At 35.3% G+C, this 65,239-nt stretch overlaps 7 protein-coding genes across 9 annotated transcripts; 6 read left to right on the top strand and 1 right to left on the bottom strand.

Moving 5' to 3' along the window:
* The first annotated feature begins 12,204 nt into the window (after positions 1-12,204).
* On the top strand, positions 12,205-12,672 carry LOC133302515 (uncharacterized). The gene has a single exon (XM_061502307.1). The coding sequence runs from the start codon at positions 12,205-12,207 to the stop codon at positions 12,670-12,672; it is 468 nt and encodes a 155-aa protein (XP_061358291.1).
* A 6,063-nt stretch (positions 12,673-18,735) lies between these two features.
* On the top strand, positions 18,736-20,604 carry LOC133302520 (NADPH-dependent aldehyde reductase-like protein, chloroplastic). Of its 2 annotated transcripts, XR_009750357.1 has the most exons (3): positions 18,736-19,560; positions 20,167-20,197; positions 20,468-20,604. XR_009750357.1 is itself a non-coding variant. In XM_061502313.1 (2 exons), exon 1 carries the CDS (start codon positions 18,758-18,760, stop codon positions 19,535-19,537), a length of 780 nt encoding a protein of 259 aa, XP_061358297.1. In that variant the 5' UTR covers positions 18,736-18,757; the 3' UTR covers positions 19,538-19,560; positions 20,167-20,302. The 2 variants fall into 2 exon arrangements, 1 of the variants encoding a protein (XP_061358297.1); XM_061502313.1 differs by lacking the exon at positions 20,468-20,604 and having other exon boundaries at positions 20,167-20,302.
* On the top strand, positions 20,554-22,233 carry LOC133302519 (phytosulfokine receptor 1-like). Its single transcript, XM_061502312.1, has 2 exons — positions 20,554-21,003; positions 21,082-22,233. Exons 1-2 carry the CDS (start codon positions 20,554-20,556, stop codon positions 22,231-22,233), a joined length of 1,602 nt encoding a protein of 533 aa, XP_061358296.1.
* A 9,537-nt stretch (positions 22,234-31,770) lies between these two features.
* Positions 31,771-34,038, top strand: LOC133302514 (TATA-box-binding protein 2-like). Its single transcript, XM_061502306.1, has 8 exons — positions 31,771-31,865; positions 31,982-32,069; positions 32,292-32,363; positions 32,673-32,723; positions 33,010-33,054; positions 33,191-33,283; positions 33,731-33,832; positions 33,922-34,038. Exons 1-8 carry the CDS (start codon positions 31,771-31,773, stop codon positions 34,036-34,038), a joined length of 663 nt encoding a protein of 220 aa, XP_061358290.1.
* A 2,093-nt stretch (positions 34,039-36,131) lies between these two features.
* Positions 36,132-42,519, top strand: LOC133302522 (uncharacterized). The gene is made up of 7 exons (XM_061502316.1): positions 36,132-36,628; positions 37,858-37,912; positions 38,376-38,450; positions 38,660-38,751; positions 40,636-40,717; positions 41,584-41,667; positions 42,062-42,519. The coding sequence occupies exons 1-7, from the start codon at positions 36,303-36,305 to the stop codon at positions 42,182-42,184; spliced, it is 837 nt and encodes a 278-aa protein (XP_061358300.1). The 5' UTR covers positions 36,132-36,302; the 3' UTR covers positions 42,185-42,519.
* A 5,588-nt stretch (positions 42,520-48,107) lies between these two features.
* Positions 48,108-49,364, top strand: LOC133302525 (GATA transcription factor 9-like). Its single transcript, XM_061502321.1, has 2 exons — positions 48,108-48,289; positions 48,530-49,364. The coding sequence occupies exons 1-2, from the start codon at positions 48,158-48,160 to the stop codon at positions 49,226-49,228; spliced, it is 831 nt and encodes a 276-aa protein (XP_061358305.1). The 5' UTR covers positions 48,108-48,157; the 3' UTR covers positions 49,229-49,364.
* An 8,209-nt stretch (positions 49,365-57,573) lies between these two features.
* LOC133302521 (glucan endo-1,3-beta-glucosidase 8-like) lies at positions 57,574-61,122 on the bottom strand. Of its 2 annotated transcripts, XM_061502315.1 has the most exons (3): positions 60,712-61,122; positions 60,240-60,587; positions 57,574-58,773 (listed from the first exon to the last, which is right to left on the bottom strand). In XM_061502315.1, the coding sequence occupies exons 2-3, from the start codon at positions 60,566-60,568 to the stop codon at positions 57,669-57,671; spliced, it is 1,434 nt and encodes a 477-aa protein (XP_061358299.1). In that variant the 5' UTR covers positions 60,569-60,587; positions 60,712-61,122; the 3' UTR covers positions 57,574-57,668. The 2 variants fall into 2 exon arrangements, with proteins under 2 accessions (XP_061358299.1, XP_061358298.1); XM_061502314.1 differs by having other exon boundaries at positions 60,240-61,122.
* Positions 61,123-65,239: the final 4,117 nt, after the last annotated feature.

Below are 65,239 nucleotides of genomic sequence, written 5' to 3'. Positions count from 1 at the left end.
TTCTTGGCTACTGCTCGAGCCATGATTGATGTTGAAAATGGCAAGCTTGAGTTGAGGATGAATGATGAGACCATCACCATCAACGTCTTTGACTCCATAAAACAATCTTCTGATAAAGGCGATTGTTTTCGACTTGATATTCTAGAGCAAGTGGTGGAAGAAGAAATACCTTCTAGTCAACAGTCTGAGGAAGAACTTGAAATGCATGAATTAGTTCCTTTGAAGGAAGAAAAGGTTGAGGTATTTGAAGTTCTTGAAAAGAAAGATTCTGATAAGGAAGATGGTACCCCAAAGGTTAAGTTGAAGGAACTTCCAAACACTCTTAAATATATATTCTTGGGTGAAGAAGAGACTTACCCTGTTATCATTAACAAAGGGTTGTCTTCTGAGCAACAGATGAAATTGATTGAGGTGTTGAAGAACCATCAGACTGCTATAGGATGGTCAATTTCTGATTTGAAGGGTATTAATCCCTTATTCTGTACACATAAAATCCTCATGGAGGAAGAAGTTCGTCCAGTAGACAGCCTCAAAGGAGGCTCAATCCAACCATGAAGGAAGTTGTAAGGAAGGAAGTTGTGAAACTTCTTGATGCTGGTATGATTTATCAAATTTCGGATACTGCTTGGGTAAGCCCTGTGCAAACAGTTCCGAAAAGGGAGGTATCACTGTAGTTTACAATGAGAAAAACGAACTGATTCCAACTAGAACCATTACTGGTTGGAGAATGTGTGTGGATTACCGGAGGTTAAATACTGCCACAAGGAAGGATCACTTCCCACTTCCTTTCGTTGATCAAATGTTGGAAAGATTGGCGGGTCACAATTACTACTATTTCTTGGATGGATATTCTGGGTACAACCAAATTCTAGTGGCACCAGAAGACCAGGAGAAAACAACCTTCACCTGCCCTTTTGGAGTCTTCGCTTATAGAAGGATGTTGTTTGGTCTGTGCAATGCACCTGCCACATTTCAGAGGTGTATGCTCTCCATCTTTTCTGACATGGTGGAGAAAAATCTTGAGGTATTTATGGATGACTTTTCTGTTTCTGGCTCTTGTTTTGATTTATGTTTGCTAAACTTAACTCATGTGTTAAAAAGATGCCAAGAAACAAATCTTGTACTTAACTGGGAAAAATGTCATTTTATGGTACAAGAGGGAATTGTCTTAGGACATAAAATATCTGAAAAAGGGATTGAGGTAGATGGAGCAAAATTGATGTTAATTGAGAAATTACCTCCTCTTAAGAATGTGACTAGTATTAGAAGTTTTCTAAGACATGCTGGGTTTTATTGGAGATTCATAAAAGATTTTTCTAAAATAGCTAAACCTTTAAGCCAACTTTTAGAAAAAGATTCTGAATTTCAATTTGATGATGCATGCCTTAAAGCTTTTAATCTGTTAAGAGAAAAGCTCACCACAGCTCCCGTTTTAGTAGCTCCTGATTGGAGTTTACCCTTTGAGCTTATGTGTGATACTAGTGCATATGCTATAGGTGCAGTCCTTGGACAACGGAGGAATAAATTGTTACATGTTATATACTACTCTAGCAAAATTTTAAATGAGGCACAAGTAAATTATGCCACCACTGAGAAGGAAATGCTAGCATTATTATATGCATTAGACAAATTTAGATCTTATCTGTTGGGGTCCAAGGTTATTGTGTTTACTGACCACTCTGCTATCAAGTATTTAATGAATAAGCAGGATGCAAAGCCTCGGTTGCTCAGATGGATGCTCTTATTTCAAGAGTTTGACTTGGAGATCCGAGATAAAGCTGGAGTGGAAAATAAGGTGGCAGATCACTTGTCACGAATTCAGGAAAAAAATTACAAGATAGTCCTGAGAGAGAAATAAATGACCATTTTCCTGATGAGAGAGTAATGGCTATATTTGTACCTCCTTGGTTCGCAGATATTGCCAATTACAAGGTGATAAAAGAATTGCCTCCCAACCTCACTAGGCAACAGCAGAAGAAGTTCCTCAGAGATGCAAGGAGATTCCATTGGGATGATCTGTATCTGTATTTTCATTGTGCTGATGGAATAATAAGAAGGTGTGTGCCAGAATTTGAAGTTCATGAGATCTTGTGGCATTGCCATGCATCAGACTATGGAGGACACTTTGGTGGAAATAGAACCGCTCAAAAAGTTCTACAGAGTGGTTATTATTGGCCTATGTTGGCACCAAAAGAATACAACAGTAGAACACTTACAATTAAATGACAGAAGTAATATTAACTAAGAACGGAATCAATCTCTGGGAATGGTATTTAACTACTGGAACAATATACTTAAACAGTAAATGAACCCACAACAATACAAGGATTATTACACCTTAAAAGCAGAAAATATCCTCCTCTCTCAGATGGCCGATTGAAGAGAATTACCCTTTATTCCTTAGGCAGCCATTGAGACTCATGCTCAATGCCACTGCTCCTACTACCCCTTTTTACCAGAATACTCAATACCCATCCCACTCCTCACTAACTAACTTATATCCCTCACATCCTCTCATTCCTTCTCCCACTTTTCCTCTCCGTGGGCAGCCTTCCACGTGTCCAAGGTGCTAACCAACTTCCAGTTGTCATAAGCTTTCCTCCTTTGAGCCTTACAATCCACTCTTCTTCTAGGTACATTGTCCACCAATTTGAGAGCAGCTACTGGCCCATAAACATCAGTCAGCCCATCAACAATTTCATCCTACCAACCCATCCCCAGTTGGTCTCTCCATAATTGGTTTCCCTTCTGACGATTTTGGTCCACTACCCATCCACCGCAACTGAGTGTCCATCAGCCTACGATATTCAAAGATGCAAGGGATTATGTGGAAAGATGTGATAAATGTCAAAGAGTTGGAAACATTTCCCGCAAGGATGAAATGCCTCTAAATAGCATATTAGAGGTAGAACTATTTGACGTGTGGGGAATAGATTTTATGGGACCATTTCCTTCATTATTCTCCAACCAATACATCCTTGTTGCTGTTGATTATGTCTCCAAGTGGGTTGAGGCTGTAGCTCTTCCCACTAATGATGCTAAGGTGGTTGTGAACTTTTTACGGAAGAATATTTTCGCACGGTTTGGTGTACCTAGAGCTATAATAAGTGATGGAGGCACTCATTTCTGCAACAAGCAGTTTGATAGTTTGCTTTCAAAGTATGGAGTAAATCATAGGGTGGCTACACCTTACCATCCTCAAACCAGTGGACAAGTTGAAGAGGATCCTTGAGAAAACTGTTGGGAATTCTTTGAAGGACTGGGCAGGAAAGCTCGATGATGCGCTTTGGGCATACAGGACTGCATTCAAGACTCCAATCGGTATGTCTCCATATCAATTGGTTTATGGGAAATCTTGTCATTTGCCTGTAGAGCTGGAACATAAGGCTTTATGGGCTACTAAATTCTTGAATTTCGAACCAATGAAAGCTCTTCAGAAAAGATTACTGCAGCTGAATGAGCTAGATGAGTTCCGATTAGTTTCTTATGAGAGTGCCCGAGTTTATAAAGAGAAAACCAAGAAGTGGCATGATAACAAGATTATACACAAGGAATTTGAGCCAGGACAACAAGTGTTGTTGTATAATTCTCGCCTAAGACTGTTTCCGGGAAAGCTTAAGTCCAGGTGGTCTGGTCCATTTGTGGTGAAGAAAGTATTCCCTTATGGATCAGTTGAGATATCTCCCTTAGATGATGATAGACCTTTCAAAGTCAATGGAGCTAGACTCAAAGCTTATCAGGGAGGACTCGTGAAGAGAGACACTGAGGTTTTGTCTCTCATAAAAAATTGAAATTTCAAAGAGGTAACCGTCAGGCTCGTGACGTTAAACACGCGCTTATTGGGAGGAAACCCAACGTAGAAGTTGTTGTATCTAAAAAAAAATGCATGTCGCAGTATAAAAGGCAGCAACATGACGCAACTTGGCGCCATAGTGGCGCCAGTTGGCGCCGCTGCAAAGAAAAAATAAAAAAAATAAACGGCGCCACTGCGCGCCAAAGCGGCGCCAGTGGGCGCCGGGGCGCGGTCTTGCGCAAGGGCGCAGACCAGCGCCGACGAAAAAAAAAAAAGTGTCGGCAAAACAAAAAAAGTGTCGACAGAAAGAAAAAAAAATCACATTTTTTTCCACCGACACCCTCCTCTCAAATCCCTATTTCTCTCTCTCTCTTTTTCCCAAAACCTCATTCTCTCTCTGACGCCCTTTTCTTCTTTCTTCTTCTTCTTCTTCCTTCTTCTTTCTTCTTCTTCACATCACACACATTTTTTCTCCACACTCCTTCCCTTCCCATTATATTTTATTTGTTTTATTTTTACTTTCTTAAAATACTACAAGATCCTCTCACCACACACTCCATTTTCATGGCGCCCAAGGTAAAGTCTTCATCTTTTTGAATTTTTATTTTGGTTTAATGAACTGAGAGCAAGACTATATCTGAGTATTGTTTGATTTGATGATATATCTAGTATGATGTTTTGTGTATGGGGGGTGGATTCTGTATGTGTGGGTTCTTAACGTGTGGGGGTAAGCCATTCATGTGAATCTCTAAAAAAAAAAAAAAAAAATAATAATTTGCTTTTATGGTCATATCATATATGTATGTGTAGATAGACATTTTGAGTCTTGTAATGTTGAATCTTTTGCTCGGTATTTTATTTGCGAGTAAATTGGGTATATTGCTGTGATATAATCTGAGATAAATCTGGGAATTATCGCTGTGTTATGGGCTAATTGTGATATTTTATATACCCTTCGCACTGGATTACTTTTCTGATTTTCAGATCTTTATGGGTAAAGAACCAGCGACAAGTGGTAGTAAAAAGAAGCGCAAAGTTTCTCAGCTGGATGAAAGCAGATTTGTGAACATGGAAGCCCAAAAGAGATTCTATGACCTTTATGAGAACAAGGGCTTCATTCATGAAAGAACCATTGATATGGATTTGCCAGAAGATAATCCCATTATGCGAACCATCCAAAGAAGGAAATGGGAGGTGTTGGTAAGTTATACTAAACCAGCCTCAAGCTCAATTGTTAAGGAGTTCTGTGCCAATGCCGAACTGGAGGATTTAGATACCACTAGAACTTCATGGGTTAGAGGAGTTGTGGTTCCTATTGATGCAGCCACCATTGAGTCCTACCTGCTGACAGCTTTCAGGGAAAATACTTCTTGTGAGTATACCTCCTTGTATAACAGAATGTTTCCTAGTATGGGGCGCAGGCTGTACCGGGATGAATTTTCTTCTTTGACAGAAATGGTAAGGAAAAGGATTACTCAACCATTCTCCAAATGGGACACTAAAACTGGTGGTATCCAAGAAAAGTTATGTATGAAAGGGCTGACAGGTGAATGCCGTTTCTGGCATTGTTTTGTGAATGCTAATATCTTGCCCTCTTCTAATCTATCAGATGTGAATATTGAGCGGGCATCTCTGTTATACATTCTTATTGGGCCAGAAAGATTGGACATTTCTACAGCGTTATCTGATAGAATTTATCATATGGTAAAAGGGAGTAGACGGAAAGAACATTTGGGTTTTGCTTCTCTTATTCTCCACTTGTGTACCAGGGCAGGAGTGCTTATAGCTGCGGATGAGGAGTTTGATATTCAACCTGCATCTATGCTGATCTGTATCTGTATTTTCATTGTGCTGATGGAATAATAAGAAGGTGTGTGCCAGAATTTGAAGTTCATGAGATCTTGTGGCATTGCCATGCATCAGACTATGGAGGACACTTTGGTGGAAATAGAACCGCTCAAAAAGTTCTACAGAGTGGTTATTATTGGCCTATGTTGGCACCAAAAGAATACAACAGTAGAACACTTACAATTAAATGACAGAAGTAATATTAACTAAGAACGGAATCAATCTCTGGGAATGGTATTTAACTACTGGAACAATATACTTAAACAGTAAATGAACCCACAACAATACAAGGATTATTACACCTTAAAAGCAGAAAATATCCTCCTCTCTCAGATGGCCGATTGAAGAGAATTACCCTTTATTCCTTAGGCAGCCATTGAGACTCATGCTCAATGCCACTGCTCCTACTACCCCTTTTTACCAGAATACTCAATACCCATCCCACTCCTCACTAACTAACTTATATCCCTCACATCCTCTCATTCCTTCTCCCACTTTTCCTCTCCGTGGGCAGCCTTCCACGTGTCCAAGGTGCTAACCAACTTCCAGTTGTCATAAGCTTTCCTCCTTTGAGCCTTACAATCCACTCTTCTTCTAGGTACATTGTCCACCAATTTGAGAGCAGCTACTGGCCCATAAACATCAGTCAGCCCATCAACAATTGGATCATCCTCAGCCAACCCATCCCCAGTTGGTCTCTCCATAATTGGTTTCCCTTCTGACGCATGAGACCCACTAACAGTTGGTCCACTAGGAGAAAGCCCATCCACCGCAACCGAGTGTCCATCAACACCCCCCTCTTCAAAAATCACCTTGTCCTCAAGGTGAAAGGTAGGGAAAAGAGATTGAAAATCAACTAACCTCTCCCAAGTGCAATCACAGTCAGGTAAATCCTCCCAACGTACGAGTACCTCCCTCTGCCCATCCTCTGAGTTGCGAGCCTGCAGAATTGCAGCTGGGGAAACATGCAGCTCCAATGAATCAGACAACCCACGGGGTAACTCCAAAACTGATACCGAAGGATGAACAGCTCGTTTCAATTGTGAAACGTGAAAAACAGGGTGGACCTTTGAATATGAAGGCAGCTCCAATCTATAAGCCACGGATCCCACCCGTTCCTGAATCACAAAAGGGCCATAAAACCTCGGACTGAGTTTCTGGTTGACACGCGTGGCCAGAGATCGCAACTTATAAGGTTGGATTTTCAAGTATACCCGCTCCCCACATGAGAATTCCTCCTCCCTGCGGCCCTTGTCTGCTTGTACCTTCATACGTTGTTGAGCTTGGAACAAATTAACTTTAAGCTCCTGGAGAATCACATCTCGTGCCTGCAGCCAGGTGTCTACAGCGGCAACCGACGTGCGTGTAGTTGGAAATGAAATGATCGAAGGTGGCTCTCGGCCATATAGTGCACGAAAAGGAGTCATGTTAATAGAGCGATTGAAGGATGTGTTGAACCAGAACTCCGCCCACGACAGCCACTTAGCCCAAGCCTTGGGATGACCATTCACGAAACAACGCAAATAAGTCTCCAAGGTGCGGTTGACCACTTCGGTTTGCCCATCCGTTTGAGGGTGGTAAGCGGAGCTGAACCTCAATTTTGTACCTGCCAACTGAAATAGTGCAGACCAGAATTTACTCACAAAAACACGGTCTCTGTCAGAAACAATAGACTTTGGGATGCCATGTAGACGAACCACTTCCTTCATGAAGACAGCCGCCACTGTTTGTGCATCATAAGGGTGTTTTAAAGTCACGAAATGGGCATATTTCGTTAGTCGATCAACCACCACCAAGATTGTATCAACCCCCAATGATTTCGGTAATCCCCCAATGAAGTCCATTGAGATATCCTCCCATACTTGTTGGGGAATTGGGAGTGGTTGTAATAGGCCCGCAGGTTTCAAGTGACTGTATTTCTGCCGTTGGCAGACTTCACATGCTTGAACAAACTCAGCCACCACCTTACGCATACCCTTCCAAAAAAATATAGCCGCCAACCGCTTATAAGTTCGTAATTCACCCGAATGTCCCCCCCATGGTGATGAGTGAAATTCCTGTAAAATAACTGGAATGTGAGGAGAAGATTTGGGAAGGACCAGACGGTTTTTAAACCAAAGACAACCATTAGTGACATGATAACCCGGATGAGAGTGAGCATCCAGCATAACAGCTGTGAGGAGGGACTTAGTAGCGGGATCCCTCAATATATCATCAGAAAGCTTCTGTAAATCTGGGCTTGTGAGCAGTGTGAGTTCTCTACAATCCATTACCCGTGATAAAGCATCCGCAGCTGTATTCTCCGGTCTGGCTTGTATTGAATCTCAAAGTCATACCCCATAAGTTTTGCAACCCATTTTTGTTGGCCTTCCACCATTAGACGTTGCTCTGTCAAATACTTCAGACTCCTTTGATCTGTTTTAATCAAAAAATGTCGTCCCAGTAAATAGTGACGCCATTTCTGAACGGCAAACACAATTGCTTTTAACTCCCTCTCATAAACCGAGAGCAGCCGATCCCTATCAGAAAATGCTTTACTAAGGAAAGCAATGGGCCGGTTCTCTTGCATCAGAACAGCCCCCATCCCTACTCCTGAAGCATCAGTCTCAACTACAAAAAGTGTGTTGAAGTCGGGTAAGGCAAGAACTGGCAGCTGCATCATTTCCCCCTTCAATGCATCGAAGGAAAGTTGTGCTTCTTCGCCCCACACGAAGCTATCCTTTTTTAACAGTTGGGTAAGTGGCCGAGCCAGATGACCATACTGCTTGACAAAGCGTCTGTAGTAACCCGTGAGCCCCAAAAATCCCCTGAGGCCCTTCAAGTTTTTAGGGACTGGCCACTGACTGACAGCCACCAACTTTTGAGGATCAGCCTTCACCCCATCTTGGGAGATCAAATGACCCAAATATTCCAATTCAGACTGTGCGAATGTACATTTTTTTCTGTTAGCTGAAAAGTGATTAGAACGCAGAATCTCCAGCACAACCTTCAAATGCTCACAATGCTGTTCCTCACTGTGACTATATATCAGAATATCGTCGAAGAATACTAAGACGAATTTCCTTAAAAAGGGCTTGAAGACTTCATTCATCAAGGATTGAAACGTCGAAGGAGCGTTCCTCAACACAAAAGGCATCACGAGATATTCGTAATGTCCTTCATGAGTCCGAAAAGCCGTCTTCTCAATGTCGTCAACCCTCATGCGAATCTGATTATACCCCGATTTCAGGTCCAATTTGGAAAAAATTCCTGCTCCATGTAGCTCATCCAATAACTCATCTATAACAGGCAGTGGGAATTTGTCTGGAATGGTTACCTTGTTCAAAGCTCTATAATCTACGCAAAAACGCCAACTTCCATCTTTTTTCCTGACCAATATTAGGGGACTGGAATAAGGACTGCAGCTCGGCCTTATCATTCCTGCCTCTAACATGTCTTTCACAAACTTTTCAATCTCTTCCTTCTGATAGTACGGATAGCGGTACGGTCGTATATTAGGAATGGCAGCCCCTGCTGTCAGCAATATCTTATGGTCACAATTCCTAAATGGAGGCAACTCGGATGGTGGTAGAAATACATCGTGATACTGCTGCAGTAACTCCGAGATCAGTGGAGAAAGGTCCTGAGAAGGATTTTCCTCCAGAACACAATACCCCAACTCCACATAATATCCCTCTTCTCCCTTCTTCCAAGCTCGTGACATACCCTTATAGGAGAGTTTACTACACGAGAGAAACGGATCCCCCTGCAATAACACCTCATTCCCCTGCCATGGAATACGGAGAATACGTTCCTTAAAATTCGCTTGAATATTCCCCAATTCTTCCAACCATGAATAACCCAGCACCACATCCACATCGTTAAGATGGAAAACATAAAAGTCCTGAGTCAAAGACAAACCTGGCAGCAACAATTCCACATCCTTGCAATACCCTTTTCCTTGTACTTGGGCTCCGTCCCCTACCCCCACACGAAATGTTTTAGAGTGATCGAGAGAAAGGCCCAACCGGTCAACAGTGTCATCTCCAATGAAGTTGTTCGAAGCACCCGTGTCTATGAGTACGACCACATCTTGGTTCTTCACCTTCCCCCATAGTTTTAAGGATCGATTGGAGGTCAACCCAACTACACTCTGGACGTTTAGTTGAAGAATCTCTTCCGATTCTCCTCCTGTTTCGATCCCTCCCCATTCCTCCCCTGTGGGAACATCTTCATTCTCGTGCAACAGTAAAACCCACAGATGAGGGTTCGGACACACATGCCCTGGACCATAGGGTCCATCACAACGAAAACACAAGTTTCGCCGTCGATAATCAGCTGCCTCATCTGGTGACAACCGCCGGAACCGGTTCCCACTACGGCCCTCGGATCCTCCCACCGTCGCATCTCCTGTTTGGGAGGTATTCCTTGCTTCTGGAGTACCCACTACTCGTCGATTAGGGATCGTGGGAGTGTTGCTGGCCACCGACACTGGTGTGACCGATATGTTAGATGGATTCGTTTGGGCCGTTGTGGCTGGCCCATAATTCACTCCCCTTGGGGTATTCGCTCCTCCACGGTTTGATAAGGCAGGCCTACCCCATCCGTTAGTGTGGCTATTGGGCCCGTGGCTTCCTCGGCCCATATCCCCACTCTCCTTGCCTACCACTGCGTTGCGATCCTCAACTCGCTGAGCAAACACCATCATCCCTTCCAAATCCTCTGGTGAGTGCAAACGGATCTCCGCTCGAATTTCCGGTTTCAATCCGGTCAAAAAAGCTGCCTGCATCATCTCCTCATCCGCTTGCCGTAACGGTGCCGACAGAACTTCGAATTGTTTACGAAATTCAGCCACTGTGCCGGATTGCTTCAACTCCATTAACGCTTCATAAGGATTTCCCGACGGGGAAACATGGAAGCGTTGCAACACCGCCAATCGAAACGTTGTCCAGTCCGTCAAAGGATTCCTGGGTTCCCACCATTGGAACCAGCTTAAAGCTTCCTTCTCCAAACAGATGGAGGCCGTTTCAACTTGTTCCTCGGGTGGAATGTGATTCACACGGAAGTAATGTTCCGCTCGGAATATCCATCCGTAAGGGTCATCACCGGAGAAATAAGGAACTTCCACTCGACGCATCCTTTCCTCTCCCCTCTCCCACGGTCCTCGACCATGGTTGCCATCATGTTCCCTTGCATCTGTGTCTCCGTTTCTTCCTCTGAATCCCCTGCTTCCATTGTCCATCCTATTAAAAAACTCAGTAAGTGCCTCCTTCAACTGATGCACCTCAATCCTGACTTCTCCCATGTTTTCCTCTATTCGTTCTGTCCTCCTCTCTACTTCTTCCACTCTAGTCTCCATTCTCGTCCTTACCATACAGCTCCCCACCGACCGTAAGAGCTTTGATACCAAATTGTTGGCACCAAAAGAATACAACAGTAGAACACTTACAATTAAATGACAGAAGTAATATTAACTAAGAACGGAATCAATCTCTGGGAATGGTATTTAACTACTGGAACAATATACTTAAACAGTAAATGAACCCACAACAATACAAGGATTATTACACCTTAAAAGCAGAAAATATCCTCCTCTCTCAGATGGCCGATTGAAGAGAATTACCCTTTATTCCTTAGGCAGCCATTGAGACTCATGCTCAATGCCACTGCTCCTACTACCCCTTTTTACCAGAATACTCAATACCCATCCCACTCCTCACTAACTAACTTATATCCCTCACATCCTCTCATTCCTTCTCCCACTTTTCCTCTCCGTGGGCAGCCTTCCACGTGTCCAAGGTGCTAACCAACTTCCAGTTGTCATAAGCTTTCCTCCTTTGAGCCTTACAATCCACTCTTCTTCTAGGTACATTGTCCACCAATTTGAGAGCAGCTACTGGCCCATAAACATCAGTCAGCCCATCAACAATTGGATCATCCTCAGCCAACCCATCCCCAGTTGGTCTCTCCATAATTGGTTTCCCTTCTGACGCATGAGACCCACTAACAGTTGGTCCACTAGGAGAAAGCCCATCCACCGCAACTGAGTGTCCATCAGCCTACGATATTCAAAGATGCAAGGGATTATGTGGAAAGATGTGATAAATGTCAAAGAGTTGGAAACATTTCCCGCAAGGATGAAATGCCTCTAAATAGCATATTAGAGGTAGAACTATTTGACGTGTGGGGAATAGATTTTATGGGACCATTTCCTTCATTATTCTCCAACCAATACATCCTTGTTGCTGTTGATTATGTCTCCAAGTGGGTTGAGGCTGTAGCTCTTCCCACTAATGATGCTAAGGTGGTTGTGAACTTTTTACGGAAGAATATTTTCGCACGGTTTGGTGTACCTAGAGCTATAATAAGTGATGGAGGCACTCATTTCTGCAACAAGCAGTTTGATAGTTTGCTTTCAAAGTATGGAGTAAATCATAGGGTGGCTACACCTTACCATCCTCAAACCAGTGGACAAGTTGAAGAGGATCCTTGAGAAAACTGTTGGGAATTCTTTGAAGGACTGGGCAGGAAAGCTCGATGATGCGCTTTGGGCATACAGGACTGCATTCAAGACTCCAATCGGTATGTCTCCATATCAATTGGTTTATGGGAAATCTTGTCATTTGCCTGTAGAGCTGGAACATAAGGCTTTATGGGCTACTAAATTCTTGAATTTCGAACCAATGAAAGCTCTTCAGAAAAGATTACTGCAGCTGAATGAGCTAGATGAGTTCCGATTAGTTTCTTATGAGAGTGCCCGAGTTTATAAAGAGAAAACCAAGAAGTGGCATGATAACAAGATTATACACAAGGAATTTGAGCCAGGACAACAAGTGTTGTTGTATAATTCTCGCCTAAGACTGTTTCCGGGAAAGCTTAAGTCCAGGTGGTCTGGTCCATTTGTGGTGAAGAAAGTATTCCCTTATGGATCAGTTGAGATATCTCCCTTAGATGATGATAGACCTTTCAAAGTCAATGGAGCTAGACTCAAAGCTTATCAGGGAGGACTCGTGAAGAGAGACACTGAGGTTTTGTCTCTCATAAAAAATTGAAATTTCAAAGAGGTAACTGTCAGGCTCGTGACGTTAAACACGCGCTTATTGGGAGGAAACCCAACGTAGAAGTTGTTGTATCTAAAAAAAAATGCATGTCGCAGTATAAAAGGCAGCAACATGACGCAACTTGGCGCCATAGTGGCGCCAGTTGGCGCCGCTGCAAAGAAAAAATAAAAAAAATAAACGGCGCCACTGCGCGCCAAAGCGGCGCCAGTGGGCGCCGGGGCGCGGTCTTGCGCAAGGGCGCAGACCAGCGCCGACGAAAAAAAAAAAAGTGTCGGCAAAACAAAAAAAAGTGTCGACAGAGAGAAAAAAAAATCACATTTTTTTCCACCGACACCCTCCTCTCAAATCCCTATTTCTCTCTCTCTCTTTTTCCCAAAACCTCATTCTCTCTCTGACGCCCTTTTCTTCTTTCTTCTTCTTCTTCTTCCTTCTTCTTTCTTCTTCTTCACATCACACACATTTTTTCTCCACACTCCTTCCCTTCCCATTATATTTTATTTGTTTTATTTTTACTTTCTTAAAATACTACAAGATCCTCTCACCACACACTCCATTTTCATGGCGCCCAAGGTAAAGTCTTCATCTTTTTGAATTTTTATTTTGGTTTAATGAACTGAGAGCAAGACTATATCTGAGTATTGTTTGATTTGATGATATATCTAGTATGATGTTTTGTGTATGGGGGGTGGATTCTGTATGTGTGGGTTCTTAACGTGTGGGGGTAAGCCATTCATGTGAATCTCTAAAAAAAAAAAAAAAAAAAAAATAATTTGCTTTTATGGTCATATCATATATGTATGTGTAGATAGACATTTTGAGTCTTGTAATGTTGAATCTTTTGCTCGGTATTTTATTTGCGAGTAAATTGGGTATATTGCTGTGATATAATCTGAGATAAATCTGGGAATTATCGCTGTGTTATGGGCTAATTGTGATATTTTATATACCCTTCGCACTGGATTACTTTTCTGATTTTCAGATCTTTATGGGTAAAGAACCAGCGACAAGTGGTAGTAAAAAGAAGCGCAAAGTTTCTCAGCTGGATGAAAGCAGATTTGTGAACATGGAAGCCCAAAAGAGATTCTATGACCTTTATGAGAACAAGGGCTTCATTCATGAAAGAACCATTGATATGGATTTGCCAGAAGATAATCCCATTATGCGAACCATCCAAAGAAGGAAATGGGAGGTGCTGGTAAGTTATACTAAACCAGCCTCAAGCTCAATTGTTAAGGAGTTCTGTGCCAATGCCGAACTGGAGGATTTAGATACCACTAGAACTTCATGGGTTAGAGGAGTTGTGGTTCCTATTGATGCAGCCACCATTGAGTCCTACCTGCTGACAGCTTTCAGGGAAAATACTTCTTGTGAGTATACCTCCTTGTATAACAGAATGTTTCCTAGTATGGGGCGCAGGCTGTACCGGGATGAATTTTCTTCTTTGACAGAAATGGTAAGGAAAAGGATTACTCAACCATTCTCCAAATGGGACACTAAAACTGGTGGTATCCAAGAAAAGTTATGTATGAAAGGGCTGACAGGTGAATGCCGTTTCTGGCATTGTTTTGTGAATGCTAATATCTTGCCCTCTTCTAATCTATCAGATGTGAATATTGAGCGGGCATCTCTGTTATACATTCTTATTGGGCCAGAAAGATTGGACATTTCTACAGCGTTATCTGATAGAATTTATCATATGGTAAAAGGGAGTAGACGGAAAGAACATTTGGGTTTTGCTTCTCTTATTCTCCACTTGTGTACCAGGGCAGGAGTGCTTATAGCTGCGGATGAGGAGTTTGATATTCAACCTGCATCTATGCTGACTTTGGCTACATACACAGATCAGTGTAATAAATCTGAGGTTGAGTTCAGAAGCGACAGCCAAAAAGCTACTAGGCCTCCATCTCCACGTGTTCCACGTATGCTTATTCAACCTCAGGTACCTGAGCTAGATGCTCCTGAAGCACATTATGATCAAGCAGCTCCAGTTGCTCCACCGGGACCTTCTCCTACTTTTGATTTTTATGGAATGCAACAGCAGCTTTCACGGCTGTCTATTCAAAATGAGAAGATTATTATGCAGGGAGAATATTTTCAACGCTTCCTAGAGCATGCATATCCTTCTGTCCCGTTTGAGACATTCCAGCCTGTGTACCCAGAGGTTCCTCCTCCCTATATGTATCAAAACCCTTATCCTGCTCCAGCTCCAGCTGATGTTCCCATGCCATCACAGCCATTTATGGACCCACAGTTGTATCGTCCTATTCCTGACCCATTCCATGCTGCTAGGAGGATGGTCATGGAGGAAAGTGACGATGAGGATGATTGATGTCTCCTTGCTGATGGAGAACTTGTATATTAGTTCATTTTTCTATTTCGTATCTTCTTTTTTTTCCTTTAGTTACTTTGTGTTAGTATATTTTTCTCTGATGTTTTAATGTGCGCATTATAGTTTATTCTATATGCCACTGTTTGTTCTATTGTGCAGGGTTTTCTTCTTTCTTGTGGTTTAATTATTGCTGAGGACAGCAATTCTATAAATCTGGGAATGGTAGGCAGGCTTGCACCTGAGAACTGCAATTCTTCTATCAGAGGAGATACTCTAACTCTTTTAATTTTCTTAGTTATTTTTATAGTTATTTTGTGTGATATATATATAAAAAATAAAAAATAAAAAATTTGAACATGTTTTCTAAGCAAGTCCCAGGTTTAGATATGCTTTCCCTAGTTAACTTACCTGATTCATCCTAGGAAACATGTTTTGTATGAACTTCTGGCATAATATTGTATGGGCATGAGTAGACTTCATGATTGCTCGTTTGTCTGAATTTTGTGTTTGAATGATTAATGATGCCTGATGTTTCTTTTGGAAGTCTAGCTTGACATCATAGCTGGTGGGGTTTTGTGCTTAAACACTTATTTTATTCTGAGAGAACTCATTGTGATGGCATTCTAGAACTTGCTCTATTTCTCTGAGATGCATGCATTGGTTGATATGATAAAGGCATTTTGTTCTTGTTAGCTATTGGCCAAAAATAACCCACCTGTATGAATTTTTCTATTGCTAACCCCTTTGAGCCTGAGCCTTTTTGTTCATAATTCCTGATTGATGGCTTAGCCTATAGCCATGTGACTTACCTTAATTGAGATTGAATTATTGATGTGTTGAAAAATAAAACAAAGAAATTGAGGTAAGCTCCACAAAGGTCAAGTAATTAGGGGAGGTGAAATTTCATCTGTGCCCTTAAAACAAAAGGGAGAAAAAGAAAAAAAAGGAAAGGAAAAGAAAAAGCAAGAAAAAGAAAAAGGATGAATGTAAAGGAGAAGTGGTTGATAGGAATTAATTCTCGAAATTCTGTGGGAATCTGAGTGGAGAAAAACCATTGAGTTGGATGATGTTAAAGTGAAATAATACCAATTTTTCAATCTCATTGTTGTTTGAGCTACTAACCATAAATTTCTACCCTTAAGCCTGGCCAAGTTACAACCTGTGAAGTCCTTTTGATCAATTATGCATGTGTTAATGTTCTTTATCTTTAGGAACTTGAGAATATGATCAAGCTTATGGTAATGTTATTGCTGTGATGGATTGAGTGATTGTTACACCCTTAAACACTTGAGAGCTGAGCGTTATATGATTATCTTGGCGAGGGGTGTTCAAGCTAGATTCTGACATGTTCATAAGAATAGAAGGCATTGTTAGGAGTTCTTTGCATTGATTCAGTCATGCTTAGCATAGTGATCTCTTGATTGTCTGAGTGATGTAGTGTTGGAATAATTGATTGTTTCCTGGATTGAGTCTTGTACATTGCTGGGGACAGCAACGTTTAAATCTGGAAATGATTTGATGTGCCTCTGGCAAGTGTGGTTTTTCAGTATTAAAATTGATAAGAATTGGGTCATAAGAGAGCAATTTAAATACATATTTGCTATTTATATTGATTCTTTCTATGTCAATAATATTCACCTTTTGGTTGTGTTTTTATAGGAAAAAGAGGAGTGAAAATTACAAATTATAAAAAGCCTCTTGACGCGACTCCACACGCACGGATGTATCACAGTACAAATGCCAGAGAATTGTTTCCTGGATTGAGTCTTGTACATTGCTGGGGACAGCAACGTTTAAATCTGGAAATGATTTGATGTGCCTCTAGCTTATTAATTTCCAATCTTCTAGCTCCATCGTCTCATTTGACGCATCATCCACCCATCTAAAAAAAATTGCAGTGTGTCTTCTTTTCCTAGCACCAGATGAAACCAAACTCATAATAACATTCAACTTAAATAAAAACGAATGAACCTAACTGAAAAATAAATAATGTGTATAGTTGTCTATAAATTACTCACCTTGAAATTGAGACACTTAAAAAATATTTTATTTGGGTTTCTATGAGTTTTAGAGGTGTATACAACACTTGACCTCCCGCATTTACACCTTGGAGCAAAAGTCATTCTTCGGTTTCTAGCCCTAATTAAAGTGCAAAGGATTGAGCTCCCCATTCCAGAAGAAACATCCATCTTCTCACCCTAAATTACAAAGAACACACAAAATATGCAGTAAGCCCTAAATTGCAACGTACATACAACGATGGAATACCTAATTAGATGTGTTTCTAATTAAGCAACACTATACGACGACGTTAATTGGGGATGTTGAGGGGGGGAAGAATAGTTCAACTTTAATTGGTTTCTGCAACAACGTTGAAGTGATATCCTATATGACGACATTTTTATTCCTACATAGAACGTGAGTTATTTGGATAACGCGACACCCCATTCACGTTACTATTGCCGTGTGTTTATGACTGATGCAAGAACTAACACGAGTTCACTTTGCCTTTCTTGATGAGCTCAAAATTAATTTTTTTATAAGGGACCAAAATGAAAATCATATTTTTTGTTAGGGACCCAGATAGGAGTTTACTCTATTTTTTAAAAAACCTGCACGGTTGTGTGTTGAGAGGACGTGTCTTATGGTTGCTTTAATATATATTTTTTATTTAAAGATTATTCGGTCTGAAGATTTCATGTGTCAAATCTAAACCCTTTTTGTAAATATTATTCAACATTATCAAATGCTATTGCTTGAATTTTTTTTTCTTAATGTAAATCATTTAATTAACATGTAGGTTTTCCATAACATGGCAGTTAACAAGCACGCACACGGATCTTTTTGAAAAATTTGCGTGTCGGATACGTGTCTGACACACTCCGACACGCGTCTGACATGTAGTCAACATTTAGGGACACGCAGTCAACTCTCAGACATATTTTTTCGACACGCTGTCAATTTTTTCCAACACGCGGTCAATGCTCCGACAAATTTTTTTTTAATCTTAATTTTATTTTATTAACTAAATATAAAAAAATAATTTATAAATTAATTTTTTTCTGTTATGAAATTTGACATGAAAAATTAACAAAGTACAAAAAATTATTTTTATATATATTTATGTTATGAAATTTAAATATTTGATTGGTTATATGACTTATTATGGACTCTTATATGTATTAAATATAATCATATTATATATATTAAAAATTTTATTTAATATCAAAATATATTCCAACATGTTAAAATATGACATTTTTTAAAATCAGCATGTCGTGTCGGGTTGTGTGTTTCGTGTCAATGTCATGCATCATAACATGACAATAGGTGGAAAAAAAAAAAAAAAAAACTCAACTTCTTAAGCAAGTATGGAAGACCATTCCGATGACGATGACATATGGTCTTACGTAATCCGTCAATTAACTTCTTAATAACTAAGAAAAACAAAAAAATATCTTCCCATTAAAACTTGACTTGTGTTTTATCTATGGGAAAAGTGTGTATAATTTTAAAGGATGTAAAGTTGTGTCATTTTAAAAGAGAGAAAGAGATAGATAAAGGAGGAGAGAGAGTTGACAAAAAAAATAAAGGTGTGGATCCCACCTCTTTGTAAGAGTGAAAGAATATAAGTTGTGTAATTTTAAATGATAGACACTTTTCCCTTTATCTATTCATGTGCATAATATAAGCACCCAATTTCACGTTGTGACTTGTGAGCATATCGTTATACTACACACAAAAAACATGGCTGCTCAACACCAATCTTTGCCGCTTCAAGACCGAGTCGCAATCGTTACTGGCTCGTCCCGCGGAATCGGCCGAGAAATCGCCATTCACCTCGCTTCACTCGGTGCCCGAATCGTCATCAACTACACCTCCAACTCGGACCTAGCCAACTCAGTCGCCGCCCAGATCAACGCCGATTCAGCCACCGCCAGAGCCGTCACCGTCCGAGCCGACGTCTCCGATCCGGACCAGGTGAAGTCCCTATTCGACTCGGCCGAGCGAGCCTTCGACTCGCCGGTTCACATCCTGGTCAACTCGGCCGGAGTTCTCGACGGCAAGTACCCGACCATAGCCAACACCACCGTGGAGTCCTTCGACAAGACCTTCTCGGTGAACGCGAGAGGAGCGTTCGTGTGCAGCAGGGAGGCGGCGAACCGGTTGAAGCGCGGCGGCGGAGGGCGAATCATACTTCTGACGACGTCGATGGCGGCGGCGCTGAGGCCTGGTTACGGCGCGTACGCGGCGTCGAAGGCGGCGGTGGAGGCGATGGTTAAGATCCTGGCGAAGGAGCTGAAGGGGACGTTGATAACGGCGAATTGCGTTGCGCCGGGACCTATCGCGACGGAGATGTTCTTCGAGGGGAAGACGGAGGAGATGGTTAATAGGGTGGTGGAAGAGAGTCCCATGTGTAGGCTCGGTGAGACCAAAGACGTTGCTCCTGTTGTAGGGTTCTTAGCCACTGATTCTGCTGAATGGGTTAATGGTCAAGTGGTTCGTGTTAATGGTGGCTATGTTTAGTTCCCACAATTTAGGAACAAGTGGTACTTTTTCCCTAATAAAAATTAGTTTGCACTGTGTGTGGTTACATTACATCAAGATGTTAATAGGTTTATTTTTATGTTTGAAAGATTTATCATCAGCATTAATAAAAAAACAAAAATGAAAAGTTTTGGATTATTCTCTATTCATTACAGGGAGATGAATATGAAGGGTTAATAAACAAAGAAATAAGACAAATGAGTTCTGCTATATATATATACTATTCTTGATTACTTGGTTTGATCATAGTTTATTGTCTGAAGATTAAGAGCAAATTATTAGTGAATGTGTAAACTACAGGACTCAGTTGGTCAAATCTTTTGCATGCAAAGGCGTGTGATCCAATTCAGTTTTCATTTGAGAAGAGTTAGTTTAAAGAAATCATCTCTCGGGACTTCTTGAGTGTTGACAATTATTTATTAATTATATGAGTTTTGAACTTACGTGTGAAAGCTAGACTCAATATCAGAAAATGATTCAGGTGAATAATATAAAATACGTCAGATTATTTGACCCTATTTTTGTTTCATTTTTTATGTGATGGTGGTGTTTTTTGTTTTTTTAATCCTATTTCCTTTAACAGTCTAATAAGAAAACTCCATGTGCAGATACTTGGAAGACACGTATGTTGATGAAGAGGTATAGAATTTTTTTTTTACTTCATTATGGGATACCCTAACTACCTCTCATCTCTGGTCAAACAAGAAAGGGGAAAAGATCAGTAGTTTCTTTCATGCAAGATCCATAAAAAGCTCTGACTTGATATTTAACAATAATAGGTCAACTCAACACTCAAAATCCAGCAACTTGAGAGAAACACAGTTTTGTAGTAATTCAATTAGGAAGTGATTTATATGTTCAAGGGAAGTTCATTCATGTCATAACTGCGCCTCAGTTTTTTTATTGTAGTTGTTTTTGTCAAAGACTGAAATTCCAAACCACTTGCTTGGAGATAAGCCACTGATAATTGATTCTCAGGCAAAGCTTGCTGCTCAATGGGATTTCATATTCTCTTCTTATATGTCATTTTGATGCCATTTATCAGTTTTGGAAATAGTGCTCAAGAATCCCAGAACTTTACAAGTAATCGCAATGATTTGAAAGCCTTGACTGGATTCTCTAACTGCCTAGAATCAGCTATTTTGGACTGGAACAGCTCTAACTCCCCTGATTACTGCAATTGGTCTGGTGTCACTTGTGATGCCTTGCCTGGTTCAGTCACAAGAGTGGTTCGCTTGGAACTTGGAAACAGAAGACTTGGTGGAAAAATCTGTGAATCCTTAGCAGGTTTGGATCAACTAAGAGTCCTGAATCTTTCCCAGAATTTCTTGAGTGACTTTGTTCCTGACAAGTTGTTTCATCTTCAAAACTTGGAGGTTATAGACTTGAGTAATAATTATTTTGAAGGCTCTATAAATGCAGCTATCTGTACCTCTTTGTCTCAGGTTCGAATATTTAAACTGTCTAGTAACTTCTTTTCTGGTAAGATTCCAGAAAATTTAGGTAATTGTTCCTCTCTGCAGCATCTGTCCATTGATGGAAATGATTTGTCAGGAAGCATTCCAGAGAGTATCTTTCATCTGCAAAATTTGAGTGTACTTTATCTGCAGGATAATAAGCTATCTGGGCCACTGAATAAGAGAGTTGGTAACCTTTCAAACCTAGTGGAATTGGACATTTCCAATAATGGGTTTTCTGGAATTCTTCCTGATATCTTTGGGAGCCTCACACGGCTTGAGGTTTTCTCTGCTGAGTCAAATAAATTCACTGGTCAGTTGCCTGCAACATTGGTGAATTCTCCATCTCTTCAAATGCTTATTATGAACAACAACTCTTTGAGTGGTTCAATTAATTTGAATTGTTCTATGATGAAAAATCTAACCTCCCTTGGTCTTGGTTCTAATCAGTTTCATGGTCCAATTGGCAGTCTATCAAATTGCCTAAGATTAGAAGCAATTGATCTTGCCCGTAACCATCTCCATTGTGGGATTCCTGTTGACTTCAAGAATCTTCAGTCCCTAACCCAACTCTCACTTTCAAACGCCAGCCTGCATAATTTGTCTGCAACACTTGAGGTTTTAAGTCACTGCAGGAACTTAAGTACACTAGTCCTTACTTTGAACTTCTGTAAGGAAGAAATGCCACAAGGTCAAAATCTAGATTTCAGTAATCTCAAGGTTTTTGTCCTGGCCGACAGTCAGATTAAAGGTTCAATCCCAAAGTGGTTAAGCGGATGCAAAATGCTGCAGATGCTGGATCTGTCATGGAATCATCTCAGTGGAAGCATTCCCTCATGGTTTGGCAAGTTTAACAATCTCTATTACTGGGACTTGTCAAATAACTCTTTCACTGGCAACATACCACAGAGCTTGAACATGGTCTTGAGCCTCCAGTACAGGAATTTTTCATTAGAAGGAAAACTTTCTGCCTTTCCCTTTTACACTAGTGGGAATATGAAGGGTATGAAGAACAAATACAAAAAAGTTTCAAGTTTCCGACCATCTATAATTCTCAGTTACAACAAGCTTCAAGGACCAATATGGCCAGGTTTTGGTAACCTGAAAGGGCTACATGTTATGGACCTGAAACATAATAGCCTATCGGGACCAATTCCTCTCCAATTATCAGAAATGACAATGCTGGAGATTTTGGATTTGTCTCACAACAAACTCTAAGGAGAAATACCACAGTCATTAATGAAACTAAGTTTCTTATCTACATTTGATGTGTCTTATAATCAATTGCATGGGGAAATCCCAATGGGGGGACAGTTTGATACTTTTCCACCTAAAAGCTTCGAAGGGAACATGGGTCTCTACCATTGTGGCACTTCTTGCTTTATGCCTTCTCCACCAAATAATTTTGGTTTGGTTGAAAACAGTTCGCGTCAATCTTATTCTGAAAAGAAAAAAGAAATTAAAGAAATAAAGTAACAAAAATTAGTTTAGTGTTTGATTCGGTTCTTGAACTAATTTTAAAAACCAGTTCAGCTCATGAACTGGTTCTTTAAAAATCAGTTTGGCTCATGAACTAATTTTTAAAAATTAATTAATTTAAGTGTAGTTCATAGTTCGATTCAATTTTTGGTTATTTTATTTATCCCTATAAGAGGAGTTGAGTTTACGCTAAGTTGAAATTAAGACAACTGAATCAGATAATATCCCTCCCAAAAAAAGGAAAAAAAGTGAGGACTCGACAGGAAAAAGCAAAAATTATTTGATTTAAATGGGATAAAAAAAATTATATAAAAAGAAGATGCACCAAGTTGTACGGGAATATAAAAAATAAAAAAAAATAAAAAAAAAATCCGTTCTAAAGGGTCTCATATAATACATATACAGTCCCCTGATTCAGAACTAATATTTTATAGCCAATTAGTCCACAAAAATGAAAATTTTCAATTATATTTCTACTAAGTTGGCCTCTTACCTTACACAAAAAATTTAAGATCTGGAATATAATTTCAATCAAATACTTATAAGTTGCATGTGAAGTACAATTTTAATGACGAAAATGCCATTTCTAAATATCAATGTTCATTTCGGTTCTTTCTAACCTAAATAAGGCTACATATGGATGTTGGGTTTAATATGCTCTTTTCACTTAAGCCCAATAGCTTTAGTGAGAGTGAGCCCAAAAGACTAATTTCAACCCATGAAGCTTAGGGTTAGTCTTGGATTGGGTAGAGTATATAAACTCTCTTTTCTCTCTAATGCCTCCTAGAGTTACAGACATCAGAAACACAAAGAGGAGGCAGACGTTCATCATCTGAACGGTTGCCCACACGACCACCTGATCCCCCTTGAGTCATAGCCTGGAAGATCAACCGTAGAGCGGAATTGCGACCGTTCGTGGTGCGTTGCTGCAGATCGTGAGGCTTGAGGAGGAGAATAGAACGTGAGAAATTGTCACGCTCGCTGCTTCATCTCAGGTAATCAAAGCGGTGTTCTTCATTCCTCATCACATCGGTACGATGCGCTTCCGCGTTTCTGATGATATACCTTCAATTGGTATCAGAGTCGGATTGTGATGGGGATTTAGATCAGCTTTGATTTATTGATTTATTTTTGTGATTTTGAAAATATGGCACCTTTATTCTGTATCTGTTATTGAAACTCATGTTTTAATTCTTTATAGTTCATTTTCATAAAAGTTTAGATTTTAATCAGTAAAAATGCTTTAATTCATGGTTAGGGTCTCTCGTGTATTTCTCGATTTGTAACAAGGAGGCTAATCTCATATGATTAGGTTTCCTCCTTGCTATTTTTTTAATTTTTTCGGAATTTTTGTGTATTTTTCAATATTTTGTAAAGATTCAAGATCGAGAAATCGTGAGGAAGATGCACAGTCAGCACTGTCGAAGACTTTTCGAGGACTTCCCGATCTCAGAACGGGGCGATCTATATATGGTTTAAAAGAGGACGGAAAGACGAACGCAACGGTGGGTGGATCGCCGCCATCGGAGACTCCACGCTCCGCCACGTGCCTCCACAAGAGGCTGAGAGTGGCCGCCACTCTCCAGCAAAGAATGGGAGAGTGAGGGAGCGTCCGGCCACCTTTTTGGGTGGTTCCGGCGGCGGTGCACTCGTCTCTATGTGGCGGTCCTTCCCCTGGAGTTTTGGCCTGATTTGACTTCGGGTGACGGCGCGGCAGACCTGACGGCTAGGGTTCCTCTTTCGCGTCCTAGGGTTTCTCGCCAAAGGATTGGGTCTTTGGACTTTTGGGCCCATGAAACCCTTAAGGGGCTTGAGACAGATACTATGGGCTAGGCGAAAGTCGAATTCCAAAGTTGTATTATTTTATTTTATTTTATTTTCTTTAAAATAGGAAGGCCACGGATTAAAGTAATTATGATTTATTATTTAATGCTTTTATTGAATGAAATGAATTATATGTGCGATTAACATGATATTTGCGATAACATGTCATATAGGATATGAAGGTGCCATATTGCTGCATGATCACATGTCATACGTGCATATTTAATATTATGTCATTACCGACTAGTATGATAGTTTATGCGCGTAGTTTTGATTTTAAATATTCCGGTAAAATAAAATTATGATTATTATGATTTTGGAAACAAAATCTAGATTAATGGTTATATTAATTTCGAAAATTAATTTAATTATTATGATTTTGGTAAAATCTAGAATAATCAAATTGATTAATTTTGGAGTTTAAAATCAAGACAAGTAGTAAGAAAATTTCCTAAGAGAATTTTTTTATTTTGCGAGTAATTTATGGGTCTACTAAAATGGTCATGTGTTAAACACACGCTGCATACCACAATCATGTATCATGATTGTGTGAAGCACACGCTGCCTATCATGACCGGATTTTAGGACCTTAATGATTTCAAAATTCAGATAAGTTAAGTGATGCACGTTCATCGGCGCTCTTGCTTACATAGTTTTTGAAATCAAATAAAGGATACTCTCAATTAAATAATTCTTGGAAATTGGAAAATATTGCTTATGTTGAATGGAAGGAGATTTAAATTAAGAAATTAATTTAACCTTCCAACGCATTATAAAGACCATTAATAAAATAATAATGTGAAGTCTCATCGAATAAGCATGATTGGATTTTATTAGATTGGACCTAAATAATTATGGGAGGAGATTTAGATTAAGAAATTAATTTAACCTTCAGGCGCTTTGTGGGCCTATCAATAAAATAATCATGTGAGACCCCAACGGATTAGCATGACTGGATTTTATTGGGCCTTAATAATTTCAAAATTTTAATAAAGTATTGTACGGCCCATCGTCGATAATACTAAGTTATTAAAGATAATTTTGAAATTAAACAATGAATTCGACAGGGCTTATGAAAATTCTCAAACAAAAATGTTGAATGGGTGAAGGTTTTAAAAATTAATTAATTTTAAAACCTGCGGGCTTCATTTGTGGGTTTATTAGTGAAATGGTTATCGCTGAAGCCCCATCGGATAAGGATAATCAGATTTCACTAGATTAAATCTTAATAATTTCAAAATTTTAGTAAAGTATTGTACGGCCCATCGTCGGCAATGCTTAGACACTTAGGATAATTTTGAAATTAAACAATGGTTAATTACATACAATAAACAAGAGTAGTTATGAGAATCTACTTGCACTTCGTTTGTTTATTGCATTATTTGTTTGTAATTATGTGCTTTATATGTTTTTCAGAAAATATCTTAGAAATGATTTTGAGTCGAAAACCTCTAGATGGTACCAACTATGAATAAGTGAAAAGCAAATCTTTGATATTGTTCTAAAACATGGAAGCTAAAATTTGTCCTGACAATGCGAAGGCCATAGCAACCTGCAGAGAATGCGTCTAAGGAAACTAATATGCATTTCTCAGATTGGAAAAGGGCAGATATGGTAGTTCGCTGCTATATTATTGTCAGTCTTTCCAAATACTTGCAGAAGCAAGTGTACATGATTAAGAGTGGAGTAAAAATGCTTCAGACTCTTAATGACATGTTTGCTGCGTCTAGCAGCTCTGCTAGACAGAATGCAGTCGGTGCAGGTTTTGCTAAGAGTCTTGTTAAATCCAAAGGGAAACCCAAGGGTGGTAACAAGAACAAAATGACTTGGTTATCAGTTGTCAAACTAGTTGCTATGAAGAAGCCGCAAGGCAAGTTCTTCAAGTGCAGACTGAAGGGATACTGAAAGAAAAATTGCCCAGAGGTGATGAAAAGAACCAGACATGGGCATATCAAGGTCTGATCAGTGAATGAATTATTGATTCAGGAATCACTGATTATGTTTGTTACTCTTTGTAGTTCAAACATGGCATACCTGTCAGCAATGGACATAGATATTTTAAGCTTGAAAATGGGAACTTGTGTTTGCATTTACAGTAGGACAAGTTATTTATAAGACTATGGTTTTGGGTGACTGTTTATTTGTTCCAGATTTCAAGAGGAATTCAATTTTTGTTAGTTGTTTTGGTTAAAACATGGTTTGACAATGCAATTGATTCCTCAGTTACATTTCGAAGTTCATCTTCGTCTTGTTTTGTTCTGGTACATTGTTTAAATAGTCTTTATTACCTATGTCCTATACCCTTTTAAATTTGTTATGTTGAATGGAAAAGGTGATGAACAAGAATATTCACCAAAGAAATAAAAGTTTCAAATGAAACATAACTTTGGCCTTTGTGATTGAGTCACATTATCTCAAGTAGAAAATATGTTTTAGTTAAAAGAGAGACTGAAAGTTCAAGAATCTTTTAACTAACAGCTACATGTTAGTCCTATTTGGAAGGTAAAGTGGCCAAGCAATCCTACAAAGGCCAAAAAGATTTGCGCAACTATTCAACTGGAACTGGTACATACTAATGTATGTGGACCAATTAGCGTTCAGACCAGAAGAGGTGATGAGTACTTCATTATATGAATGTTTACTCTGGATTTGGACAGATGAACCAAGTGCGCTATAAGTCTAAAGCTTTTGGAAATTCCAAGAGGTTTAGTCTGAGGCAGAAAAGCATGTAGGTGTTCAAATCAAAAACACTTTGGTCTGACTAAAGTGTCGGCTACCTGTCTGGTAAGTTCAGGTCTTACCTGATTTAAGAGGGGATAGTTTTCGTAACTGTCAACTCTAAGAATGCGTTAGTTGAATGTAGTTGCAGTATGCGAAAATCAAACATTTCTAGACTTGGTGAAGATCATGTTCAGTTATTCATCTTTGCCAATGTTGTTCAAGGGAGATGCCTAAGAGAAGGAAATCTACCTTCTTAACTTGGTTCCGTCAAAGTTTGCTGTAAAGACACCTAAAGAATTATGGAAGGGGTGCAAGCCCAGATCAAACCATATTCGGATTTAGGGTGCTACGGCACACGTCCTACAACAACAGTCAAATGAGATGGAATCTTGTATGGAAGAGTGCATATCTTTTGGCTACCCTAAGAGAACTAGGGATGATTTCTTATTTAGTATTAAGGACAAGATAATCTAAGTGAGCACTCACATGATTTTCTTAAAGGAGGACTAGTTAAGAAATTATAAGCTCTTAAGTTAGGTTATTCTTGATGAGATTTATCTGAGATCAAGAATTTCCAGAATCTCTAGAAGATTCATCCATTGTTCCCTTGATTGTTCAAGAGGGGATATATATATCTCTAAGTGAACAAACAAGAGAACCATGATTGGAAATTCAACATGATAATATATAAGTGAAACTAGTAGAAATATTAGTATCACATGTAAAGGAACAATATCAAGGATAAGCGGATCCTCAAGAAATTGAAGATCCATCATTTGACCCACTCTTTGTTTTACCTTTAAATACACAAGATCTAGTGCAGTACATTCGTAGTGGGAGAGAACCTTGTTAACTCTCAAGTTGTCTCTTGTTAAGTGATATTGATCCTACTAGTTACGATAATGCAATAGAAGATGTTGTTGATCAAGTGTTGCTCAAGTTATGAACAATGAGATGAAATACTTGTATTTCAACTCCGTTCGGTCCTAGTAAAGACACCAAGAGGGGTAAAACCCACAAGGTGCATGTGGACATAAAAGGCAAAGAGAGGATGGACAGGAAGGTGAAAACCTTCAAAGCTAGCTTGGAGGCAATTTTTGCCAGACGCCATGCTTGAGTCTATCCAGATTCTCTTAGTTGCTATAAGTCTCAATTATGAGATTTTATTTTGGGAGTTGGATGTCAGGATATCTACATACAACAACCAAAAGGGTTTATAGCAAATGAGTAGGAACACACGGTATGCAAGTTGTGAAAGCCTATTTCATAGACTTAAGCAAGCATCCAGGTCTTGAAACATCATTTTTGATCAGGTTATCAAAATTTTGATTTTGAGAGAACCTTGATGAATGATGTGTATTTGTATGTAAAGGATCCAACGGAAGACAGTAGCTTTTCTGGTACTTTATGTAGATGATATGCTCCTTATTAGAAACAATGTGGAGGTAATATCAAGCATAAAGAGTTGGCTAAGGTAGTGTTTTGGTATGGAAGTATTGGGGAAGCCAATTATATTCTTGGTATAAAACTCTTATGAGGCCAGAAGAATAAGTTGTTGGCATCACCTCAGGCTACTTACATTGACAAAAACTCTTGCCAAAATTCAACATGAGAATTCTAAGAGAAGAATTATAATTCTCAGATGTGGAATTCATCTTCCTAAGGAGTGACCAAAGACTTCTAAGAAGGAAGAATGCATGAGCAAGATATCTTATGCTTTGGCAAAGGTAGACTCACGCATATCATGTTGGGCGTTAAACCAGACGTCTGTCACGCAGTGGGAGTAGTGAGATAGTACCATTTTGAACCTAGAGGAATACTAGATTATTGTTAAGCATGTACTCAAGTATCTTTGGAGAACGAGAGATTATATGCTGGTATATTCTAGTGGGAGTCTTGAAAAGCTGAGTTTTCAAAAATTCAGTTATTTCAAGTGGATATTGACTCAAGAAAATCAACCTCGAGCTATGAGTTTTTCACTAAACTCACATAGCATTAGAGGTGGATCTTGCAGACCCAGTTACTAAAAGTTTGCCTGAATTTGTGTTCGAGAGGCATGTTACTCCTTTGGGTCTTAGGAGGATCCCAGACTTGCATTAAGCAAGTGAGAGTTATTGGTTTCATTACGCTCTTGGAGTAAGACGATGAAACAATAAAATAATTTTCTGAATTTCATAAATAAGGTTTTATTTATTTATTTTGCGCACTATTTACAAACATAAAGGTCCGGATCAAATTGTGGAGTATATGACCATATGGATACGTTCATGGAGGACATGGTCATAAGTTCTCACAATTGATGAATGGAGTCACAGCCGTTAAATAAAGTTGGGCACTTTATTCAGGCTGCAATATTTTATGAAATAATTTTGTCCGAATCATTGTAAAATATTGGTGTAAATTAACATTCACATTGAAAGGATCAAGGAGAGATTTGATTAAGGTTGTTTTTCTGTCATAAGGCATCAAATCTCTAGTTAACTATAGTTATGTGATTGCTCTTAATCCTGAGTTTATTATAAATAGGTAATCAAATAGTTTTCATTCTTTGATTTACCAACGGGTGAGGTTCGATCTATTGACGGCCAATAACTTGGTATTTTGGGAGTGAGATTATTTGATTATCGATATTTATGAGATAAACAACAAGGAATTTGTAGGATATGTCCCCTTGATATGTTTCGGTACTTGGATATTAAAGACACTGGCCATGCATGTAATCCATTAGAGAAACTATCATAGTCAAGGGAATAAATAATTGATTGAGTTACAGAAAACTTGTCAATCAATTATAGACATTCTACAGAGGGGCGATGCATATTCATGTTATAAGTGTTAATCTTGGAGTTCAAGTTCGGGCTTTTAGTGGAGTAGCACCGAATTAGATAACCATTCGTTGATTATCAAGAGCCTTGATTAATAACAGATGGTAGATCCCCAGGCTAGCTTGAGACAAGGGACGAGTTGTATAATCAGATGATGATGGCTTATGGGCTACATAGTCTTGAGTTTATGAACTCGAGTTTGTGTCCAAAAGAGCAAGTGAGAGATTGTTGGGTTTAACATGCTCTTTTCACTTAAGCCCAATAGCTTTAGTGAGAGTGAGCCCAAAAGACTAATTTCAACCCATGAAGCTTAGGGTTAGTCTTGGATTGGGCAGAGTATATAAACTCTCTTTTTTCTCTAGTGCCTCCTAGGGTTACAGACATCAGAAACACAAAGATGCAGACGTTCATCATCTGAACGGTTGCCCACACGACCACCTGATCCCCCTTGAGTCATAGCCTAGAAGATCAACCGTAGAGCAGAATTGCGACCGTTCGTGGTGCGTTGCTGCAGATCGTGAGGCTTGAGGAGGAGAACAGAACGTGAGAAATTGTCACGCTCGCTGCTTCATCTCAGGTAATCAAAGCGGTGTTCTTCATTCCTCATCACATCGGTACGATGCGCTTCCGTGTTTCTGATGATACACCTTCAATGGAGGCATTGTGAGGAATGTTCTTGGAGACTAGTCTATATGAACGGCTTTGTGGCGAATCTAACCACTAGTGCACTAGGGCGATTACGATGACTTATAGCTTTATGTTAATTTTTTTTTATCCAAAGCGGTTTAGGGTTAAGGGAATTATTGTTGTGACTACACTGTGTGACAACCATAAAACAATTTGTGTATGAGCATGTGTTTTCTAAGCACAACTAATAAAAAAACTCAAGATAATATTAAAATAAAATTGTTAGTTTTTTATTGTTATTTTAATAGGTTTAACTTTTCTACAATTGCTGCAGAAAAGTTTGTCCTCTACAATACAGTTCATCTAAAAAAATTTGCTTATATACTCTGGGGAGTATAAAGTGTGTGGCAGATAAAAGCTTCTGCAGCAATTACTGAAATGTTTTTTCCATTCTAATATAGGAAAAAATATTTCTGCAGTTACTGCAGATAAATTATCTGTATTTTTTTCAAAACGACGTCGTTTTGGTAGTGAAATCTTAAAAAATTATAAATATAAAGACTATTATAATCCTGAAATAAATTAAAATTATAAAAACATCATGATTTCCGTTTAAAACGACATTTTTTTCAAAACGACGTCGTTTTGGTATCGAGCTTACTGCAAATAAATAACTTATATGCAGTGACCGTAGAAAAAGCGAATCCTCTAATATATGTTGAATTTTTTATTGGTTGTGCCTAATAGGCACTAGGCTCATGCAATAGAAATCCGATAAGCATATGCTTCTGTTACTGCTTTGATTGCCCAGAAACAAAATATCAATCATTCATCATGAGAATAAACATCAAGGAAAAACATGATAATATCACTTCCTGAAAATATCCAATTATATTTTTTTTGAAAGCTAATAGCAAAATAGGACAAAAGGAAGAATAAACAGATTTAGGCATGCGTTTCTTAAGCTCTGAGCCTTAAAAAATATGTGAAATGTGAACCAACCTGTATGGTAAGTATAGAACTTTTTGTCTTCAGATATATACTTCAAACCAGCTGTGACTTGTTGAGATTTCCTCTTTGAATAGTCATATCAACATTTCAATAAACACTTTGGAATAATCATCAAAGAAACTGGTCTTAAATACATTGTAGTATAATAGATAAAAGATTAAACAAAAACTTCCCAGAGAATATTTGGGCTATTGGGTAGTATAACAGGTAATCCTTACAAGAATAATTCAGAGGTGTGTATGTTTTAACAAGCAGAACATAGCTAAACATGGCAGAAGAGGGTGGCAACAATGGCTTAGAAGGGAACCTGTTGCAGTTTGTGGATCCCAACCAGCACCTTTCTACTATTGTTCCCACTATTCAGTTAGTCTATCCCTTTTCAGCTGTTCTTATTTCACTTTGTTGTATATCTATTTAGTACTAAGATTAATATGCTGAATTTTCAATTTTCACTAGTTTCTGATTTGGGATTTTTCTAGGAATATTGTGGCTACATTCAGCTTGGACTGTGACTTGGATCTTAAGAAAATTGCACAGCAAGCTCGCAACGCAGAATACAGTCCCAAGGTCTGTTTCTGGCAAATTATTAAGATATTTACTTTTGTATCCAATAAGAGTTCATCTCATAAATATAGCTGCTTTCTAAGGCCGGCTCGCTACACCTGACCCCAACCCTTCTCCATCCACCGACCCCAACTAGTTTGGGATAAAGGTGTCGTTGATGTTGATTTACTTTTGTATCCAATATTACTTGCTCTCACTGATACTAAAACACAAATGTTACTGCAGCGTTTTTCTGCTATCATAATGAGGATAAGGGAACCAAAAACAACAGCTTTGATATTTAGTTCTGGGAAGATGGTGAGTACTACTTCATCTTTATAGATTCTGTTTTTATGCATTGCAGCAATAAGTTCATATTAGTTGATCTACAAAAAATATAGTTTTTCATTTGATTGCATCTATTCTCTCTTTTTCCCTTTGAAACATTTGTAATTTCTCTGAATAATTTATGAAATCATATATATGAATATGTTAATCTTAGAATTTTAAGTTCATGTAAAAAGTTTGTTGAATACATTCTTTAAATCATTAGTTCTATTTAATGAGTTTCTGCAATGTCTTTATTTCCATTTTGTTATAACATTTTTTTGGTTTTTCCTCATCTAGATCTGCACAGGTGCCAAAAGCGAAGAAGAGTCAAGGCTTGCAGCAAGAAAGGTAAATATTTTCATTTGACCAAATGCACCATGTGCTGTAGCATTTATGTAGAACATGGTTTTCCACTTGAAAACACATTTCAAAAATCATTACGTTAGGCATAACAGGACAATGCTGAAAAGCAAATGCTTTACTTTTTGTGCAATCTATACTTACTACTAATGACATTGAAAACCAGTTTATGTATCACAAACTCTTTTGTATTGAACCTTTGAATTAGGCAATCTCATTTAAGTTAATAAGACGTAACTATTGAGTCAATCTGATATGAAATCTTGGTTTTCAGTTTGCTCGAATTATCCAAAAGCTTGGGTTTCCTGCCAAGTTTAAGGTATACTACATGTATCTGCTAATAAACTGCATACACAAAAACATAACAACAATGATTATGGATAAACCTAAGCTTTTGTTTTTGAGTCAGTTATGTACATATATACTTTCATCTAACTTGAAATTGTGACTGGTAGGACTTCAAAATTCAGAATATGGTTGCGTCCTGTGATGTTAAGTTTACCCTCAAACTTGAACTTCTTGCATGCGCACATTGTGCCTTTTCATGTGTAAGTCGTATTCAGCTACTCCCACAAGAGTGAATTCTATCACATATTTTAGACTTTGTAATTCAGTGAAACAAAATAAGAACTTGCTCATAACTCTTATAATTCCTTATTGTGCAATCTTATGCTTGATATTTACCTCTCTTTATATTCTCTCTCTCTCTCTAATTACTCTATAAACTTAAAAGTATTTAATGACACCTCATAAGAATGTCCAAAGCAATGGAGAAGAAATATCTCTAACACTAGAAAGTCACCCACCCCACTTGAGCATGAAACTCTCAAGTAATCAAGGCTCAAGTGTAAACTTCTTTTTTTTTATCTTTCATGAAACTTAAGTCTGATACCCCACACATTCGCTGGTCGGGTTTATCGGGAGTGATTTTTATGAAACTTAAGTCTGATGCTACAAAAGCCATGGTCTAATTCCATGAAAGATTTGAATTGCAGTATGAGCCAGAGATATTTCCTGGCCTGATATATCGCATGCAACAGCCAAGGATTGTATTCCTCATATTTGTTTCTGGAAAAATTGTGCTTACTGGAGCTAAGGTTGGTCCCTTGTTTTTTTGCATGTTTCTTTTCTCGGGTACTTAATTTTGAGGCCAAAATTCACCATCTTTTATTACTTGACATCATAGGCAAGAGAGGAAATATACACAGCCTTTGAGAACATGTATCCTGTTATTTCAGGGTTCAGAAAGTTTCAGAAATGGTACGACACAAGCACTTTTTATTTAAACCGGCTACATGCCTAATTGTCAAGCCTTTTTTTTTATTATTAGTAGCATTGAAAAGATTATATGACATATTAGGGAGAGTTATTCCCTTTTTGCCTTCTACTGTTTTGATTCTGCTGAGAATTTTACCTCTAATTCATCCTTTGTATGTTGGCAGATATGACTTCGAAAGGGACTTTGGCTTTGGTAAATATATTTTGATGTCAAACCTTTCTGTCTGCATTTTGGGTATCTGAAAACTTTCAATCATCATTTAGCACAAAAATGCTTTCAAGACTTTCTGATTTGTCTCTCTGTAGCTTCCTTATACTGTGACATCATTGGGGAGAATTATTCTCCTACTATATGATACATTGTTTGTGGCATTTGAACAACCAATCATCAGTTCCAATATCAATCCCAAACTTGACTGGTGTAATCTGTTGATTGATATATATTCTTAAATATATATATACCTTGATATTTTAAATTCAACCGTATCCTTCTAATTAGTGAATAGTTTATGTAATATTTTCTCCCTCGGAGAAGTTACACCTGCAAAGTCTTAAAGCAAAATCTGCTGAACTTCAATCCTGAGTAGAGAAAATGCAAGCCAATAGAAGGATGGAATGATCCTTCCAATACGGAAGTTCCATATCCAACCCCAAAAGCAATACGGTCAACAACATAGTCACTCCAAAGAGGAAGTAGCAAATATCTCTTTATGCATGTCAAGCCATATTGCAACTATGTATAGAGAGTTTCACTTGTTAGCCCTCCCTATGCCTTGCTTTCAGTCAGAAATTCTAAGGCAGCCACATGTTTAAAAATAGGGAAGGTATATACTTACGATCTATTTTCGTTTACAACCTCTTATAATCACATTTCTGTCAATCAACGGTTATCATTTATTATGAATTAATAATTAATTAATAAATTTGATTTACGAAAATCTTAACCGTTGATTGACGAAAATCAAGAGTCAAGATATGGTTGTAAGAGATTATAAATGAAAATAGGTTGTAAGTATAACCTTTCCCTTAAAAATATATTTAAAGTAAGTGCATTTATATTGTAATCTTTACATCTTTACCACCCACCAAAAATGCAGTGGGGAGTAATAATACCCATTTAAAATAAAGGTTCATGATAAAAATAATAATAATAATAATAATAATAATAATAAAAGTCATAATTTGATATCATATCACAAGGGTGTGAAAACTTTCCTTATCAAATTTTTAAATAAATTTCAAGTATCTAGGACTACTGATTAAACAGGAACAACCCTTTAACAACTGATCCTCTAATATATTGTTAAATAAATTTCAGCACTCATATAAGTTATATTTAATTCAAGTATCTAATTCAAGAGTAAACACTCTCTTTTAAAAGCCAATTTGATGTCATATTTTAATTCATTTGATACTCAATGACCGTTTTAACTTTTGGAAAACAAAATTCACAACACTCGTGTTTTCTCGAGGTTCTATTTAATTTAAGAAATTATGTTTTCCGAAAAAAAGGTTTCATTTAGGTTTAAAATTTTCTATAATTATGAAAAGTAAAAAACCTATAAATTTTAGTCAACGAGGTGTAATTATCCTTTGGTTTTAATAACTGAATAATTTAAATTTAGACATTTATGTTGGCAAAAGATATATAACCTTATTGTAAATACTTGCCAAAATTGATGTTTTTTTTTTTACTAAAATTGATATTTTTTTAAGGATAAGATATTTGTCATTTTAAATGACATAAATTATTTCATTTTAAGAGAAAAATAAATACAAAATATAAAAATCATAGAAGAGAAAGTGAATGATTTTCTATTTAATTTACATATTACGTAAAAAAATTATTTTATATCTATTTTTTTCTTAAAATCATGTAACTTTTACGTCATTTAAAATGAAGTTTTTTTTTAAAACCTTTAGAATCGAGACAAATTCTTTACCCTAAACTTTTCAATTGAGAAAAAATCCCCAAATCTAATATCTAATTTTAAATGGCATATATGTGTAAATTCAGACTAATCCAAGAGGATATTGGGAGCATGGAAAATATGTGGTAAAGGTTTTTTTCCGTGAACCAAATGCATTTCCTACTAGTTTTTGTTTTGTCCTGCGAAGATCAATGTCTCAGTTTTTCAAGTTTCTCTTCAAACCTATAATGGGGTCTTGCTGAATGATCAACCAATAAAAATATCTGAGTCATTGTTGCGCAGTTTCATAAGAAAGGCACAAGCTTTAAGCGTAAAGCTTCAAACTTTCCAACTTGCAAGGAGAAATTAAGTAAAGGGTATGGCGCAATTCACTACGCAGGGTCGCTTAAAGCTACTCTTCAATGGGGAAGGTGTGTCATCTCTTTTGGAATACAAGGACCCTTTTCACTACAAGTGCAGATCAGTGCAAACCCACAAGAGAAGGCCAAGGCACATAGGTTCTTCCGCTAGAATTTACTATGCAACATCTCTGAGTGGCAAAACCAACCGTTGCAATGCTGAGGCACGCCCCACTGTTAGTAATGAGGGTATTCATGATTATTATGATGACGATAATGATGATGATGTGTTGGAGGAAGATGGCTTGTCTTGTTTCCGAGGTCTGGTGTTGGATATAGCATACAGGTCACTTTCTTTCTTTCAATATTTTGTTTCTTTTCTGCTATTGCTATGCATACCAATAATCTAAAGTTTACAACTTTTTTCCTGAGTAAGTATCATCTTGAGCACTTTACATTGTACAGGATTTACATTGGAGAATTTTCTTTTTCCTTATGGTAAAGGGGTGGGGATTGGGAAGGTTCATTTGGTTTTTTACAGTTTGTATGTTCTGATGTTTTTATAATTCATTTGCTGTTGTTTATTGACTCTGAACCTTTCTAGTTAGTTTTCTATTAAGTTTTTGGTAGGTTGTTGTATCACTCTAGGAAGACTGCAGGACTTAATGCTTTGGGAGCTTCATGCTAAGTTGTTATTTGTGATGTATTGGATTATTGGAGTGATGGTAATAATTCCTTTGTTAGAGGGTAGTCCCGTAGAAAGGTTATGAAAAGTGGTTGGGTTTGATTAATTACTAAAGAGAATGAATTCCAGCAGGCTCTTGAAGCCTGGTGTCTTCATGGCATAGTGCTGGATTGATTATGTGGATATATGTTTGACTTGAATCGAGGAAGAATTATTTGGTATTGTAACTGGAAAACGCAAATGAAGCTTGTCAATGTGAGTATTGATGTATAAATGCTTACTTCTGTCCTTTTAGTTTTTACTTAATCTACAAATATTATTTGCATATTTTAGCAAGAAGTGACCATTTTATAGCATATTTTTTCTTTGCTATGTCAAGGGGATTTCAGGATAATCACCCAGGACCGCCTTGCATTATTTGCAGGTTCTACACACTTGCGCGCGTGCTCACACTTGTGTTTCTCCCTATTCATTTCCAAATTATTTTTGTCAATCAAGATAAAACGAATATAAGAACCAAATTTGATAATGAGTTGGTTGATTATGCATGCTTTCAAAATTATATGTTGTAATTTCTACCTGCCAGTTTTATAAGTTATCCAGGATGAAATAGTGAATACTCTATAGCCTCTGTGTTTAGTGCGTGTGGTTTGATAATGAGTTGGTTGATTATGCATGCTTTCAAAATTATATGTTGTAATTTCTACCTGCCAGTTTTATAAGTTATCCAGGATGAAATAGTGAATACTCTATAGCCTGTGTGTTTAGTGCGTGTGGATAATATGAAATTGTAAGTTTGTAACATCTTATTTTCTCTTGTATAGTCACCAATATCAAGACACCTGCTCAGTTGTTTGCTTATGGTTCTGACTGCTGTCATCCTGCTACAGGCCAGTCAATGTCGTAGGCTGGAAACGTGCTATATGTTTGGAGTTTATGGAGAAGGTCAGAATTTTTGGCTCAAACTTCTCTTTTGTTATATCAATTACTGTGATACATGCAATTATGCTATTAATGTAATTTAATGTTTTCAGATTGACATGAATATGTGTAAAGTTTAACTAAACCTTAGTTGATACATAGCATGTGAATTAGTTACATAATATATTGTTGGGTAGTGTACTTGTTATTTTCTATAGCTCAATGTATCTGTCATTTCCATTTAGAAGTAAAGCGTATTTCTGACATAGCTTCACTTTGTTTGATTTGTAGTTGAATGTGTAATATAAATCTGTTTCATTTCCCAGGCCACAATGCTCAGTGTGCACATACAAAGACATAAACACAAATACCAATTCACAGCCATGACTTTTGACTTTCTCTTTCTAGTTTCTTCTTCTTTTTAAACAAACCCTGAAAATATGGTTATGAAGTTACAAATTACGATTTCAAATCTCGCTTTGTCCAGGCTGATGTACTAGAGTATTATGCTAAGACGGTGAACTCCCCCAGTGGATCTTTCTATATACCAGCTGTCTTAAGGGTATGCACACAGTAATGCTTTTGGTTTATTGATATTTCTGGCGCTTTATCGCCATTTTAGTAAAACCACTGACTCTACTTTTCTATCAGCATTTATATTGTTGTATTTTATCATAAAATGATATTTAACAAACAATTATTGCTGAAATTTTTCTTGTTATTTGTCTGCTCTAGTACAGATTAGCTCAACGTATCTTTATTTTGGTACAGGTTCCTCATTTACTTCAGGTTATTAAAAGAAGAATAGTCAAGAACACTCTTTGTCGGAGAAATATACTATTTCGGGACTATTACACCTGTCAGTAAGTACTCTATATTGAACTTTGATTTCTGATATATCTTGTTGAAAATATAGGGATTATGTATAAAGGGAGGAAAGGGAATATTCAGAATAATAAAATTATATTGATGTTGTTGTGAATGATGTGATACAAAAGACAAAACTCTAAACCTTATTTATAATTTTATACTAATGCTAGACTTCTAATCTTAATTAAATAAGGAAACAAATATGAAATATCATGAAATTTGAAAATAATTCCTAAGAGATCATCTAATATGCTCTAAAATATTGTAAGATACAATAATGATATTATAAGATATCTTCTAGATATTCTCACAGATCTAAATGTGTTTAATTCTGTCTCTCTATTCAACACATCCCCTTTTTTATATATTCATTGGATGGTGTTGTCAGTAGCCCAAGTCAAATAATCAATCAAGATTATCACTACTGAAGGAAATTCAGAGGTCTACATAACATAAAAGATTCAACCATGCCTTGTGACTGCAATATTTTTCTACTGAAACTCTATATCATCAGCATCGCACACAGGGCATTGTATTACTTCGATGGATGACCTATACGGTGTTAAGCGTTAACAACTTTGATAGGAACCAACTAATACCAGGAAACAGATTCTGATATAGATTTAGCAGATTCAATAGAATTCTGCTACCAAATTACAAACACCAACTTCTCAAGACAAGAAAGTTACAAATAAAAGAGTAAATCTGAGACAGGAAAAGAAAGATAACCCAAACAACCTTCAGAGCAATTCGAGGAGCTCTGTACTGTAACCCTCCCAATACAAGCCCAAATTTCCCAGAGTGCCTACTATCATACAACTTTCTCTATTTAACCACGGTGTCATCATGCATTCTGTTAGACACATCAGCATAGGTGCATTCTGCTAGACATTTTTGTCATCATGCATTCTGTTAGCAACTACATTCTCCCATAATAGCATAGGTGCTGACTCAGCAAGTGGGAGTGATTTCATGCATCTCTTCCTAGCATAAACCTTTAGGGGCCTAACAAATTTATTCAGGGACAAGCCTGCAAACTGAGCAAGTTGTGTAAAGCCAACTTCATGATAGGTTGAGACAAAAGCCCAACTGGCCATGCCTTCTGTTGTGCAATTTAAGCTAAAGCTCTCATTATGGTAATTTAAGCAGGATGCTGGTTGAGCTTGGTTAGGAAATCCTAGAAGTTGATTTCAAAAAAATATTATTATTCTCTTTTTGATATATAACCTTTGAGTTGAGCTTCGGTTGACACTTGACAGGACTATAACCTTAGTCCAGCTGAAATTTGCTTCTGGTTGGTGATGTTTTCTAACATAAAGTCCCTTCTTGTTTCCTAATCTCTAGTTAGGGATTGCCATATTATTCACTTCACAATCAATGAGAATATGCAAGTCGAAGCCATAAATGATTAAACATTAAGATTATAATTTAGATTTTGACAACTTCTTTGGGATGTAGGTGGATTTATGCATTTTCTATGTTGCGATTATGGTATTGGTTGGGATTATAGGTAATTTGGATGAAAATCCATGAAGGTTTAGCAAAGAAAATGAGATATCCTTTAAATTAGACTTTGTTTTTATGTATGCATTGTTATTTGTTCCTTATGGAAACCCTAAGCTAGCACTAGTTTGTTGCTTCTATAGCTGAGAATTGTGAATAATGGATGTAACAAGTCCTACGCAGGATCTTAATATTTCATTATATGGAGTAATTATCAGTCAGATAGAAACAGTTTCTTGGTTTTCATCTTTCATTATAGTCTTTCTATGAAATTACCAAAAGTAGAGGGATGCAATGGTGATATTGTCTTTTTAAATGATTAGGTTAGTTGAGATACAAATCCTTACACTGACATGAGATTACCTTCTCAACAGGTATTGCTCTTCGCATGATAATTTGACAATTGATCATGTGGTGCCCAGTGCACTAGGTGGAGAATGGAAATGGGAAAATCTAGTAAGATAATCTTTTTGCATTTAGAAAATACTAACTACTTGATTTATTGTTGTCCTATTTTTTTAAATTTGGTATGCAGGATTGTCATGATAATTACTTATTATTTCACAGTAGATTTTATTAAAACACTTTGTGGGAGTTATTGACAAGTATAAGGTTGTCATTTGATTGATCTCCATAAAACCTTTCTCCGTAGCTTTTACTGGAAAATCAGGAGTTGAGTTATTGTCAGAGGCATTGGTTGCACAATTCATTGGTTTATAAGATTAGGATGAAGAACAAAATTATAGACTGAGAGAAGGCTTAAGAAAATTTCTGCGCATAGATAGCTGAAGATAGATTTATAGATGATGATACGAGGAGCGATTTAATGACTATCATTTGCCTCTTCTTGGGCAGGTTAACCTTAAATACCATTTTTTGGGGTTGATTTTTTACTCTTCTTTTTTGTTATGGAAGAAAAGAACCACCAAGCCTAAAGTAGTAATTCTAGTTGACTGAAAAGCTCAATTAAGATTTGAGCCATAATAATGCAAGTAGAAATATAAAGCTTCTGTTAACATGATTAATGTACATAATTATATGCAAACAGAAGTGATGTTGACCTATGAGAATGCTTAAAATGAGTATTCACTTTGATTTCAATTCTGGAGTCTAGATTAAAATTAGTATCCACTGCTTTTCTCTTTACTACCATCATAACTCCTACACTTGAATGAAGAGTTTCTTCTGGCTAAGTTCTTAATTGAATGAAGGAGGGAAGAGAATTGGAATCGTAAATCCAAAGCCCATCTTCCTGTTTATAATGTGTAAACAATCAATTTTCACTTGATATAGAACTCTCATACGGTAATTGCTGATGATAGGTGACTGCTTGTGACAAATGCAACTCAAAGAAAGGTAAAAAAACTTTAGAGGAGGCAAAGATGAAGTTGATTAAGGTCCCAAAGGTACTGCCTACTTAACTGACTACAAGTATATTCTTTCTTCATATGATGTCTTGGAATGAAAGGGCAACATGATGGCTACCAAGAAAGGGTTGCAAGCCAATGTTAAAGTTCCAACTTTCAATTACATTTATTAATTGAAGCATACTACCTATTTCAACAGATAAATTTTCAATACTCCTGTAGAACTGAGTACTCTGTGTTACACTCACTAAAATTAGAAAAACATTACATTTTCTCCATCCACTTTTTTTTTTTATTAATGCCACGTGAGGCCATTTATTTCTAATTTTAGCAAGGGAGTGTGTACTTCAGGAGTATTGAAAATTTACTCATGTTTCAACATATTCATGGTTTAATGTTTCCTTTTCTCAAGAATCTTACTCTTGTTATTCAGGCCCCAAAGGAATATGACATTCTTGCCATACCTCTTACTAGCGCAGCTCTAAGAATGCTAACAGTAAGAAAGGGAACACCTGAAGAATGGCGTCAGTACCTAAGGTCCTCTTCAGAATCATGAGTTAATCTTTGGTGGTAGTGGTTCATTCCTGTATGTCATGTCATACACACTAAATTTCTCCTTGCTCACCCCAAAAAAAATAATAAAGAAAAAAATTGTCATCACTATTTTAAGTAACTTCAATTTAATAATAAAAAGTTCATTGTGAACAGTGTTCTTTAATCTCAGTGATTGTGTAAATTTTATGTATAACAAATTCCTGCCTAATTTGTATGTTAAAATTGCCAGACCTCTTAACCTGGTCTTGGTTTTGTAGCTGCTTGTTGGCACATGGATTAGAATCTTGTTATTTGTAGAATCTTGTTATTTGTAGAATCTTTATTTGGTAATAATGAACTCCAAAAGAAAATCATGATACTGAAATGTTTCTATGTCATATTTATTTGTTATTCAGTGAGTCTAATATCTAATGTTAAAGAAATGTTGGTATATAGACATTTATTTTGTTGGAAAAATTCAAGTGTGAGTCGTGTGAGGTCTCACATTAGTTAGATATAAATCAAGTGCAGATTATATAAGTACAAAAGACCCATAGACCTATAACTTTAAAGTTTTGGGTCAAGATGCGGTGTTATGAACTCACTTCTTATGGTTTGTTAGTTGGTCCATTGGTGGAGGTATCTTTTCCAAAAAAGTTTTAGGCTTTCCCGCACCATTCGGACATTTTTATATGAGATTGTAAGTTGTTGGAGTATCTTTTTGCATGGGAATTTAAAAATCTCATGCTAGGAATATAAGATCTGACAATTCAAAACTGTCAAAAGCATTTAATAAATGTTTAACAATTTGGAGATCTTAAATTATGATCCATCCTACGTTCTCATGTTTTAGTACAATGTCTAGTCTTGCAAAGTATCAAATTTTCATTCATACAAAATGCCCCCTAAATTTTGTATTTAAGCCTAGTAGGAGTCTTCGGGTACTGGACATAGTTCTCAGTTTGAATGGAGCAACATATGTCAATCTGCATATAACAATCAATTTTCTTCTTTCTTTATTGACTATTATGCATTAGTACCTTAATGGAACTAACACTTGACACCTGTAGGAATGCCATTTACATTCTCATGTATTTGTGAGGCTAATACAAATTAAAAGTTGGCACTTTGCATACATACAAGTGAGGTAACTTGAAGTGACCTTCAAGTAACATTACTCATATTATTAATCATAGAGTCGTGCATCCTGTGTGGAGAAAATGGCAAGGTAAAATAATTTCACACACCACTTTGTGCATTACTAAAGCGGTGTACAAAATCTAACGTGGGTTCCGTGTGGGTTTTGAAAGATGAATGTGGCAAAGGACATTGGAGTTTAATGATGGATCATGAAAAGGAATCCATCCTTATCCCTACATATTCATGGGGTGGGGGGATGTTCGCCTTTACCACATTATTGTTTATTCAAACACCTTTCCTATTCACCTTTCACGCCTCATCAGATGAAATTATTGCTTGCAATGTCTTTTCTTTTTCTTTTTCTTTTTTTTCCCTCTCTCGGTTGATTAATCGATTACCTGACTAATTTGATTCGAGTTCGATTGGATCCTTATATGGATGACTTTCCAAGAAGAATATTTATCCATTCTTAAGACTCAAACTTGAGACCTTTAGTTAAGAGGATCAATTTCCTTAATCACTTAAACCAATAATTGGGGTGTTCTTCAATCAAACTAGGAAATAGTGTTCCCTTCATAATTTAGCTGTGTTTTTTTTTCTACCGATTCAGGGTAGTCATAAACATGAAGTTAGGGATTGTCTTAAGCCATAAGAGAGAGTGAGAGAGAGCATAAACCCAAGTCAAAGCATGTGTGGTCACATTTATGGGACCAACTGTTCTTGTGACCATAACATAGTTGCATCATTGCATGCATCAATGGGTGATAATACAAGAATGGGTATATTATTGTAATGGTTGAAAGACCCTTTGATTTAGACAGCAGAGCATGGGAAGATTTTAATTGAAAAGAGACCAAAGGTTCATTGATTATGTGCCTATGTACAAGGCCATGGGATTTGAGGACTAAGGGTTATCTAAATTATTATTCATATGCAGTTCGTTTCGTTATTCTTTCGGCTCTGTTTCAAGCTGCTTCTTTCAATATCATTTCATTTTCAATTAATTACTCATCCAACATTGGACCCACCATAAGATTCATCATTCACATATTGGGGAAGTATTTACGCTTTTGTTTAATTCTTTTGTTGTCAAGTAATCAGAAACCATATCGTCAGTGGGGTTTTGGCGGTGATTTTTGTTCTCAATTCAAAAATGCATTCATTCTTTACTTTGTGAAATTTCTTTTAATTTACCTCTGAAGTTAGTTTTTAGTTATTTGTAATTTTATACAACACTTCAAAATTGCAATTTACAGTTAGAGAAAATAAAAATCTAATTTTCTAAATTTTTAAATGAGCAATATTACAGGAATAACATAAGGGGCATTCGGCAATATTAATTTCTATTGGTATAAAAAAAAAAAAATTTACTCGAGTTATTGGTCAAGTGGTGGGACAATGACCAAAGTGTCATATTTTTCATAAAAAATTACTTGAATGCCACATTTTGCAAAAAAAAATTCAAAATGCCACATCATCTAACTCGTTACAACACTTGGCGAGTTAAGTGTTGACACGTGACAGAAGGTACATGGCTAGGGGTGTAAATATAGCGGCTAGGCTAGGCCTTAATTTAAATAGGTCAAGCCTGTGTAAAAATATATTGGGTTTGGCCTGACCTGTTAGCCGGTGTTAGCTTCAAATTACAAGTTTGGTCTGACCTATATTTAAAAAATAGAGTAAATACTCTTTTTGATCCTCAGCAAATTTCACGATGCCCGCTTTAGTTCCTAGCAAATAAAAAGGCTCATCGTGGTGCCTAAGAAATTCAAAATGGACCCATTTTAGTCATTTTAGGGACTAATATGGGTCTTTTTTGAATTTATGAGGACCACGATTTCACCTTTTAGGGACTAATATGGGTCTTTTTTGAATTTATGAGGGACCACGATTTCAACTAAATGAGTCTATTTTGAATTTCTTACGGACCACAATGGGCCTTTTTATTTGCTAGAAACTAAAATGGGCATCGTGAAATTTGCTGAGGACCAAAAAGGGTATTTACTCTAAAAAATAAAAGCTCTGGCCTAGGCTTGTTAGCCTGTTTAAGCCTATTAAACCTTCAACAATTAAAAGAAGGATTTAATGTTTCTAAAGTGAATGTAGATAAGTTACCTACATTCACTCTCAAAACGACGTCATTTTGGATTTAAAAATTAAAAGTTATAATAAAAAAGACTATTATAACCCTGAAATAAATTATAATTACAAAAATACCTTGATTTCTGCCTCAAAACGACGTCGTTTTGGGCTCACTGTAGATAAATTATCTACATTGACTGTAGAAAAAGCGAACCCTTAAAAGAATATCTAAAATAATAGTACTTTATTATTCAAAATTATTAAAATAATAATTTTATTTAGTTTATTTAAAATAAATAATATGATATAGGCCTGCCTGTAAGCTTATAGGCCCGACATGTACAAAAAAAACCTATGACCTATTTTTTAAATAGATTTTTTTAAAAGACTAGGTCTGTTCTATTTTATTATTTATAATAGGCCAAGTCTGACCTAATATAGGCTAAGCCATAGGCCCCTGTAGGCTGGTCTAGCCCATTTACACCCTTATGCATGGCCACGTAAGTCACTGCGCAATGCAACAACATTACGTGGCATCAAACATGCTATGCAGCATAACATGTTTAGTTATCTTTTCTGACACGTGGCAAACATGCTATGCAGTATAGCATGTTACGTGTGTGTCATGAAATAATTAACGCTCCTAAAAATAATTAATTAATAGCTATAAATAATTTAAATTAATTATTTTAGCTTCAAATGTGGCATCAAACATTTATAACTGTTGATTAATTATTTTTAGGAGTGTTAATTAATTTTATTTAATTTTGTTTAATTTATGTTAATTTTTTTTGAACTGTTAAGTAATTTAATTTAATGAATTAAATGTAATTTATATTTGTTAATTATTTTAGTTTAATTAAGTCTATACTAATTTAAATTATTTATAACTATTAATTAATTATTTTTAGGAGTATTAATTAATTTCATTTGATTTAGTTTAAGTTAAGTTAATTTTTTTGAACCATTAAGTAGTGTAATTTAATTTAGGAGTGTTAATAAATTAATATAAATTATGTTTGTTAATTAATTTTATTTTATTTTATATTAATAAAAATTATTTTATGACACACACGTAACATGTTATGCTGCATAGCACGTTTGTCACGTGTCAGAAGTTGACTAAACATGCTATGTTGCATAGCAGTTTGATGCCACATAATATCGCTATACTTTGCAACGACTTGCGAGACCATGCACTTTCTGTCACGTGTCAACACATGACTCGTAAGGTGTTGTAACGAGTTAGGTGACGTGGCATTGCGGAAATTTTTTTGCGAAGCATGTCATTAATGTAATTTTTTGCAAAAAGTGTGGCACTTTGGTCGTTGTCTCTCAAGTGATAATTTAGCTAGACCTCGAAAATTGACCTACCTAAAGAATAGTGGATTCGATTCTTATTGATTATCTTTAGGGAAATACATTTCTCATTTTACATAAGATAGTTATCTCATTTTCTCTCACTTCGAAAATCGCACTCCTTCTTTTTTTTTCTTTTTGCTTTTTAATGATGAGTCCCACTTGGATTCTCTCTATAGCATGAGAAAACTACTCTCATATAACATGAGAATAATATTCCCCTTATTTTTAATATGAATCATGTATTACCTGCATTTAGTTTAGCTTTTTTTTTTCCTTACATAAACTTTATTTTTAATGCAATTCTCCTAAACTATAGTAAAAAGTGTAATCTTACTTTTTCTGTCAAAGTTAGCAGTGGCACAATTAAATTTCACTTGCTTCTCACAGAGTCAGCATTATTATGCTTCTTACACCCTTAGTTAGGAGGTTGTGTTAAAAATAAAGTTTATGTACGAAAAGGAAAAATATGTTAAATTACATTAGGATAAAGTGTAATTTGCATTTAAACTTATGTCCTCTTCGAATTCTTGAACTTCCCCTCCCTCCCCCTCCAAGGACCACATTTGAAGTCACTCAAACTTGTCAAAAGCTAAAAGATTTTGGAAGAATCTGAATGTTAAAACATTTTTGAAAAAACTGATGAAACTGAATACGCAGTGCTTGTACCAGTCTGCGCCCTGGCTTCTTTGGACTCTTCCAATGCATCTTTTGAGAGGTTTGCAAAGAAAAAGTGAAAGTGGGACCTTTACTAGTTACTTCTGTCTGCAAAGCTAACTGCACCCCAACACTCAAATATCTCATTTAACCTAAAAAAAAGGGTAAAACTTCCAATAACAAAACTTGTAAACTTTTTTGCTTATTAGAGAAAAGAAAATTTTAGTTTATTCTATTTATATGCCAGAGGAAGAAAACATCAAAGGGAAGAACAGAAGTGGAAAATGTAGAAGGTAAGTAAGGTATAAATAAATAAAAGGTTAATCTTTTCTCATGTTATATGTTAAAAGTTTTTTTTTTTTTGAATTCCCACCCCTACATTTTTTTTTAAACTTGGTGGGTCAATCATGTGATGTTTGTTACATAAGAAAAATCTTCTCTAGGTGAGAAAAGATTAACCCATAAATAAATGACGTTTTGGGGTAAACAAGGTTAATGTAGCATGAGTGATGAGAGATAGTGATTTGTGTATATCTTCATGAGATAGGGATGTTAGCTTTCTCTCACTGTTTGATAAATTTGATTTGTTTTCTTTTGCTTTTAACCTTTTATTTTATCTGCCGACAAAAAACCAAGGGCCATAATAATAAAGAGAGCACTGAGACAAAGGTTGAGTTGTGACTTGCAATACCAATTTTGACTTTCTTTCTCTCTCTTTTTCCCTTTCAAAATCATATACTCTTTGAGTTATAGCCTTATGAACATGGATGTGTGCCAAAATGTATCAGTTTCCGGCGAGTGCAAGCAAGAGAAGGTCCTTACCCCTTCTTGCTCAAAGCTTTCTACCTTCTCAAGCAGCCTTGATGACCTCTTCTCTGCTCAGAACACGGTTTGTTTGTTTCACTTTAATGTTGGCTTGTTTAAGCAAGTTCTACCATGAGTTTTTCTTTCTTGGTTTTGAGAAAGTGATTCCTTTGTTTTGGTTAACTATATCTTTACCAAGCTTTTAGCTTTAATGTTATGCTGCTTTATGATAAGTTTCTTGGTGTATTTAAGTGTTAGTATTCCTTAATTTCTGTCTTATTTTTTACTACTAAAATTTGCATTCTTTGACCAAAAATATGTGCAGGAAGTGGATGTTGGCTTGGAATGGCTTTCAGTATTTGTTGAAGACTGTTTTTCCAGCCCCCCAAGTTGTGTCTTGGTACCTAATGGTGTTAAGACTACAAGCACAAGCACAAGCTCCAAACCTTCAGGCACATTGCAGAGAACCCGGAAAAATGAGTCACCTTTGCAAAATTTTGCTGTGCCTGGGAAGGCTAGAAGCAAAAGGAAAAGGCTTTCAGCTCCTAGAACAAAAGACCCTTTAAGCATATGGTCACGCCATTTAAACCCACAAAATGAAGCCTTGAGTTCTGACCCTCCTCTTCTCAAACAGGCTTATTGGTTGGCTGATAGTGAACTCATTGTTACTAAACAGAAGGAAGAGAGTGAGGGGATCAAAGAAGAAGAAGAAGTGGTGGAGAAGGGGATTGTGAGCAAGGAAAGCTTTGTGGACTCTGAGAGTGAAGTTAGCAATGGTCAACATCCAATGCCAAGGAGGTGCACACATTGCCTTGCACAGAGGACCCCACAGTGGAGGGCAGGACCCTTGGGTCCAAAGACACTATGCAATGCATGTGGAGTGAGGTACAAGTCTGGTAGGTTACTACCTGAGTATAGGCCAGCCAAGAGTCCTACTTTTGTGAGCTACTTGCACTCCAATTCCCACAAGAAAGTTATGGAGATGAGGATGGCTGTTCCTTCTTCCATTCCTAGTGAGCAGTAGTGGTTACTATATATTTTTTATGTAAATCAAACTTCAAAATTTAGGAACAAACTATTTGGAAACATAGATACTACTATTAAGGGTAGTGATTAGTCTATGATTTTAGGCCCATTTATATGGCTTAATATCCAGTTTCAGTTTTTCCTTCCCCTCTTTAGAGCTTATATGCATTGCAATCTTATTAAGAGTAAGTAGTATTTTTTTTACTTATTCCAAAAGGAATGTGCATGTCTAGATAAACCTTTGTGCCTTACCCCTCATATTTTGTTATTTGTTCAATTGATACTAAGGTATTTTTTCAAATTTCGATCTAAAGATTATGCTAGTAGTTGAACTCAGAAGCAACTAAATAGGTAAACTGAGTATAGATATCAGATAGATTATAGAACCAACAAGGGTATATACATTATTGTCAGAGATGAAGGCTGTGCCTATGACGTTGCCTTGACTTTCCCCTTCTTTCTCATTTTTCCTCTGGTCATTTTTACCTTTGAATAATAACAATGTCATTAATTTTGTTCCACTGGGTATCATATGCTGTCAGCAAAAGCATGTGGGAGTGGTCATTATTTATATATACTTGGCAGTTGGCATGCATTATCACAGAGAAGATAAGATAATTCATTACATTATGTACATGCACGTGACTTTCAAATTCTCTAGACTTTTTTAACTCGGAAAAAGATAAAAAAAAAACAAAAAAAAAAAGTAAATACCTTTTTAGTCTCTAACAAAAAACGCGCGGTCCTCACTTTAGTCCCTTACAAAAATAAATTAGTCAGTTAGTCCTTAACAAATTCAAAGTGGACCTATTTAGTTGAAATCGTGGTCCCTCACAAATTCAAAAAAGACCCATATTAGTCCCTCAAAAGGACTAAAATAGGTTCACCTTGAATTTGTTAGGGACTAACTGACTAATTTATTTTTGTAAGGGACTAAAGTAGGGATCGTGTTTTTTTTGTTACGGATCAAAAAGGGTCTTTACTCAACAAAAAAAAAATTCCTCAAATTTCATTGTTTTCTTCTTCTGCACTTGTTTGATTTGATTCTATGTATAAAAACTAAAACTAAAAATGGGCATACATGGGAAACAGATTTTTTAAAGAGATTCTTCTTGTCGTATTCCTCTCCATTATATTCAAACCTCTTTGGAACCAAGCTAAAAAAATAGAACATATGACAATTGATAAATATTTTGTGGTAAAATAGTCATTATTCAAATTGATTAATTATTCAACAAGTTGGAGCTTATGAGATTGAGGAGATTAAGGAGATCTACTACTCCTAAGTTAAGGTTTCAAATTGTTTGAGAAGTATAAAAATTATTAATATAGTCTCACTTAACAATTTAAGTTTTTGAATTGAATTGACATTTTATATGATACTAGAGCATCGTGTCACGAGTTCGATCCTCATCGCTCCTATCTAATTGATAGTTAATTAAATTTTGTGGAGTTTTTTAGTACAGGTAAGTGGGTCTATATACTACTCACCCTTCAAGTGGGTTTTCATGTAAGAGAGCATATTAAAGAAGTATAAAAATCATTAATATAGCATCGTCCAATAACTTAAAATTTTAGATTGAATTGGTGCTTTAACAAATATTAATCTAAAGAATTGCAAGGGAATTTCAATTGAAAAGTAGTGTAAGTCGACAATCTACTATTGACTTTGTTTAACCTTATTAGAATGGTATTTTAAGAGATTCTAATTAGAAGGTTAGGAAAGAAAGGAAAAGGATGTGGTATCATGAGATAACGGGCTAGTTGGACATTTTTTAACCTTTTCTAATTTTCGCATTTTGGTGTGTAACTTTAGTGGTTGTGGGGAGTGTAAAGGAGAGGTAATGAAACATCGTCATCATGTTCGGTGAAGATTTATTCATGGTACTGCGAGACAGATCCACGCAAATATGCATTATCTTTATCTTTGCTTTGTTCATTTTCAAATTTCAATAATCAATAATAATGTCATTCTGGAATTCTTACAAAGGGACCTAGTAAGCAAATAATTGATACTATTTATTTTGGTGACTGGGTGGGGTTATTTATACTCTAAAATTTTTTACTCATTCATTAATAGATCAACAGTAATAATTTTAATGATAAAGTTCCTGAAATAAAAAAGGAAATTTTTATTGTAATTGTTAACCTTTAATTAATTAATAAATGACTACATTTTTTTATATGATTTTGTAATATTAAAATGAGAGAATTTGTTCCTAATATTAATGTACATTCTTTAATTTTTGTGAGATGATTTGGTTGACAAAACCTCTTTTAAGTTTTAATGACTTGTCCAATCCCAATAAACAAACCTCGTATTTAATATGCACATACTAAACAAAATAAACTTGAGAAAAATTTATTTTTCATTGATAAAAAAAAGTTGAATTTGGCAATAAAATAGAATAAATGAAAAATACATATTAAAAACTTCTTATTTTTTTAGCTTAAATAAGATAAAATTAAATAAAAAAAAACCAAGTAGAAAGAGAGTTTCTCTCTATTTTTGGTTCGCATAATAATTACATGATTAAGAATGTTATTTATATCAATAGAAAAACTAAACTTCGATTAAATAGTCAAATATAATTGACTATAAAAAAAGTTTGACTTAAGCTAATAAAGGATATTTTAGATAATTAAAGTTATTAGTAGTTAAAAATAAAAATAATAAATAATTAGAGTTCAACTAACTTTATTTTTTTTATTAGAATGAGGATGAAAGGGATGTAAATTAAAGTGTTTTAGTAGACAGGCAGTCATAGTTATGAAAAGAGATTGAATACTTCTTAAAACATCATTTTTTTTATAAATGTGAAATTGAAAGAAACCAAAGCTTTAATTGTAAGTTAAGTTTAACAAAATTATTTTGGACTAGGGGTGTAAATGGGTCAGGGTAGGCTAGGCTTTACCTTAAATAGGTCAGGCCTGTGCAAAAAGTATTGGGTATGACCTGGTCTATTAGCCTGTGTAGGTCCCACATCACAAGTTTGGCCTGACCTATATTAAAAAAAAAAGCCTTGGTCTAGGCTTGTTAACCTGTTTAAGCCTATTAAATATTTAACAATTAACAGAATAACTAAAATAATATTATTTTATTATTCAAAATTATTAAAATAAAATTTTATTTATTATATTTTAAATATATAATATAATATAGGCTGGTCTGTAGGTTTATAGGCCATACATGTATAAAAAAGTCTATGGCCTATTTTCTAAATAGATATTTTTAAAAGCTTAGGTCTGTTCTATTTTACTATTTATAATAGATCAAGTCTGGCCAAGTATAGGCTAGGCCGTAGGCCCCTGTAAGCCGGCCTAGCCCATTTACGCCCCTATTTTCGACCGAACTGTTAAAAATTTTAAATTTATTTGAATTGTTTTGTTAGATATCTCTTTGTCCAACTCGAACCCCATTTCCTCTTCTCTTAGAGGAACAGTGACCATTTTGTCACGCTTGGCAAAAAATTTTTTCAAACTGTCACGCCAACAGTAAATTTTGTCAAAATGTCACGCGGCATATTTCGCTACACTGTGTAGCGAAATATGTTTGCAAGTAATTCGCTACACAGTGTAGCGAAATATGCCACGTCAGAATGCACAGAACCAAAAATGCCACGTGTCAAGCAGACAGAATTCAAGCATAATTCACTACACAGTGTAGCGAATTTCTGCCTGGTTGACACGTGTCATTTTTTGCTGACTGTGCATTCTGACATGACATATTTCACTACACTGTGTAGTGAACCGCGTGATATTTTGATAAAATTTACTGTTAACGTGACAGTCTGATAAATTTTTTTGATAAGTGTAACAAAATGATCACTCTTCCTCTGTCGGAATACATCCCTTTGGGTGTTCCCTAATTCCACCATAATATCAAAACTTGCAGCCATTATGGCATTATTCTCTCTTTCTCCTTGATTTGCCATTTCATTTTTCGAGGTTACTAGTTACTTTATTTTTTTTATTTCTAATTATGTTGAATAAAAATTTCTCCAGTAATGAGTTATATAATTTTTATAAAGATATTAATTCAAATTGTTGTTTTTATCAAAATATTCCAAAGAATCCTATGGTTCCTACTTCCAAATCTAAGCCGACATTGTTTTGACACATCATGCACCATGCACCTGACATCAACCTGTTGGAGATTCGCGCCCTTAAGATTTAAATGACTTCTATCCACAATTTTTAATGTTAAAGCAATATCGATCAAGTAACAGTTGAATTGCTGCGTGAGAGTGAAATAAGTAAGATTAAGAGTATCTCTTGAATTCTTCTCAATATTACATTTAGAAAGAATTTAAAATTTTAATTTTAAATCAATTTCAAATTAGACTAATCATGAAGCGATGAATTGATTAGAATATTTAAAAAAAAAACAATATCCATCGAATACCCCACTATTCTTAAAGGGAAATTATACTCTTATGTCACATAATACTCTTCTCTCATTTTACACTCACATAAAAAGACGTGCCTCTCTTTTCTTTCTTTTATCTTTTTTTAAAAATTAGTGGACCCCACTTAATTTATCTCACAACATGAGATAACTTCTCTCATACAATATGAGAAAAGTAAAACCCATTCTTAAAATTTAAATTTAAATTTTTGAGGTTTAGTCAAAGATGGAACCACTGATTATACGGCTGTCTTTGTCTATTCATATGTACTAAAGTTACAACTTTTACACCACCCAATTTGTTTATTATTCATTAAAGATAGAAAAAAAATAATTCACTTAATATTATTTGTTATATTCCTTCTTTCATGATTAATGTCACGTGAATTTTATTTTTTATTACTTTAAGTAAAAGAATACATATTACAGGAGCACGAAAAATGTGCTCCCAGCACAAAAGGAATATAATACAAGCATATCACGAAGCAGAATGACACTGTTGTTTATAGAGCTCTTAAGAATCTGAATAATTAAAAAGATGTTTAAATGGAGTCTAATTATTGGTAACAATAGTCAAAAAAAAAAAAGTAGAATGAGAATTTATAATCACTTTATAAAGAACAACAGCTAGGAAAGTGTAAATGCAACGTGTATCAATAGTAGTGGTATTGTTGTGGGACAGAAGTCACATGAGCCAAATGGTGGTGTTAAGAATGGAGTGTAAAGTTGGTAAGTGTTGGGGGGATGCATGATTGTGACTAGAAAGCCACCTCTCTATTTGTAAGAGCTTCAATTTCTTTGTCTGCCTCGTCAAAATTAAATGGTCCCACCATAAAATATAAGGAATCACATGAATGAGAGAGAGCAACATGTGACTAAACATAAAGTGCGACTACATAATACAGAGCTGGGTTTGCATTCATGGGTGTGAATGTGAACAGAGTTAGCACCGTTCAAATATAACGGCTTAAAGGGTTAATTGTCATGCTATGTCCATAAATCAAGTTATAAGGCATATTCTTTTAAGGGTTTTATAAGAGTTATATTGTAGGAAAAGTGATTCTGTAATATTATAAAGATTCTTTTTGCGTGTCGTAATTTCTTTTTTTTCTTTTTCTTTTTTTTTTTTTTCTTTAAAAAGTGTGGGTTCCACAAAATGTTATGTGTGTAGAAAAATTTGTTGTGTCATGTTAAATGACAAATGCAAACTCCTTTCTTTAATATTGAATTTTTTTGGTTTATACGTATTTTTAGGACAAAAGCAACTTCTTACTTATTGTATTTTATTTTATCTTTTTAATTTAAAGTTGAGAAATTGGCTTGAGTTTTTGAAATTATCAACTCTATTTATTAAATTTAAGTACATTAAATTAAAATTAAATAACTTTCTTTTACTAATCTTCTTTTCTCATTATTAACTTTTAAAAAAAAAATTATAAACTCCCTTTCCATTTATATAATTAGGTGTATTTTTTTTTCAATTTTTCATTAATTACTGACTTATGCGGTTGAGAAAGATCTTCTCTTTGGATACCCATCATTTTAATGTTTAGCATCGTGGCTTCTTGTTCCGTTGAAAAAAAGCCCTTTGGTTTTTCCATTGTTATTGATGACTCTGCTTTTCCGTTATTATGATGTATGAAACGTGGTGTGTTTTTAAATAAAATAAGTTATTTAGATATTAAAATTAAAGTAAATATCACTTTTGGTCCTCAGCAAATTTTACGATGTCTGTTTTAGTCTCTAGTAAATAAAAAGGCTCATCGTGGTCCCTAAGAAATTCAAAATGGATCCATTTAGTTGAAATCGTGGTCCCTCACAAATTCAAAAAAGACTCATACTAGTCTCTCAAAAGGACTAAAATCGGTCCATTTTAAATTTCTTAGGGACCACAATGGACCTTTTTATTTGCTAGGGACTAAAGCTGGCATCGTGAAATTGTGAAATTTGCTGGAGACCAAAAAGGTATTTACTCTTAAAATTAACAAATATTTTTTGTAAACTTACTGGATATGTGATAGTAGTGGTGATAGTGAGGTAGAGTGGTTGAAGTGGGGTTGGGGTAAAATTAAATTTTTCAAAAAAATATTTAACTTTTTTTTTTTTATAAACCACAGGTATTTTTTATGGATGGTTCTAGAATTAAAACTTTAAACTTCTCCAAAAGATGTTATCAAAGAGAATCAAACACATACTTTTATCTTCACCTGCTAAGCTCTCGTTCGTCAACTAAGCTATCATCATTTGATAAAAATATTTAAGTTTTTAACTTCTGTATTTTTTAGATAAAATTAGATTTTTTAAAAATATTTCTTTTAACTTTTTTTTAGAAGCAATAAATTCTGACTTCTAAAAAAATTACAATTTTAACTTCTTTCTTTTAATTCTTCTTTTTCTAAAAATTGTTGTCCAAACACATAAAATATTTCTAGAAAAAAAAAAGTCTATAGTAACCACTTAGAGGAGTACAATTCAATACTTTTATTTGTTTTTTTTTTTATCACTCCTTGATGCCGAAAGCGTTTAAAAAATTGGCTAAACAGAAAGTTGAGATTTTACAAAAGATTTATCCTCTAGTTGTCAACTTCTAATTATCAAAATAACAAAATTCAACTCTACAATAAGGATCATAAGTATCCTTTTATAAATTAATTACAAATTGATCTAAAATTCAAAATATAAAATCCTAAAAATAAGAAACTTACTAAAATAAATATAATAGTTATTAACTTTTAAAAATAAATAAATAATTACAATTAAATTATACAAAACACGTCCCAAATCTTTGATCTCAAATGTGTTGCTTTTCTTTTCTTGCCAAACAAATCACAATCAAATGTGTTGCTTTATTGAGACTTTCATTTTCTTGCCAAACAAATCACAATCAAATGTGTTGCTTTATTGAGACTTTCATTTTCTTGCCAAACAAATTACAATCAAATGTGTTGCTTTATTAAGACTTTCTATTTTTTGCCAAACAAATCACAATCATATTTGTTTCTTTATTGGAACTTAAATTTAATCGTAATTTGTTATATTTCAAATCACTGCTTCTTTCAGCAATCGAGTCATACTTATTGGGTCATAAATCTAGTTAATCGTAAGTGCATCACTCTTTCTTTCTTAGAAGTTTATCTATGATAAATCTTTATCCCATAATGATCTAGATTTTTTGTTTTATTTTTATTTTTCTCTCCTACACACATCAAAGTGTAAAAGATCTAATTTTTCTTTCTTTCTTTTTCTTTTCTTTTTCTCAAAATGGGTCTAATTCATTTCAACAAGGGCCTACTAACGATGGGTCTACTAATAGAGGAAATGGGCTCAATTCTTTCATAACAAGGCCCAACATAACCCCATATTTTAATATATTTTTTTGGTATAATCCCTATATAATTTTTACATGTATATAGAAAATAATTTTATTTAAAAAAATTTAAACCCTTTGTTTTGCGAGAAAAGTGTTTATCATTTTAAATAACATAAAATTATGTCATTTTAAGAGAGAGATAGACACAGAATAAATTTTTGTTTTGCTTGGTTTTCCCTGCAAAATTATGTTTTGCGTGGACGTTTGCTTTTTCATTGGAAGAATGTGGCCCTTAAGCACACATTAACTGAAACTTTTGGACCAAAATATTGAATTGAAAAAAATAAAGTACATTTAGTATCTAATTGCTGAATGAAGCACGTTTCTAGCTATCAAATAGAGAATTCCACAAAAGACCTAGGAGGACACCGAAATCATATAACCTTAATATACGTTAGCTGCCCATTAAAAAGATAGTTCAAGTGATCACTGACCACTTTGTAATAATTGGGTGTCTCCATTGAATTACTAAATAAAAAATAAATGTATAAGCAACTATCTGAGCTATCCTCAATCTGTGAAGATATTTTATTAAATGAATTTGTAAAACTAAATATCATCCGAACTATGTCCAAGGAAATTGATGAAACCATAAACTTAAAAAAAAAAAAATAAATAAATAAAAAAAAATAGCATCTCTAATGTATGTACAAGAAAAATCTACCAAAACAGAATTATGAATAAAGTCATAAATAAGAAAGCTACAAATGATGGCATCAAAGGAGAGGATGAAGAAGGAACTATCTGAATGATAAAATTGCAAGTTGGTGTTGAAATGTTGTTTGTGGTAAGCTTGGCTAAACCTTGAAAATTGCAGGCCGAGGGATTCTGATTTTGCACTTGGAAGTACATATTAAATGCATAAGAGGCATTCCCATTAGCATCCAAATTATTGCAAGAAGATCCATACCCAAGTGCAGTGCAATCTCCAAAAGTGCAAGCATAGTTTATATTATCTGCTAGTTTGGTGAGATCCTTGGCATCTGGATTAAACATGCACCACCTTGGAGCAAGATACTTCACACCTTGTGCACCTATGAGCATCTTGTTTTGACCCTGACCAGAAATATCCATTGGAAACTTGGGTTGCCCATCATATCTAAATATTCCCCAGTGACGTTCAAAGTTTCCTGGAGCAATGCTCTTAGCATCCTCATCAATGAGTCCAAATAGATACACTTCAATGAATCCGGGGCGGCGCGGTGTTCCTCTATTTGCTGCAAGCCTTGGAAGAAGTCCATTATAGAACCTTAATGCATTGCCTGCATTGGCATTCTTGTCACCTTCTGTAGGCCACCCTACTTCTCCTACCAAAATGGGCATGTCCCCATATCCCACTGCTTTGAGAGCAGAAACCAAAGTATCAAAATTTGCATCAAAGACATTGGTGTATAGGACCCCATTATCGTTTATGGGGTTGTCTACCCCATCAAAGAAGGCATAGTTGAAAGGAAAATCATCATTCCCATAAAGACTTAAGAAGGGGTAAATGTTCACGGTAAATGGTGCACCATTCTTGTTGAGAAATTGCACTATCTGAGTCATGAGACCACTGATATCAGGCCTGAATATTCCTGCAGATGGAACAGGATTGTCCTCTGGAGATTGATAAACATCAGCATTTAAGGGCACTGTAACCTTTACTGAATCTCCAAGACCAGCTTCATTAAGGGCATTTTGAATGTTCTGTACTGCAGGTAGGGTGATATTCAAGAATGAATTGTTGTAGGATTTCAAAAATGGTTCATTCCCAACGGCTACAAACCTGCGAAAGAATATAGATAGAATGCATAAAATATATATTAAAATTGGTCAAAAGGAAAATCAATACAGTTAGGAAGGACAAGAAATATAAATTTAAATGCAATTTTCTATTTCAAGAATCAAAATTGACAAAAATGTTATCTAGCCATGGAAATATTAATGCTTCCTACTAAAGGTGGCAATAATATATTAGTTAAGAGTTTCTTAGCAACACCATATTTGAGAGTTTGACCAATTCAATGACAAAAACAGACTCTACCAATGTCACAACTTATGTAATAGCCGAGAGCCCAAACCTAACATAGTTCCAAATTATTCACCAAAATATTTTACAAGTTTGCTTAACATTGAGAAAAATTAGCATTTCAATAGAAGTTGATACAAATTATAACATTAAGAAAATGTTGGATCTCCATCCAATATAGCTTAAGATGTGGTGTTTAATAATAATAAGCAGTCTTTCCATCTAATTGTTCAAGAAATTCCACGAAACTTTGAAAAGACATCATCTTTATGGTCAATAAATTCCCTACAAGCACAAATCAAGCTTCTAACTCCTTTGAACTTATTCAAACTTCAAATTAACCAATACAGAAGGTAAAAACTGTAGAACTGCAAGGAACAGAATCAACAAGCATAACTACAAGTTCTATTTTTTTCGATTTGTTCTCCCTTCTTGGTACAGTCTTACCAGTAGTCTTAACTTTTAGTCGTTCCTTAATATTGCCCCCAAAGATATATGCTTTTTTACAGAGAAATATTCCCTTCCCAGAAAATGATATATGCACATTCAAAATCCCTCACCACAATCCCGGATTGCTAGGAAAGATCACCACCAAAAATAAAAGTAAGGAGTTAGAATGGGTGGCAAAAAAGGGTACAAGTCATGCTATGTGAGGAATACGGTACATGCATATATCATTTCTCTTCTCTTCTCCCAAATATTACTCAGCAATCACCTCCTAAAATGGCAAAATGATTCTTAAAACAAATATCCTTCCCCTCAACCACATAAAAAGTTACACGGCATCAATGAGGCACCACTCCCAAAAATAGAATCTAATTCCATATAGCTCCCACGAGAAAAGAGACAACTTTTGGGGTTCACTTTTGATAGATTCGTTTTCACACTTTTCCTTGTCTGGTCCCTAAACTCATTAGCAAATAAAATACATTATTATTATTACTATTATCATGCAGAGTGGGATTACTGCCCCTAGTAACAAATTCGATTCTTCAAGAAATCCAATACAAATAATAAAGGACTTGGCATCAAATGCAATAGTTCAAAATTCTAAACTAAACTAACAAGTAAGAAACTTATCTGATACCAAATAACCTCTAAAGTTTATACAAAAAATATGAAGAAAGAAAAGGGGCCAAGGGGGTCACTTTCACATGATAGATTTAGAACAATAACAACAACTCAAGCCAGTTAACTGATATTGAAAAATTTGCAATACTCACTTGATATTAACTCCTCCATTGAAGTTATAACGAGTGACATTCTTCCTAACCCACTGTTTGGCACGACCATAGTCATTCATGTCAGCAAGCTGGTTATTAGGGATAGCAACCATTACTTCTAACCCAGTGCCAGCCAAAGCACTCATGGTGGACTCATCTGCATCAAAAAGCTTCACCTTTTTAATCCCATTGTTCTTCAACATCTGAACCACCGTATCTGTAGGCAACTTGTGTGTTGCTTGGGTTCCCCAATTCACACCAAGCCCTTCCACACACCAACCCATCACCCCAACAATCAACATCCATGTCAAAATCCAACCTTTCCCCATTGCAAGATCAACAGACACTCTTTATCAGAAAAAGAAAAAAAAAATTTAAGATTTTTCCCGGAAAAGCAAAAGGAAACACACACAAGAAGGAATATCAATAGATGGGGGAGAAAATAAAAGCTAAAACATAAATGAAAACTCACTCCTCTTCCTATAAAGAGAGGGGGGGCAAGAGAAAGCAACCGTTTTTTAAAGTGGGGTTCGAAGAATCAGCGAAAATTTAGCAACACTTTTTCACCCCCCACGAACCCACGATGAATGAGACGAGATGGTGATTTAACAATATCTGTAAACAAAAATTAAATAAATTAAATAAAAATCCTTTTTTTTTTTTTCTCTTCCTTGACCTCTTATTGGTTTGTTTCTGTTATGGAGAAACAGAGAGGCCAGGAAGTGTGATATCCTAAAACCAGATGTACAAGAACCAAGGTTTTTTTTTTTCTGTTTTCTTCTTGTGGAGAACAGAGTAGAAGAAGAAATTGTGTAACTTGTGAAAGGGAAAGTGAGAGGAACAGAAGAAAGGTGAAAAGGACAAAATAAATTCAATTTTAAAGCGTTTTTAAGATACACATAACGGCTATCTTAAAACTTCAATTGAAAACGCGAAATAAAAAAAGAGAAAATGAAGCAGAGAATGAAAAATTGGAAATAATACGAGTAAAGAAGAAGGAGCTGAAGTTTGAGAGAGAAAGGTATTATAATAAAATAAAAAATTACAAAAAAATAAAAAAGAGAAAGAAGTTTCTGGATTCGGTGAGAGAAAAAGGAAACCTTTTGGTTGAAGGAAGGACCAAAGGTTTAAAGGAGATTGTGAAAGGGTTGAAGGTGATGACAGAAATCTATTTATTTTTTTAAAATATTTTCATACGTATTAAATAGTATATTTCTTATGTTTCAAGAAATACAAGAGAAAAATATTTTTACAATTTATTTTTGTTTACACTTATATCTTAATCGTTGATTTTTGTTAATTAATAATTATTATTTTTGAAAATCAAATTTATTAATTAATTATTAATTTTCAATAAATAAAAATTATTGATCGGAGAAAATTAAAGGTTAAGATATGATTGTAAGAAATTGTAAACAAAAATAGATTGTAAGAATATATTTTTTTAAAAAAATAATATATTTCTTTTTTGATAAAACGTTAAACAATAATTTAAGTGATTGAGAAATAACGTGATGAGAAGCCATTAGGTTTTGTATAATTGTGAAAAATTTGAGTAGGTTGTATTAAGTTGTGTGTTCGATTTTTATTTATATATAAAAAAAAAAAACGTGATTAGCTGTGCTTATTTAAGAATGTTTCTAATTTTTTGAACTGGAAGTTGCCTTTAGATAGATAAAGAGACAAACTAGCCTTAGTTGGACTGTGTGACGGTTTTTCTATGTAATTTTAAATACATTAGGTTTAATGATAGATTAATTTATGGGTTCGCTTTTTCTGCAATTATTGCAGATAAGTGATTGCAGTAAGTCTAATACGATGTCGTTTTGGAACAGAAATCATGGTGTTTTTGTAATTTGAATTTATTTTAGCGATATAATAGTCTTTATACTTATACATTTTTAAGATTTTAATACCAAAACGACGTCGTTTTGGAAATAAATGCAGAGAACTTATCTGCTGCAGAAACATTTTCCTCTTAATTTATATAAAAAAAAAATGAGATTAGAACTTTTTATGAGTTGATTTGAAGTATGATTTTAAGCAAGAGCTATATATTGTGAAATGCATCATGAAATATTATTTGTAACGGTTATAAGTTAAAATGGAATATTATTTTACAAAACGCATATGGGTACGAGGTACGATGATACTGAAGTTGAAAAGAAAACTCAAGGTGATTCAGTTTTAAATTACTGTATTATGTTATGTTCTAAGTTCTAACTGAACCTTTTGTAGGGGTTATGTTCTAAGTGACCAACTTGAAAATATTTTCACTAGAAAAAAAACAACTGACTTGAAATTATAGTAAAATTTGTCGAAGTACAAACAGGACGTTGTAAGATTCGATTTAAGATTTGATTTTTGATTGTGAGATTGTGTCGTGTGAAATGTTGATGCAACCTGCCTGTTTATGACTCCTTACGCGGTTTGGTGTCAGCACACGTACTTTTGATACGCGTTCGTCCATAACACGATAAAACATTCTCGTTACGCACAGTGTCGTACGATTTTATATTATATTATTTTTTTCTCATCCCCAATGAGGGAACGGATATTTTTATTACAAATTTTTTTTTATCATTCTTACCATCAATTTAATTACTATTAATTTTTATTGATTTAATAATTATAATTTATTAAAAATTAATAAATTTATTGAATCATATTTATTAATTTCTAATAAATTATAACTGTTAAATTAACAAAAATTAAATTGATTATAAAAATAATAAACTCTTTTTGATAATAAGTATATCCGTTCCTATATTTTCATACCAAAATTTATATCTAGCTTAACAAATACAAGTTTAATAAACAGCTTAGAGTTATGCAAATGCTTGTACGTAGTAAACTTTTAAGCTAATGCTGGTTTTATTAAAATCTTGCATAATTTATCTTTTTATTGCCCATTATGTTGAATTTCCATAAGAATTATATTAATACCTATAAAATTAATCAATTGACGGTGTTATGATGGTAAAAACCATTTTTAAAATGTTTATAATTGTAAAGATTGATTTATAAAACTATAAGTATTAAATTAAAAATAAATGAATAATTTGGAGATTAAATTTCAATTCAAAATACTTTTAAAGTTAAAAATATAGCTATAAATTTGACACTCTGCCACTGTTATTAGGTTATACTTTGCGCGCAGAAAGCGGTGGAGAGAGAAAAGTGAATCATTTTGTACACACGTCCCCAATATTGGTCTGCACAATTTTACAACTACAAACGCATGTGTTTCACGTGTTTTTGTCTAATTGTCGGTCAAAAAAATAACGTTTTTTTTTTCGTAAAAAATTAAACTAAAAATTACAATTTTACCTTTTCCGGATTCAGTTTTTTTATTTAAATATTTTCTTAAAATGAAATTATACTTGCAACTAGGTGTGAAAGTGGACTGGGCTGGGCCAAGCTTTGTTCCGAAAAGTCTAAGCCTACGTTAAAAAATTTCAATTTGGCCTGGCCCAAGCCTAGTATGAGTCTAACTGTTAGCCTGACTTGGCCCGTTTATAAAAAAATAAATGGTCTGGTTTGACCCGTTAGCCTGTTAATTTTTAACTTCCTTGCAGAACCATGAATCAACTTTACAAAGTACTCAAATTCTGTTGCTACACCAAAAATTATAATTTCAACGTCCAAACAGAATCATGAATCATAACAAAACTCATACAATATGTATTTAATTCATTTTCAAAAACAAAATGCTCAAACTAAATAATATATATTTCATCAGATCCAACAAACAAATCCATACTATGTAAATTAAAATAACTACATGAATTTAACAAACACATCATGATGCTTGTAGTAAGTATAACATTTCCCTAAAATCATTTAATATATTCATATACACAATCAAACATGTTGAGATGTTGATTCCTCCTATATAAGAAATAAAGTAAGATTTCTATTAAACTATAATCGAATATAATTAAGTTATAAATAATTGCAATTGATTAAATTTATATCTTTTGTTTTTTCTTCAAGGCATAATTATTCTATTTTATTTTATTTACAATAAATAGTATAATATAGGCCGGCCTGTAGGCTTATAGGCCCGACCTTTTGAAAGTGGACCTACGACCTTTTTATTATACAGGCTTTTCTATGGCCCAAGTCCGACCTATTATACAAATTATACTAGGTCAAGTATGGCCTGATATAGGCCGAGCCGTGGGCTCCTGTAGGCCGGCCCAGTTTCACCCCTACTTGCAACTTATATTCATTATAACCTCTTACAATCATATTATAACCGTTGATTTTCGTCAATTAACGATTATTCTTTTTCCAAATCAAGCTCATTAAATAATTATTAATCATAATAAATGATAACATTGATTGATGGAAATCAACAGTTAAGATATGAATGTAAGAGTTTATAAACAAAAATAAGTTGTAAGTATAATCTTTTCCTTTTTTAAAACTAATTATATTTTTTTAAAATAAAATATCATGCCACATTTTTTGGGCATAATATCCTATCCCATTTTAAAAATTATAAATTTGATCAAAAAGAAGATAAATATACATATATATATATATATATATATATATATATATAGAAATTTCATCATAAATTTACCAAATGAACTTGATTTATATGTATTCTCATTATAAAAAAAATTTATTGTTATTTTTTATCCCAAAAAAATAATTTTTAATAATATATTATTACATTATTTAATGGATTTTACAACATATGAGCTATTAAAATTATTAAATAATATAACAGTACATCATTTAATGACAATATAAAACTTTTTATTTACCCTAGCATCAAAATTAAACTTTTAAAACATTAATTCCCCTTATTTTAATTATAACTTAATTTAAACGTATGTATTAAATGCCATGACATAATATTTTTCTGATTTTAATATTCTTAAAAATATAATGTAATGCAATGGCATTAAAGAATAATATTTTTACATTTAGATGTTGCCAATTTAATATTTTTAAAATTTTATAATTTGTTTATGATCAAAGCCAAC

Source organism: Gastrolobium bilobum, unplaced genomic scaffold (assembly GCF_033153095.1).
Source record: "Gastrolobium bilobum isolate Gb01-03AN ecotype WA unplaced genomic scaffold, APGP_CSIRO_Gbil_v1 utg6994, whole genome shotgun sequence".
In the NCBI taxonomy this organism is placed as follows: Eukaryota; Viridiplantae; Streptophyta; class Magnoliopsida; order Fabales; family Fabaceae; genus Gastrolobium; species Gastrolobium bilobum.
This window is presented reverse-complemented; position numbering and strand designations above follow the sequence as displayed.

Coding starts and splice junctions, on each gene's coding strand:
- LOC133302515 (XM_061502307.1), top strand. CDS start 12,205: ATGTCTCCATATCAATTGGTTTATGGGAAATCTTGTCATTTGCCTGTA.
- LOC133302520 (XM_061502313.1), top strand. CDS start 18,758: ATGGCTGCTCAACACCAATCTTTGCCGCTTCAAGACCGAGTCGCAATC.
- LOC133302519 (XM_061502312.1), top strand. CDS start 20,554: ATGGGATTTCATATTCTCTTCTTATATGTCATTTTGATGCCATTTATC. Junction 21,004..21,081: donor TCTGTACCTCTTTGTCTCAG/GTTCGAATATTT, acceptor TCCTCTCTGCAG/CATCTGTCCATTGATGGAAA.
- LOC133302514 (XM_061502306.1), top strand. CDS start 31,771: ATGGCAGAAGAGGGTGGCAACAATGGCTTAGAAGGGAACCTGTTGCAG. Junction 33,055..33,190: donor GGTTTCCTGCCAAGTTTAAG/GTATACTACATG, acceptor TGTGACTGGTAG/GACTTCAAAATTCAGAATAT. Junction 33,284..33,730: donor CACATTGTGCCTTTTCATGT/GTAAGTCGTATT, acceptor TTTGAATTGCAG/TATGAGCCAGAGATATTTCC.
- LOC133302522 (XM_061502316.1), top strand. CDS start 36,303: ATGGCGCAATTCACTACGCAGGGTCGCTTAAAGCTACTCTTCAATGGG. Junction 40,718..41,583: donor AATGGAAATGGGAAAATCTA/GTAAGATAATCT, acceptor TGCTGATGATAG/GTGACTGCTTGTGACAAATG. Junction 41,668..42,061: donor AGTTGATTAAGGTCCCAAAG/GTACTGCCTACT, acceptor CTTGTTATTCAG/GCCCCAAAGGAATATGACAT.
- LOC133302525 (XM_061502321.1), top strand. CDS start 48,158: ATGAACATGGATGTGTGCCAAAATGTATCAGTTTCCGGCGAGTGCAAG. Junction 48,290..48,529: donor TCTTCTCTGCTCAGAACACG/GTTTGTTTGTTT, acceptor AAATATGTGCAG/GAAGTGGATGTTGGCTTGGA.
- LOC133302521 (XM_061502314.1), bottom strand. CDS start 60,568: ATGGGGAAAGGTTGGATTTTGACATGGATGTTGATTGTTGGGGTGATG. Junction 58,774..60,239: donor AATGGAGGAGTTAATATCAA/GTGAGTATTGCA, acceptor ATTCTTTCGCAG/GTTTGTAGCCGTTGGGAATG.